Source organism: Notamacropus eugenii, chromosome Y (assembly GCF_028372415.1).
Source record: "Notamacropus eugenii isolate mMacEug1 chromosome Y, mMacEug1.pri_v2, whole genome shotgun sequence".
NCBI classification, from domain to species: Eukaryota; Metazoa; Chordata; class Mammalia; order Diprotodontia; family Macropodidae; genus Notamacropus; species Notamacropus eugenii.
This window is the reverse complement of record NC_092880.1, coordinates 7,416,084-7,488,172: the sequence shown is the minus strand read 5'-3', so window position 1 is coordinate 7,488,172 and position 72,089 is coordinate 7,416,084. Positions and strand designations below refer to the sequence as shown.

The window sequence follows — 72,089 nt, the reverse complement described above, 5'->3', positions numbered from 1 at the left end:
CGCAGCTATGTTCCAAGGAGTAAACTTCAATTGAAAAAGATATAATGAAAAATATGAACAAACAAATGATAAACAGAGAGATGGTGAGGAGAGAAAAAGACAGAGACAGAGATACCCACATAGAGACAGCGGAACAGAGACAGAGAGGGACAGGGAGATCAAAAGACAGAACAAAGGTGGTAGAGATCTAGTTCCCTGAGAGTTAAGTTGGTCATGACGGGTGTGTGTGTGTGGATTAGGAAATGGGTCAAGAAGAAGGAATGGGAGTTATCATTTCAATTTGGATTTCTCTTTTTAGAGAAGTGCGATAGTAGAACATTCCTCATTTCAATGGGTATCCAAGAAGAATTATTATGAGACAATGTGCTACCTGAAAACTAACAATTCCAACTGTGAGAAAAACAGATGTATGGTTTGTTCCAAAGTCAGTTTTCATCCAGGAATAGCATTGTCCAATTTTCCAGTCCATCTACCACCACTTCAAAATATCCCCTTTATCTCACTCTTTTCCATTTTTACCATACACAAATTTTTGCTTGTTCCACTTAAGCACTCTTTTCTATCCTGAGCCAAATTTTACACCATGAAAATACTGTTCCTTAATTATGAATTTTCTGCCATAAAACTGTGGTCTATAGTTGGCATCGCATAAATTCTAATGAACTGCCATTTTCTTATTTTTCAGATATTTGTGTGGTCTCCTGACCTGTAGAACAACAAATGTCTCTCTTAACTATCACAAGCTATCTGTCATTTTGCTCTTATAAATGGTTTTACCAAAGCCTCATGTGAATGATCAGCCAATACTTTGGTGTGGGAAGAAAGATTCCTCGTTGTACTTTAAGAGCTGTTCGTAACATAAAATTAGAGTTACCTGAGACTTTCTGTCATTCTTCAGTTATGTCCAACATTTCTGGTGTCTTCAATTGATTTGTAGGCTCAGTGGTTCTATGGATAAAAGTTTAGGATTTATTATTATAGATTTAGGATTAGCATACTTATCAGGCATCTAATTCAGGCCCTTATTTTATAAGAGACTGATACACCAAGATGTTAAATGATTTGTCCAAGATCATCTAGGTATGAAAGAGCACATTCACTATTCTGGCAGGGTTCCTCTGTGTCCACATCTGATCATTTTTTCATTTCCCACTTCATAACAAGTAAATTGCCAAACACTAAAAATTCTGTTTGAAATTATGGTGAAAATCAAATAGACTATTAGAGTCCTTAGCCTGTCATTCAAGTTTTTCCACAAACTTTCTCCACAGAATGTCCATCCCAATTGTCTACAGCTAGGATCTGTTTCAACCCAAGTGTATAATATTTCTACCATAAATAAAACGTTTATTCTTGACTCCAAACATTTAGCTCCAAATATTTAGCTCCTCTGGCCTCAGTGATGTCTTTCTGTTTTTCTAATTGTAGAAGTGGTTCATTTTCCTTAAGTATTGAGTAAACCTTTCCTAATTTTCAAACTGTTGCTTGACTATTTTATGTCTATCGAACATCTCTGTACATCTCTCTTCTCAAAGCTCTAAGACAAATTTTGTAAAACACATTAGGCTCTTTTGTTTTTTAGTATTAATATGGGCATTGTATAGCAATATTCACCTCTCTGGCATGTTATGAATTGGATGATGACAGGGAATGCATTTTTGCAGTTTTAGTCTATTTACATGTTGAAACAAGATGCAGTAAAATGGAGGAAAAAAGAGGAATGTCCTTTGGACATTCAGGGAAACTGAAAATGAGTCAGTCTCTTTCCATTTCAAAAAGTGTTATTTTTTCAGAAAATCTGGATGACATAAAATCTAAATTTTCTTCTTTGTAATTTCCACCCCACTAATCCTGCTTACATACTTTTCTATTGGAAGCAATCATGATTGTCCCATTCCCATCGATGTCTGATTTCAAGATTTATTGTATCCCTCATACTTGTCCATTCTGATGGCAATCCAAACTTTCAATGCATTAATATATCACTATCAAACCATTCCCTTAACGTCAAAGATTTAAGTTAATTGTAAGCTTATTTTTATGTATGTTTTATAGTTGTGTAATACTCTGCAAATCTTTATGAAGAGAGCTCTAAAAATTATTTTCGGAGAATTATCTGAATAGTGATAATTGAAGGTCAAAAGAAGAGTATTGCTCTTTTTTATTAAATGATAGATTTTTGTTCTCGGTGTCGAGCTTTGATTACAGAGATATAAGGAGCCTTAGACAAGTACATCACCTCCATTCATATACCTCAAGATATCTTTTCCAATTCATATCTTCAGATTATTGTTTACGAGTATATAATTTAAATCACTCCCCTCACTGCCTCATTTTCACTTAACTAGGATGTTTCTCGGGCATAATGTGAACAAAGATTGTCTTTATTCCTAATCTAGCATTACATAGATCCTACTATGATTCTTCTCTATTACTCTTTAGTAATTCCAGTATGTCATTGTCCTTTTATTTTTGCCAGATGCATAACTTGGTTCACCTACAACATGATCTCTAAACAAATTTCCTACGTGAAGTCACAGTTGTTGCCAAATTCCTCTGCTCTTTATTCTCTGAAGGTAATATATGCATTTCTGTCTTTGGACTTACCATTTCTCCCAAAATGTGATGCCTTCCGTCCTCATCCCTACTAAATTTACTCTAGCCTTCCAGGCATAGCTTGCTCAGGTTGCTGACAATCCTACTCTCCTCATGCATAGGTATTCTTCATTCCTCTAAAGTTCTGTAGCCTTGGCCCAAATTGCCAGTGGATTTTTAACATAAAGTACATGGTATTATTATTGATCTTCGTATGTACCCATCTCAACTTCCCACATGCATCAAAAACTTCTTGTGGGAAGCAACACTATATGATACCTCCTAATATTCCTAAATATTTTGTTCCCTGCACAAAAATGGTGACCAGAAAGTGAATGAGGAGGTGGAGGAGGAGGAGCAGGCAGAGGATGATGACCTCAGAGGACCCCTTTATGGGCAGTTCCTTTCTGATTTATCTTTTGGGGAATGTATGAAAGGAATATTCTAGTTTCTATGCAATAGACAAGGTAAAAAGAGGGAACAGGAGGAAATTAGCAGACATATCTACTCACCAGAACATAAACTGTCCTGCACACTTCATTTCCTCAGTCCATAATACAGATGGTGTATCATGTGACATAGCAATTTCATGATTAGCTACTTTTCAAACCTCTCCAATATTATCAAACTCAGAATTAATCTACTGGTATGTATTATTGACAGAAAATCTGTGGTTCACTCCATTTTTCAACAAAGTTCAGAATCAGAGGGACATCCTGTACTCTATTTGCAACATGAGTATGGTACTTCTGTGAAGAACCTTAATTTGCCTTCAAGACCTTTGGGACCCATTCCCTAGAGATGTTCTATTGACCGCACATATATGGTCTCAAAAGAAATATTACCAAAAATGTCTCCATATCACTTTCAGTGAAGGAGATTTTTTAAAAATCAAAATGGTCTTGCAGTTAGAATTATTTCCATCTTCACAAATATTAACATAGATTTTGTCTAAGATTGTTCAATATACAATTAGAAGTGAACCATTACATAAATCAATGATTTACTCTCAGGCAGAGGAGTTGGAGTAAGGCTTGGCCAGCCTCACCTTAATGAATACTTATTGAGAGAATTTAATAAATACCTTTTAACTTCACCTTTCTCAGGAGGACAGTGAAAATATTGTAAAAAAAAAAAGTGGTCTTGAAGATAAGGAATTTCTCTCTCCCTCAACTTCTTGGAATAGGTAGTCTAATCATGGTATGATTTCATTTGGTGACCGACCAACCCACAGATAAGACTCTCCACTGTTGGGATGCTGCTACTATTATCACTGGGACTGCCACTTCTGAGTTCATAATATTATCGCCACCACTAGACACAGTTTCCACAAGTAATGTCTCTGATATTTCATTTCCTAGATGTATAAGGTGATGATGACCCTAGTGTTGGACCGCTTTTATGGATGGAAAATATTTCCTCCCTCTTTTATCACCACCCCCAATAATGTAATAATCACGTTGGTAAAGTTGGAGACATTAGTAGTTGGTCCACCAGGCAATAAACATTTAAAATGCACTTACAATGTTCCAAACATTGCATCTAATCTTGGGGATGTAAAGAGGAGTTCAGTTTTAACGGAGGAGCCAATAAGCAAATAATAAGGTATATATCCAATCTAGCGTTGTAAAGAGATCCCCAATTATGATGCAATCTTTTTTTTATTAAAGGATTATTAACTCTACCAGGTGGGTAATATTGAAGAATACGACAGGAATTAAAATGCTGAGTAATAGAACAAGAACAAAAAAGATTTAACCAAAATAAACTACCATCCCTCAATCAACAATGATGTATTGAATACGTTTAGGTGCTTGAGATCAAAAACAAATGGATGAAATAATCTACTTTATGGTGCATACCTTCTAAAAATGTAGGAATAATAACAAACTACATGTTAATCATTTTTAATTTATTAAGATCTTTGGTAATAGAAAACCTGAAATGGACCCACTTTTGACAGACATCTCCCGAATGTCCTGTAAAAGGTAAGTCTGGTGATCACTACCAACGGAATCCAATATTCAACAGTAAATAAACATTTATTAAGTACTTTCTTTATTTCAAGTACAAATACAAGCAGAAAGAAAAACAGCCCCTGTCCCAAAGAGTTTGCATTCAAATGGGTGAAGACAACAGTAAAAAGGAGCTTACCTTTGAATTCTCCCAGATCTCTGTATCATTCATGATATCTCAACTTTACCTAGGGATTTCCACAAATTCAGGATACGCTGCTCTGATAATATGGAAATCTACATAGAAAGGGAAGGATGTAGAAGTGAAGAGCTCATCACACTACTTTCTAGAATAGAAAACAGGGGAAGGACTCTGGAAGGAAGAACTGGTGCAATATCAGAATTTATGAAAAATACCTGTAAGGGATTTCCACGTTAAAAAAAAGAAGAGTTGGAGATCTAGGCAAGCCTAGCTTCTATATAACTATAAATTTTCAAAAGAGGAAAGGAATAAAAGGAAATCGTGGAAATGAGGGAACTGACCACAGAAATCCCATATAGATAATTAAATTGAAATAAGTAACCATCTATCTATTGGTTTTTACATGTTAGGCATTAACATATAGCAGAGTATATTAAAGGAAAAGGGTATACTTGTGAGAAAAATTTTTTTTAAAGAAACCAGCATAAAAAATGGCTATGGATTAAAAGGATTTCATGAGATAAAGGGCAAGAACAGAATAAATTATATTAAACAACCAGAAATATCAGAGCAATAACTTCAGAAAAAGAACACATGAATAATGATATGGAAGAGCAGTGAAAAGGGGTCAATAAGGAAATTTTAAAAAAATATATAAGGGGGAGATGATGAATTAGTCTGTAATTTTTATGTTCGCATTATGTAAGAATTAGTTGAGTAATAGAACAAGAACAAAAAAGATTTAACCAACATAAACTACCATCCCTCAATCAACAATGATATATTGAATACCTTTAGGTGCTGGAGATCAAAAATAAATGGATGAAATAATCTACTTTAAGGTGCATACCTTCTAAAAGTGTAGGAATAATAACAACTTATATGTTAATCCTACACAGAAACCATCTTCACTATCAGAATATTCATAAACTAATAACAACTATAGACTTATAAAGTTATCAAAAATATAAGCATGCATGTAAATATATTTAGGGTATATGTAAATAAAAGCAATACAAGTTATCCATATGCAAAGAAATTTGGGAGGAAAGGAATCAGATTTCTAGGGATAAGGAAAGACTTGTCCAAATTTTTATGGGAAATGTTCCAAATTATGTGATGTATGAAAAACATATATTTCTCTGTAGAGTATTTAGACCATGTTTTCTTTTTTCTTTTTTTTTTATTATTTTTTAATGTTTAACAATCACTGCCATACAATTGAGATTTTATCCCCCCCCACACCTACCCCCTACTAACCCTCTCCCTCCCCATGACTGCATACAATTCTGTATAGGTTCTACATATAGTTTCCTATTGAGTACATTTTCACTATCGTCACGCTATGTAGTCGGACTAAAATAAATGGAAGAAATCATATAACAAATCAAAACATGATACACAAAAACATACACATACACAAACATGATCTGCTATATTCTGCGAATGACTTCCATATTTCTTTCTCTGAGGGTGGAAGGCATTTTGCCTTAGAGAACCACCATTGGGATTTTTTTTTTTAAGAAGTTCTTGCGTTATTACGAAATTCCAAGTCTACCAGAAAAAACTCTCGCACACTGTGGTCGTTGCTGTGCACAAAGTTCTCCTGGTTCTGCTCCTTTCACTCAGCATCAGATCGTATAAGTCCTTCCAGGCCTCTCTGAAGTCTTCTTGTTCATCATTTCTTATGGCACAATAGTACTCCATTACATTCATATACCATAATTTTTTTAGCTATTCCCCAATTGATGGACATCCCCTTGACTTCCAGTTGTTGGCAACTACAAAGAATGCTGCTATAAATATTTTTGTACATGTGGGACCCTTTCCCATTTTTATGATCTCTTGGGGATACAGTCCTAGTAGCGATATTGCTGGGTCAAAGGGTATGCACATTTTTGTAGCCCTTTGGGCATAGTTCCAAATTGCTCTCCAGAATGGTTGGATGAGCTCACAGCTCCACCAACAATGAATTAGTGTTCCAACTCTCCCACATCCTCTCCAGCATTTATCATTTTCTTGTTCTGTCATGTTTGCCAATCTTATACGTGTGATGTGGTACCTCAGAGTTGTTTTGATTTGCATCTCTCTAATCAATAGTGATTTAGAGCATTTTTTCACATGAGTATAGATATCTTTAATTTCTTCCTCCAAAAATTGCCTGTTCATATCCTTTGACCATTTATCAAGTGGGGAATGACTTGTATGATTATACATTTGAGTCAGTTCTCCATATATTCTAGAAATGTGGCCTTTATCCCCGAGCTTAGCTGTAAAAATTCTTTCCCAATTTACTACATCCTTCCGGATTTTGGTTGCATTGGGTTTGGTTGTGCAAAAACTTCTCAGTTTAATGTAATCAAAATTATGTACTTTGCATTTCATAATGCTTTCTATCTCTTCTTTATTAAAAAATTCTTCCCTTCTCCATAAATCTGATAAATACACTATTCCTTGCTTCTCCAGTTTATTCATGGTATCAATCTTTATACCTAAATCATGTACCCATTTGGATTTTATTCTTGTGTACGGTGTCAGGCATGGGTCTATGCTTAATTTCCGCCACACTGTTATCCAGTTTTCCCAGCAGCTGGGGTCCTTGGGTTTATCAAACAGAAGGTTGCTATATTCCTTGATTACTGCATCTTGAGTGCCAAGTCTATTCCACTTGTCTACCTCTCTGTTTCTTAGCCAATACCAAGTGGTTTTGATAATTGCTGCTTTATAGTACAATCTGAGGTCTGGTAGCACTAGGCCACCTTCCCAAGCACTTCTTTTCGGTAGTCCCTTTGATATTCTGGACCTTTTGTTTTTCCAAATGAATTTTGATATTATTTTATCCAGCTCTTGAAAATAATTGTCTGATAGTTTAATTGGTATGGCACTAAATAAGTAAATTAATTTAGGTAGAATTGTCATTTTTATTACATTAGCACGGTCTACCCATGAGCAACTGATGTTTTTCCACTTACTTAAATCTGACTTTATTTGTGCAAAAAGTGTCTTGTTATTGTGTTCATATAATCCCTGGGTTTGTTTTAGCAGGTGGACCCCTAAGTATTTTATAGTGTCTACCCTAGCTTTAAATGGGATTTCTCTTTCTATCTCTTGCTGTTGGACTTTGTTGCTAATATATAGGAAAGCAGAAGATTTGTGTGGGTTTATTTTGTAACCTGCAAGTTTGCCAAAGTTGTTTATTATTTCAAGTAATTTTTTACTTGAATCTCTGGGATTCTCTAAGTAAATCATCATATCATCTGCAAAGAGTGATAACTTAGTTTCTTCTTTGGCTATTCTTATTCCTTCAATATCTTTATCTTGTCTAATTGCTACAGCTAACATTTCTAGTACCATATTGAATAATAGTGGTGATAATGGACATCCTTGTTTCACCCCTGATCTTATTGGGAATGCATCTAGCTTATCCCCATTGCATATAATGCTTGCTGAAGGTTTTAGATAGATACTGCTTATTATTTTATGGAAAGTTCCCTTTATTCCTACGTTCTCCAGTGTTTTTAGTAGGAATGGCTGTTGTATTTTGTCAAAAGCTTTTTCTGCATCTATTGAGATAATCATGTGGTTTTTGTTAGCTTTGTTGTTGATGTGATCAATAATGTTAATAGTTTTCCTAATATTGAACCAGCCCTGTAATCCTGGTATGAATCCTACCTGATCATAATGTATTAATCTCATGATAAGATGCTGTATTCGTTTTGCTAAAATCTTATTTAAAATTTTTGCATCTATCTTCATTAGGGAAATTGGTTTATAATTTTCTTTCTCTAGACCATGTTTTCAAAGAAATGAATCCAAGATGAAAGTTGTAGTGTGAAAACAAGAGGAAACGCCTTTATTCTACGAATCTTATACAAACTGGCAAAAACTCTCTGTACTTTTTACATGGAGAAAAATAATGAAAAAAACCCACCACCGTCTTTAACCATTCAGTTCTGTGCGTGTGTGTGTGTGTGTGTGTGTGTGTGTGTGTGTGTGTGTGTGTCCCAGACTCTTGTGAATTTTATTCCTGTCATTTTGGCTTTATATTGCCTAGCATATTGAGTAGCTATTATGCATTATTAAAATTAAGTTTCTTTCCCTAGCTGTCTTCTTTTTATGTATTCTCTAACTGTCTGGAACAAAAATATGATCAGAATGATTGAGTATATATTGTTTTACATCACTGATATTCCATTATTTTTTCTTTTATTTATCATTCTTTATCTGGGCAGCTAGGTGGTGCAGTGGATAGAGCTGGGGTCCAGACTCAGGAGGGCTTGAGTTCAAATGTCACCATAAATAATCCCTAGCTGTGTGACCCTAGGCAGGTCACTTAATCCTGTTTGTCTCAATTTCCTTATCCATGAAATCCGTGTCAATCCATCTGACCCTGGAGATATTTTTCCTAGGGATTTACAATTTCTTTTTCTGAGATAGGGTTATTTAAGTTAATCTGGGCAATTTATATTTTTAAATACTCATCTACTTCACGAAGATTGCCAAATTTGTGGACACACCGTTGGGTAAAGTAATTTCTAATTATTGTTTTAATTTTCTCCTTGTTGGAGGTGAATTCACCATTTCCATTTTTGATATTGGTAATGTGGTTTTCTTCTTTCCTTTTTAAAATCAAATTGGTGAAGTTTTATGAATTTTATTGCTTTTTCCCATAAAACCAATTCTTCATTTTATTTATTATTTCAATAGTTTTCTTAATTTCAATTTTTTTATTCTGTTCTTTGCTTTTCAGTATTTCTAATTTGGTATTTTCGTGGGAATATTCAATTTGTTCTTTTCCTAGCTTTTTCTGCTCAATATCCAATTCACTGATCTTCTCTTTCTCTATTTTACTCATGCAAGCTTTCAATGATCTAAAAATTCCCCTAAGAACTATTTATTTCAACATCCCTAAGTTTTGGTAGTTTGTCTCATTACTGTCATTCCCTTGAATGAAGTTTTTGGTTGCTTCTATGATTTTCTGTTTAATCCACTCTTTCCTTATGATTAGAATATTTAGTTTCTAGTTAATTTTGGGTCTATCATTCCATGGCCCTTTATTGCATATAATTTTTATTGCATCATGATCTGAAAAGGATGCATGGACTGAATTGTGTGATTTTTGTGCCCTGGTACATGGTCAGTTTTTGTGTATGACTCATGTACCACTAAGAAAAAGTATATTCCTTTCTATCCCCATTCAATTATCTCCAGACGTCTTTCATATCTAGCTTATGTGGAATTCTATTCACCTCAAACATATCAGCCCATGACGGGAGTCAAGCAGACCTAAGTGAGAAAAAAGTGCAGGGTTCTGATAAGAGCAGCACCCCCTCCTGAGATTATCAGCCCACAGACTAAATGTTTGAAACTTACCTACTTGAACTTCCAAGAGCCAAAGTAGTGGATAAAAGTGTAAGTGCTCTCACCTTCCACTTGTTGACCTCAAAAAACACAGAGAATATTTCCCGAGGAAAAAATATGGAATAGGATCAACAGAAGGGACACAGCAGTCTCTCAGGTTGGGAGATTAAGGATATTGAGGACAAGAATCCCTCTTGTTGTTCCTGAAGGGGACCAGTGCAGGTCCGGAGGTGTCCCAGACTGATCTACCTTATTGAATCAAAAGGAGATCCTGAACCCTGGGGGGCAGAAGGTATGGAACTTGTAAGCGACAGAATCATAGCCTGGATAGACTTGCACAAAATAATGAAAATCAAAGTGATCAGGGGCGGAGCCAAGATGGCGGAGTAGAAAGACACACATACGCTAGCTCCGAACCCACAGCCCATAAAATATCTGTAAAGAAGAACTCCAAACAAATTCTGGAGCAGCAGAAGCCACAGAACAACGGAGCAGACGAGATTTCTGTTCCAGAGAGCCCTGAAAACATCTCGCAAAAGGTCCGTTGTGCCCCGGACCCGGAGCCCAGCCCAGCCCTGTCTTGGCCGCTCGGCACTGAGAGGAACGGATCCGAGCAGGCTTCAGGGATGGAATCTCCAGCAGCCGCGCAGGTCCCTCCACCCACGGGCCCCAAAGGGTGGCGAGAGTGTCTTCTCGGCTTGCTGAGAGGGGAGTGGGGTCCCCCCATAACTCAGGCCCCCTCGGGAGACAGCAGCAGAGGCAGAAGCAGTCTGGGTTTCCCCAAGAAGGCAGGAGCTGGGATACGTTGTTGAAGGTCTCTGCATAAACCCCCTGAGGGAACTGAGCCCGTGAGGCGGCCCTGCCCCCACCTGAGCACCTAAACTTAATCTCACACTGAATAGCAGCTCTGCCCCCACCCAAAGCCCTGAGGCTGAGAAGCAGCATTGGAATCTCAGACCCCAAGCACTGGCTGGGCTGATCTGGAGGCAAAGTGGGTGTGAAGAGAATACTCAGAAGTCAAGTCACTGGCTGGGAAAATGCCCAGAAAAGGGAGAAAAAAATAAGACTATAGAAGGTAACTTTCTTGGTGAACAGGTATTTCCTCCCTTCCTTTCTAATAAGGAAGAACAATGCTTACAATCAGGGAAAGACACAGCAGTCAAGGATTCTGTATTCCAGCCCACCCAATGGGCTCAGGTCATGGAAGAGCTCAAAAAGGATTTTGAAAATCAAGTTAGAGGGGTGGAGGAAAAACTGGGAAGAGAAATGAGAGAGATGAAAGAAAAGCATGAAAATCAAGTCCACTCCCTGCTAAAGGAGACCCAAAAAAATGCTGAAGAAAATAACACCTTGAAAAATAGGCTAACTCAACTGGCAAAAGAGGTTCAAAAAGCCAATGAGGAGAAGAATGCTTTCAAAAGCAGAATTAACCAAATGGAAAAGGAGGTTCAAAAGCTCACTGAAGCAAATAGTTCTTTCAAAATTAGAATGGAACAGATGGAGGCCAATGACTTTATGAGAAACCAAGAAATCACAAAACAAAACCAAAAGAATGACAAAATGGAAGATAATGTGAAATATCTCATGGGAAAAACAACTGACCTGGAAAATAGATCCAGGAGAGGCAATTTTAAAATTATGGTCCTACCTGAAAGCCATGATCAAAAAAAGAGCCTAGACATCATCTTTCATGAAATTATTATGGAAAATTGCCCTGAGATTCTGGAACCAGAGGGCAAAATAAGTATTCAAGGAATCCACAGAACACCGCCTGAAAGAGATCCAAAAAGAGAAACTCCTAGGAACATTGTGGCCAAATTCCAGAGTTCCCAGGTCAAGGAGAAAATATTGCAAGCAGCTAGAAAGAAACAATTCAAGTATTGTGGAAATACAATCGGGATAACACAAGATCGAGCAGCTTCTACATTAATGGATCGAAGGGAGTGGAATAGGATATTCCAGAAGTCAAAGGAACTAGGACTAAAACCAAGAATCATCTACCCAGCAAAACTGAGTATAATACTTCACGGGAAAAATTGGTCTTTCAATGAAATAGAGGACTTTCAAGCATTCTTGATGAAAAGACCAGAGCTAAAAATAAAATTTGACTTTCAAGCACAAGAATCAAGAGAATCATGAAAAGGTAAACAGCAAAGAGAAGTCGTAAGAGACTTATTAAAGTTGAACTGTTTGCATTCCTACATGGAAAGACAATATTTGTAACTCTTGAAACTTTTCAGTATCTGGGTAGTGGGTGGGATTACACACACACACGCACACGCACACTCATACATACATAGAGACAGAGTGCACAGAGTGAATTGAAGAGGATGGGATCATATCTTTAAAAAATGAAATCGAGCAGTGAGAGAGAAATATATTGGGAGGAGAAAGGGAGAATTGGAATGGGGCAAATTATCTCTCATAAAAGAGGCAGGCAAAAGACTTTTTAGTGGAGGGAAAAAGAGGGGAGGTGAGAGAAAAACATGAAGTTTACTCTCATCACATTCCACTAAAGGAAGGAATAAAATGCACACTCATTTTCGTATGAAAACCTATCTTACAATACAGGAAAGTGGGGGATAAGGGGATAAGCAGGGTGGGGGGAATGATGGAAGGGAGGGCATGGGGAAGAGGGAGCAATTTAAGGTCAACACTCATGTGGAGGGACAGGATCAAAAGAGAGAAAAGAAGTAATGGGGGGCAGGATAAGATGGAGGGAAATATAGTTAGTCTTATACAATATGACTATTATGGAAGTCATTTGCAAAACTATACAGATATGGCCTATATTAAATTGCTTGCCTTCCAAAGGGAAGGGGTGGGGAGGGAGGGAGGAAGAGAAGTTGGAACTCAAAGTTTTAGGAACAACTGTCGAGTACTGTTCTTGCTACTAGGAAACAAGTAATACAGGTAAAGGGTATAGAAAGTTGTTTGGCCCCACAGGACAAAAGAGAAGGTGGAGACAAGGGCAGAGAGGGACGATGGAAGAGAGGGCAGATTGGTGATAACGGCAATTAGAATGCTCGGTGTTTTGGGGTGGGGGAGGGGACAAAAGGGGAGAAAATGTGGAAGCCAAAATTTTGTGAAAATGAATGTTAGAAGTTCAATAATAAATAAATAAATAAATGAAAAAATCAAAGTGATCAGAAAGATGACAATGCTGTATACAGCAATAACAAAGGTGTTTTAAGACCTTTGGGCCACTAATTCATTTTAACTTTTATAAATACCCAAACTAGAAAGAAGAAAGACATTATTTACTTACAGAAGAACTCATGAACGGAAGTGTTTAAAGAACGATTTGAATTTTCATCTACAATCATCTTTTTACTGTACTATGTTATGGAAATGCTTTATAACATAAAATTTAAAACAGGAAGAACAATTTGTACACGGTAGATTTGAAGTTTTGTGTGCAATCATGGTTTTTATTTTGTTTTGCCACGTTATTGAAATACTTGTTTTGTTCTATTAATTAAAAATAAAATAGAAAAGACAAATTGGAAGGAAATTTCTGTGATAGAGTTGCCCATGTTGAAAGGGAGTAGAACCAAGAATCTTTGTGTCCACGGTAAAAATAAATCAATTGACCAACATGTATTAATTGTTTATTATGTTATGAGAATCATACTAAACCCATTGTAGGACTTAATTTGACTTTATAAGAACAGATCAGATTGAATTTATTCAGGAGTTGGTGACTATTATGCTCTTCCAATAGTGAGTATGGTCACTCCTCAAGGTGTTTTTTTCTGGCACATCTTGAAGAAGCTCATCTCTTAGATTGCTGGTCCTTTCTTTTCCATGAAATAATGGAAATGTAAAGAAACAAGCATCCATTCTTGTAGAATCATTATACTAATTTTTGGAATAAATTGTCAAAGAACTTTAATTTAATATTCTGAGATTGATGCTACACCATGCAGTATATTAAAATGATTTTCTTGCAGTGATTTTTCTCATTTCAAGCATCCTTTCTTCATTTACTTAAGAATTTTATAACTGTTCTTCAGATGGTTGTAGAAACTGACCAGAGAAGGGTATAAATGAATATGACACAAAGATTCAGTTAAAAATAACCATAAATTCCATCAGAAGAGTTTAGAAAGAAGTCATAGAATCCACATAAATGATCTTATTGAGAAATTATTCTGATACCCATTAATTTCCTGAAAGTTTATTTCACATCATTGTTACTTAGACTGTAAATTAAAGGATTTAGTATAGGAATCACTACAGTATAAAAAATAGATCCCACTTTGACTAAAGGCCATGAGTTTTGGGAACTGGGGATGCAGTATAGAAAGAAGATGGACCCGTAAAAGCCAGTTACCTCTGTCAAGTGGGAGGTACATGTGGAGAAAACTTTATATCTCCCACTGACTAAATACATTTTGAGGACAGTGACAAAAATTAAAAAGACAGGATGTAAAGACAATGATGAGGGTGCAAAATGCATCGAGATTTCCAAAGATAGGAAGTATTAAGTCACCGAAGTGTTTCTCAGAGCAGGAAGCAAAGAGGAAGAAAGAATATTCACATACAAAGTTAATAATGATATTGGTCTCCCAAAATGACAATACAAGAAGTGAGTAGGTGAGTACAATACAGGAAATGATGCCTCAAGAATATGTCACAACCACTAGCAGGGCCCAGCGTTTTGGGAACATAGGAATTGTATACAGCAAAGGGCAACATTTAGCAACAAAGTGGTCATAGACCATCACTGCCAACATAACCATATCTGCTATCACACAGGTGACACCCATGGAAAACTGTGTGAGGCAGGATTTGATGGAAATACTTTTGTCTTCTACAACTAAGTTTTCTGGTAGCTGTGGTGTAACTATAGTGGAGTAACATAAATCCACAAAGGACCAGTGGTTGAGGAAAAAGTACATGGGAATATGGAGCTTGGGAGTGATCCTGATGATTTTAATTACACCTGAGTTTCCCACCACAATGACTGAAGAGGTGGTGATGAACAGTAGAAAGAGGGGCATCTGGAGCACTGGATAATCAGAGAATCCTAAGAGGATGAAGAAGAAAGCACCACTCTGATTCCTGTCAGGGCTCACCATTATTCCTCTTGGAGAGAATGAGAGATGGAACATGAGAAGCCAAACATAAATGAAATTGAACAACAGAGAAAAATAGCGGAGTACGAATTAGAAATCATTATTGTTATAATTATTAAGGAGATAATAATAGCATTAGTTTCAAAGTTAATACTTACTCAGAAGTCCGATTTATTTGGGTTGGGAGAAAATCACAGAACACGAAAGATCCCAAAATAAGAGTGAAATAGAGAATGGCCTGAGTATATGGATGACTATACCTTTGGAGAATCAAGTACACTCTGTACTTCAACAAATACCTACTCAAGAAAATATAGCTCCACCAGAATATTAAAATGAAGGAGAACCTAATTGCTCCTAAGACAATCCATCTCATTTCCTTACACATCAAAATGGAAGTTCAAAGCTAGTTCGTCTCCCCTCTAGTTTTGATATTCAGTGTGTCATTGTGAATATGTCACTTTTATGCATTCAATCCAGTTCAGCTTCCTGGACCCAGAAAAAATTCCTCAACTCTCTTTTACATAACAACCATTTAAAACTTGAAAATATATGTAACTCATAACCCCCAAATTATTTTTCTGCTCTTTTCTCGTAAGGACTGTTGTCAAGAGACAACCTAACACTCAAAGATATGTCTTTAATAGCAAAAAGTTGGACATACTCTTTGGAAGAATTTCCGTAACAAGAATCTAGTGAAGGACTTTTATAAAGAATATATTTCAGTAGTTTTTCTAATATGGCAATATAATTGAAATAATGTGTCTATTAACATAAAAATTTACATTTACCATTAATAAGCTATAGAAGCAGGTAAGTTACAGGTTGCTAATTGTAGAGTCAGGAAGACTTGAGTAATTCAGACAATTACTAAATATGTGTCTTTGAGGAAATTATTTAACCTCTGCTTCTCCCAGTTTCCTCATTTTTAAAATTGGGAAAATAATATTACCTACCTCCTAGGGTTGTTGGGAAGATCAAATGGGATAACATCTTTAATACAGCACATAGTCGGTGCTATATTATTGTTAGTTATTATTTGTGTACATGATTTTAATCCAGTCTGTGTATTTGATGACTGCGTAATCTTCAATCATCTCATCTTCCCCCCCCGATATTTATAATAGCAACAAGAATAATAACTAACATTTATATAGCACATTCTTTATGCCAGCTATTGTGCTAAGTCCTTTACAATTATTGCAGAAATGATCCTCAGAATAACCTGGAGAAGAAGGTGCTATTAATTGTCCCTTCCTTACAGATTGAGAAACTGAAGTTAACAGGGGTTAAATGATTTAACCAGAGGTATACAAGTTAGTATGTGTCTTGAGGTCAGATGTGAACTCACATCTCCCTGGCTCCAGGCCTAGATTTCTATCCACTGTACTGTAAAGTATGAGCTTGGAGTAGAAAATATTTAAATTCTTTTTCCAGGTCTACCATTATTTATTCAAACTTTTAAAATCATTTCAGAGTCCTTGTAGTAAAATACTAAAGTCCTTCCCTCTTTCTAAATAGTATAAAAAGAACACCCAGATAAATAGGGAAATCCCCTATTGGTTGAATATGAGATCTAATCCCGTGAAATTGATTTTTTCTAATGTGAATATAAAGGAAATAAAGTCATTATGAGGCTACTGGGAAGACGTAGAAAAGCCTGAACTTGGGGAGTTTTAGGGATCTGATGCATTATCTTTCCTTCCATGTAGTAAATACGTCTGTCCTTTTGAAGAACATCACAACGTAGTAATGATCTTCTAACTAGGAAAAACAATTGAAAAGAAGACAAAAAATAAAAACAAACAAATGAATAAACAAAGAGACAGACAACCAGACAGATAGAGACAGAGGAGACAGAAAGAGAAAACTAAATCAAAGGTAGTGGAGAACTAGTTCATTGATAGTTAATAGACATGGCTGGGATGTGTGGATTAGGAAATGGGTCAGGAAAGAAGGGATGTCAGTTGACATTCAATTTGTATTTACTTTTTTTTAATAAAAGTGCAACAGCAGAACATTCTCCAATTTCATATGTTCATGAAAAATTGCCACTGTGAGAGACAGTGTTAGAGAAGGAGCTGCCAGCAAATTGACAATTCTAACCTAGTAAATGCAGATGTATGACTAATTCCAATGTCACTTTTCATTCAGGAATAACATTGTCAATTTTTTCACTCTTGTCACTACAACTTCAAAACATTCCCACATATCACTTCCAACCCCTTCCTGTTCCCCCCTCTTTATTCTTTAAATGTATAAGTTCCATATTGCTCCACTTACTCATTCTTTTCTCTCCTAAACAAAGTTTATCCTTTCAGAATGTTTTCCCTTAACTGTCAGTTTTCCACTACAAAGCTGTGGCCAATATTTGGCATTTCACAAATTCTACCAAACTATTTTATGATTTTTCAAATATTTATGTGATCTCCTGACTTTCTATGAAGGATCACAAATTTTTCTCCTAGCTAGCACATCCTATTTGTACTTGTTCTCTTTTAAATGGTTTCACCAAATTCTCATATATATGTATAATCAATCAGTGTGTTCGTCCTTCGTTGCCGAAGAAGACCATGATATCAGAGAAATGATGACATGACTTGTACTTGACTTTGTTTTGAGTGAGGGAGGGCTGTGGAGGTCATCAACCTCACTTCTCCTCTAGCACCATCTGAATCCAGTGACCAGATATTCATCAGGATGCCTGGAGATGATCCAGGATGAGGCAATTGGGGTTAAGTAACTTGCCCAAGGTCACACAGTTAGTGAGTGTCAAATGTCTGAGGTGAGATATGAACGCAGGTCCTCTTGACTTCTACACTGGTGCTCCATCCACTGCACCACCTAGCTGCCCCCTAATCAATCAGTACATTGGTATGTGGAGAAAAATTCCTCAATACAGTGTAACAGTTGGTTATAACTTATAAAATTAGAAAGTTGTCTGAGGCTTTCCATAGTGTCTGACACGCTTTAATTCATTCAGGCTTTTCCTGACAAAGATTATAGAGTGGTTTGCTATTTCCTGTTCCAGCTCTTTTCACAGATGAGGAGCTGAAGCAAATAGTGTTAAATAATTTGCTGACCATAACACAGCTAGTAAATGTGTGATGCCAGATTAGTGCTCACTGATTTCAGGACAGTTCTCTATCCACTGCACCACCAATTTGGCCTTTGTTCAGGCAGTTTTTTCTCCCCATTCTTATTGGCTGAGGCACAAGGTTGTTAAGTGACTTGTCTAAGATACTCCCTAGTAGATTCTTCAGACATAGAGCTAGGACAAGTATCTCCTTTCTCATTCTTTCATTCTATCCTGTGTACTAAATTGTTCCTCCTGGATTTGTATTATATGTATACGTGTGTTCAAGTAGGTTTATATTTGTACATATACATATATATATATATATATATATATATATATATATGTATGTGCATATGTACACACAGATATACACATACACTCATTTATAAGATAGTTAAAAAATAATGAACCAAAAAATAGCGTTGCTAGCCCAATGTGAGATCAAAAAACAAAGCACTCTCTCTCTCTCTCTCTCTCTCTCTCTCTCTCTCTCTCTCTCTCTCTCTCTCTCTCTCTCTCTCTCTCCCTCTCCCTCTCTCCTTCATTCTTTCCCTGTCTTTCTCTATTTTGGCCTACTTTTTCAATCTCAACCATCCCTTTTCTACAATTCTGGTGTCTTCATGGATTTGTAGACTCACTGGTCCTAGTATACACCTAAATAATTTTTATTTATTATCATACATTTAGGGCTTTAAGATTTATCAGTCATGTAGTCTGGACAATCATTTCATAGAAAAGGAGAGGTTAGATGAGTTGTCCAAGATCAGACTGATATTGAACAGCATATTCGTGATTGTGATTTGCTTTCTGTATTCATTTTTTCCACTATTGCATCTCATCTTCAAACGCAGTAACCATCAAAATAGAAATATTCCTATTTCAAATTATGTTTTAAAGTAAATGGAGTATTTGCCTGTCATTCAAACCCTTCGACAAACTTGCTCTCATGAACTGATTTTCTATCCCACTTGTAACAGTTAGCACCAGCTGCAACCCCAAGTATATATTCTTTATAATATCAATACGATGTCTATTTTTTGGTCCATATCTCTGTTTTCACCATATTACTGACCTCTATGACCTCTGACTACTGTTTTAATTGTAGAAGTGCTACATTTTCTTCAAGTATCAAGCAAGCCTCTCAATTTTCACACTATTCTTTGACAATTTTCTGTTCATTATGCACCCTCTCCTCTCAAAGCTGTGAGACAAATTTTGTAAGAAACATTAGACATTTATATTACTAGTAAAGATCTTTGTGTGCAGATTTCCACCTCCCTGGTGTGAATTATGAATTCACTGATGTCAGCGAATGCATTTGTTACAGCTTTGGTCTTTGCACATGTTGAAACAAGATGCCAACACTTGGTAAAAATAAATACTTTAAAGGAGAAAGAGAAAAGTCCTTGAAACCTTCAGGTCACCACAAAGACTGTCAGTCTCTTCCACCTTTAATAAGCTTTAATTATTCAGAAGATCTCCCTGAGATCAAGTCTAAATTTCCTTCTTTATAATTCCCTCCCAACCACTCCTGTTATTATGCTACCATATTCAAGACAGTAATGATTCTCCTCTTCCTCATTTCATTCCAAGATTTATTGCATCACTCATACTTGCCAATTCTGCTGAGACTGTTATCTTCCAAGGAAGTAATGAACTCATCCAATCAAATACTTAAGTTGATTTCAGTCTTGTGTTTGTTTAGGTTTAATAATTGCATGTTGATCTGAACATTTTTGAAAGGAAAGCTCTAAAACAATTACCATTTTTAGAATATAATCTCAATAATCATAATTAAGGGTGAAAGAGTGTGATTACTGTTTTTTAATTAAATGAGAGATTTAAGGGCTTTGTCTGGAATTTTGATTCCATAGTTACACGTAGCTTCAGACATCTAAACCACCTTCACTGATACAGTGCAAGGCATCTTTTGCAATTTATAACTTCAGATAATTCCTTAGGAATAGAGAGTGAACTCACTTTTTTGGTCCATTTTCACGCAGATAACATATTTCCCAGGCAGAATATGAACCCAGGTTGTGCTTATTCCTAATCTAGCATTACCTAGACGATATTATTATTGTTCTCTAACACGCTTTACTAATTCGAGTATGTCTTTGTCCTTTTATATTTGACAGACACATAACTTGGTTCATATCCAACATTTTCTCTCAACAATTTTTCTACTTAAAGTCACAGTTATTGCCAAATTGCTCCGTTCATCATCATTTGAAGATAATATATGCATTGCTGCCTTCATTAAATCTAATGAAATCTAATTAAATCTAGCCTCTCATGCATAACTTTCTCAAGCTCAGTTTTTACTGACAATCCTACTCCCCCCCCCCCCCCCACAGAAACATTCCTCTCAATTTTTGTAGTCTTGATAGTAACTGCCAGTGGAAATTTAACAATAACTAAATGGCATTGGTGTTTGTATGAACCTGTGTCATCTTTCCACATGTACTTAAAAGTCCTTGAGGGAAGAGACTCAGTCTAATAACTTGCAATATTCATGGATATTAGGTTCCATGCACAGAAATGGTGACAAAAAGTGAATTATGATGATGAAGATGACCTGAGAGAAGACCTCCCACTCTCCCTTTTTGGGAGTTCCTTTCTGGTTTACCTTTCAGGGAACTTTGAAAGGAATATTCTAATTTCTAGTCAATAAACTAGGAAAAATGATTATTCAGGAGGTAATAAGCAAACGTATGTACTCACCAGAACATAGACTCTCCTGGATGTTTCATTTCCTTGACCTATACTATAGATGGCATCTCATGTGACATAGTAATTTCATGATTAGATGCCTCCCTGATCCCTTCCTAATGGTCGAGCTCAGAATTACTCCAGTAATATACATTATTACTAGAAAACCACAGTCTTTTTCATTGACTGGGCAAGAAACATGTGGTTCTCTCCTTTTTAAAGCAGAGTGCAAACGCAGAGACATGTCCTCTTACTCTATCTGAATACCAAGTATGGTACAAATGATGAAGATCTTACATTTGCCTCCAAGTCCTTTGGGAGGCAGGCCCTAGAGACCCTCTACTTATATTGCATGTGCTGTCTCTAAAAACATAATTCAAGAAAAATAAATGGCTCTGCTATGTCACTTTCAGATAATAGAATTTTCTAGAAACTAAATTGTTCTTGCAGTTAGAATTATTTCCCCTCTTAACAAATATTAAGATGGATCTTGCATAAAATTACAAAACGTATAATTACATCACATAATGGGAAAAATGCCATCAGAATTACTGGGGTAAGGCTTGGCCGGCATCACTTTAATAACTGCATGTTGAGAGAACTTAATAAGTACTTCTTGACTTCACCTTGCACAGGAAAGTTAAAACATTGTAAAAAGTTGGTTTGAAGATGCAGAATTTCTTGCTCACTCTAGCATCTGGCAGAGTCAGTTGATACATAATAAGATTCCACTTGGTGATCTGAGCTCAGCCAGCCCTAGGACAAGAATCTCTACTCTGGGGATGCTGCTTCTAAAATCACTAGACATAAACACTCCTGAGTTTTTTGTCTTCCCATTGCTAGATATATTTTCTACATGGAATATCTTGGATACTTAATTTCCTAAATTGTTAAGGCTGATAATGACCCTAATACCAAACCACTTTTATGATTAGAGAAGTCTCCTCGCCCTTTCAATCTCCCCTAGTAATACAATAAGCAAGATGGTGATGTAGGACACATCTTTAGTGACTCCACGAGGCAGCAAATATTTAATTACCACTTATAAAGTTTCAAGTACTTCACTTAATATTGAGGATACACAGAGGACCTAAAATTTTAATAGAGAAAATAAAGAAAAAATAACGTATGTGTACAATATATCCATAATATTTAAGATTTCAAGATGTGATGTAAATTCTTTCTTATTTTAATAGTATTTCATTTTTTCAGTATTACATGATAAAACAATTATTTTTTTTTTGTTTTGAGTTCCAAATTCTAATCATTTGTCCCATCCCTTCCTTGTCCAGGCATGTCAAACATTTGTATAGTAGTCATTTTGTATGAGAACACGAGAGAGAGAGAGAGAGAGAGAGAGAGAGAGAGAGAGAGAGAGAGAGAGAGAGAGAGAGAAAAGAAGGAGTGAGGAAGGAAGGAAGGAAGGAAGGGAGGGAGGGAGGGAGGGAGGGAGAGAGGGAGGAAGGAAGGAAAGAAGGAAGAGAAGAAAGAAAAGTAATGAAAGAAAGAGAAAAGGAAAAAAATTGAAGTAGAGAGAGAGAATATCATGTTTAAGTTTCTATTCAGACAGTTCAGACAATATCCATTCTTTCTCTTGAGGGAGATAGCATACTTCATCATGAGTCCTTAGAGATTGTCTTAGATTAATCTGTTGCTGAGAATAGCTAAAGTCATTCATATTTCTTCATCATATAAAGCTGTTGTTACTGGGTAGAAGGTTCTCCTGATTCTACTCACTTCACTTTGCATCAGTTCATGCAAGTCTTTAAAAGTTTTATGATATGAACCTGCTTGTCATTTCTTATACAACATTAATATTCCATCACACTCATATACTACAACTTATACAGTCATTCGGCAAGTGATGGGCATTCCCTCAATTGCCAATTCTTAGCCACTACAAAAAGAGCTGATGCAAATATTTTTTGTACAAGTAGATCCTTTCCCTCTTTTAAAAAATATCTTTGAGATATGGACCTAGCAGTGGCATTATCCGATCGAAGGGTGTGCACAGTTTTATAATCCTTTGTACATTGTACCAAATTGCTCTCCAGAATGGGTGGATCACAGGGTATTAGTGTTCCATCTTTCCCACATTCAATCTAACATTTTTCTTTTTCTTTTTTTGCCGTTTTAGTCAATCTAATAAGTATGAGATGGTACCTCAAAAGTGTTTTAATTTTTATTTCTCTAATCAATAGTCACTTAGAACACTTGATGTGACTATAAGTACCTTTGATTTCTTTACCAAAACCTGCTGTTCATGTCCTTTGATAATTCATCAATTAGGGAATGATTTGTATTCTTACTAATTTGACTCAGCTTCCTCTATATTTTAGAAATAAGGCCTTTGTCAGATACTTATTGCAAAAATTTTCCTCACTCTTCTGCTTTCCTTTAAATATTGGTATCAATGTTTTCTTGTTTTTGTTTTGCAAAAATCTTTTAAATTTTATAAAGTCAAAATACTCTATTTTACATTTTGTAAATCTCTCTATATCTTGCTTGGTCTTCTATTATTCCCTTATCCATAGATCTGACAGAAAATCTATTCCATGGTCCCCTAATTTGATAATGGTATTACCCTTTGCGCTTAAATAAAGTATACTTTAACCACACCTTGGATGCCCCCAAATTCAGAGCAGACTGCTCTAATAATAAGGATAGCAAAGGTGAAGAAGGTGATGAAATAGAAGAACTCATCACAATTATTTTCTAGAAAAGAAAGCAAGGAAAGGACTCTGAAAGGAATAATTGGGGGAATATGGTATATAAACCCTTCACCCAGTCAACAGCACCAAGCAATTATAATGGCACTAAATAAACAATTCTAAGAAACACATGCAGGGGATTTTCAGAAAGAAAGAAAAATGAACCACCATGTCTAAGCCCAGCATCTTTACTTAATCATAATTTAACAAGGAAAACAATAATTTGTGTAAAAGAATAACATCAAACCTTGAAAATGAGAGAACTGATCAAACTCTCTCTAATTATGACAAAATAAAGACTAAATTTCTGAAATAAATAAATCAGACAGTAAACCTGCTGACATTTTCAGATGATCCTATTAGAATGCTGGTGCCCCACTTACTTGGGTTTCTCACCTAGGAGGACCTCCACAAGAAAAAAAAATTATTAAATTTTTAAAATTTGTCCACTTTTTATGGGAAAGATTTCAAAATGTAGGGTGTATGATGGAAAAAAGAAAGGTTGTCCCTCTGGGGTACTAAACTATATGTCCAAAGACCTGAATCCAAGGTTCAAGTTGCAGTGTGAAAACAAGAGGAAAGTCCTTTGTTCTATAAATCTTACACAAATTGGCAAATATTACATATACTTTCACCACTGAAAAGGAATGAAAATAAGATGACCTTAACTTATTCAATTGTGTGTGTTTTTCACATACTCTTCTCCTCATCTAATTGCTGTTATTTTGCCTTTATATCACTGATTGCCTAAGACAAAGCCTTGAATAGTTTAGGTAGTTAATATGCATTTTCTAAATTAAATTACTCCCACCCCCCCTTGTCTCCTTGTGTATTTTTTCATTGTCTGGAGCAAAAATATGATCAGAATTGTTACTCGTGTATTTCTATGTCATTGGTTTCTCCTATTATTATTATTTTTATCATTATTTTTGAGAAGGTAGGTATCTCAATGGATGCAGCTGAGGTGTGGAGTCTGGAAGACTTGAGCTCAAATTTGGCCTCAGATACTCTCTGTGTGACCCTGGGAACATCATTTAACTCAGCTTGCCTCATCTATAAGATGGTCTTGTGAAGGAATTGGAAAAACACTCAGTATCTTCCAAGATAACCTCAAATGTGGCCACAAAGTGTCAGACACACCAGAAACCAATAAACAACACTTATTTAATCCTGAAGAACAGATTGCAAATTGCACCAGATTCCTTTTTCAGACAGGGATTATCAGACTGTCCATCAGGATCTGAAACAATCTAAAATATGTAGATGATCCTAATGTAAAAGGAAGATATGTGTGATGTTTCCGCTCAGAAAAAAAGTGATTAGAAACAACCATTAATTCCTATACCATATGAATTTCTTCAACAACAGCAATATTTTTGACCATCCCTGTACATCCATTCTTTGATCATCAATGGTCAGTTCTCAGTATCTTATATTCCAGCAGAACCTCTTCCCACTCCAAGACCTTACCCCAACAACTAGATAGGAAGATGTGATGAGAGTACACCAGAAAAAAACAGATATTTAAGAATAGAAAATTAATAACATTAATACATTTTGCCTGTTATTTCAATGGATGTACATGTGTATCTACCTATCTATGTCTATATCTACATCTCTCTATCTATATCTATATTTCTATCCCTATCTATCTATCTAATCTATCTATACACATATGTATGCATCTCAATACTCAAATAATATCTGTGTGTAATGGATACACCGTATTGAAGGGAAAGATTAGAAAATGCCTCATGTTTAGAAGTTGACGTTTCTGATGGGGTAATTAGGGTCCAGATGTAAAGTCATGACTCTGGAAGCATCCAAAATTCTCAGTAGGCCCCTCCCTGGAAGAACATTTTCTCTTATTGCAGAACACATTCTTTTGTCAGAACAGACAGAGGGGTGCCTGGCTCAAGGATTTTTGTCCCCTGCCAGATCCCCAACATCCATGCCTCTGACAATTCCCTTAACGTCCGATATATTCCCTGCACTTTCCCATCAATAGCTCCCAAAGACACCTGGATCCCTAAATTATCTATCTAGTGTCTCTGTCCTTGCTATCCTGTACCCATTTTCCATATAAACCTCGGAATCATGTTAAGTTTCTCGCAGGTTCCCTAAGGACCCTTGCCTGTTTTTGGCAAAGCATTCCAATAAACTTTTTGCCACTTGACTAAGATAAGGCTTGAGTGTGTGAATTCATTCCAGATAAATCAACCTTGGCATTACTGGGGACCCAGAACCCCCAAACTCCATCATTTCCACTGATCTTTAAGAGAAGTTAGATGAATTAATGAGCAGAGACAGGAAATTGCACATTTTAGAAAAGAGGGGAGCAGGCAATATGAGAGAATATTGCGTTTCTTTGAGTAGTTTACCATTGCATTATGTTACCTCAACTTCATGTTGTGTCTGAGTGTTTAGTGATCTCTGATCTATTCTCTGATCATCAATGGTCAATTCTCAATATCTTATATTCCAGAAGAACCTCTTCCTACTCCAAGACCTTCCCCCAACAACTAGATAGGAAGATCTGGTGAGGGTACACCAGAAAAAACCAGATATTTAAGAATAGTAAATTAATAACATTAATACATTTTGCCTGTTATTTCAATGAGATAAGCTTTATGGTTATGGGGAGGAGGCCAGTCTATTAAACAAAGTAAATAGTAAGGGAATTTAGGCTTCTGCATTTTTTCAGATTTAACATTCTTTTTCACTTAAACATGAATTCGCAAGAGTGTGAAAAATAAGATGGAACTAAAAGTTTAAACACTAGAAGAGTCTGTGCCTTAGAGTTTTTGAATGTATTCATTGTTCATTTAAGGCAATAGAACCATCAATTCAAGCAGAATATTTAAGCAACGGATGTGGCTATTCTACTCTTTTGTTGATAGGGGGGAGTAATGGTGGTGATGATTATGATGGTGATGAAGATAATAATTTAATAAGAAATCATTTTGTCCATTAATGTGCTGTTTCCTTCATACCATTGTCCCTCAGATTTTATATTAGTGTGTTCAGCATGGGGATGACCACTGTATAGAAAACAGAGCCCATTTTGATAGTGAACTAGGAGCTTTTACTATTCCCTATACAGTAAAGGAAATGAACTCTTCCAGAGAAGATTCCAAAAGCTGTCAGATGAGAAGCACAAGTGGAGAAGGCCTTATACCTTGCCCTAAGTGAATGCATCTTCATGACAGTTATAAAAATGAAAGTATAAGAAATGAATATGACCACAAGTGTGCTCAAGATATTAAATTTGCAACTATAAAATTTATCAGCTGACTAAAGTGCTCCTCACAGCAGGAAGCAGAGAGTATGCTAGAATATTCAGAGACAAAATCATTAATAGTATTATTCCCACAAAAGGGTAAGACAAGGAGAGAGCACGTGAAGATCAGGGAGAAGAGTAAGTCCCAGGAGTATGGTGGAGCTATCATGTTTCTGGTACATGACGACCATATGTAGAAGGGGATTGCAGATTGCCACCTAGTGGTCATATATTTTCACTGTCATCATGAATGCGTCAGTCAAAGCAAAGTTAGCGGTAAAGAAGAATTGTGTGACGCAACTAGGGCATCACACAAGAAGATATTCACAAGATATTGTCCTATCTTCCACAACTAAGTTTTCCAACAGGTTTGGTGTAATAGCAGTAGAGTAACAGAAAAACACAAAGGACAACTGTTTAGGGTAAAAAATACATCAAATTGTATAATTTAGGGTTGGTAATGATGATTTCATTCATTCCAAAACTCCCCATCACAGTGATTACATAGATGACCAAGAAAACCAGAAAGAGAAGAATCTGAAATTCTGTGTAGTCAGAGAATCCCAAGAGAATCCATATTACTGATTTCTCTCATAGATCATCATGGCTAAGAAAGAAAGTTAAAAGCAAATCCTGAAAAACAGAATAGTCCAATGAGAAGGAGATAGGTAATGAGATGAAGGTAGGTTTTAAAAAATGATGACAATTAAAGGTCATTTGAAGGAATGGAGCACTCCTTTTATGAAAGATAATGTTTCTTAGTAGATAAATGGGTCAGCATTGAAGTCAGAAAGAGTATATTGTCTCTTTCTTATGTCTTGCAATCCTGAATTAACCACTTAACCCCTTGGTTGCCTAGGAAACTCACTAATGCTTCAAATTATAGGACAGATGCCAATCTACTTCAAAAGAGTTGATTACAAGAAGGAAGATATTTATATTAAAGAAGTTAGAGATCTAGACAAAATAATAATAATAACAATGATAAAATAATAAAAAATTACTTACTTGTGAAATTAGTATTTATTGAAAACTCAAAAGAAATCAAGTTTTGTGGGAAATTAATAAGGAATTCATGAGGAAAAGGGGAAATAAGAGGGATTTAAGCTGGAGAAGAGAAGACAGGAGAAGAGAGGAAAGGAGAAGGGAGGAGAGTTTTCCAAAATCCTGCATGTTCCCACTTATGCCCTCATTTTTCTTTCTCCTTCAAATTTTTGTACATTTTTGCTTTTTGTCATCCAGAATTCATAATTTTCCATTGACAGTTATTTATTAAGCTCGTGAAATGGTCTGAACACCATGTTAATTACTAAGAATGCAACTAAAGTCAAAAATGCAGTCAGTGCTCTGAAGGAACTTATATTTACCAGGAAAACAAAATGTGAATAATTGTGTACATATCAAGTATGCATTGAGAATATATACACACATGTATACACATATTTTTTCACAGACATATAAAGATATACATATACACACGTATGTGTGTGTGTGCATTTTTGCTTTGTTCGTCATTTCAGTAATGTTTAACACTTCCCTACCACATTTTGCTTGTTCTTGACAAAGATACTGGAGTGGCTTGCCGTCTCCTTCTCCAGCTCATTTTACAGATGAGGAAACTGATGCTGAGTTAAGTGACTTGTCCAGGGTCACACAGCTAGTAATCGCTTTCAGTCATATTTGAACTCAGAAAGAAGAGTTTTCCTGACTCAATGGCCATCACTCTATCCACTGTGCCACATAACTGCTCTTATGTACACACACACACACACACACACACACACACACACACACACACACAGAAATACCCTGTAGTACGTAGTATAAAAGAAAGATAATCTCAAAGATCTCTAGTAATGGAAGAGCATGAAATAATTTTCTTAAAGGTAGGGATAGAGAGAGACAACCACACACACACACACACACACACACACACACACACACACACACACACACACACACACACCCAGAGACAGAGAGACAGAGACAGAGAGATACAGTGACAGATAGGAAAAGAGACAGAGAGATTGACAGTAAATAGATTGAGCCCTGACTCTGCCTCTCTATTTCTGTTTCAATAACTGTGTACATCTCTCTGGCTCTTTCTGTCTTTGTCACTGTATCTCTTTCTGCCTCTCTTTTCAATACCTAGAATTCCGTAGGTTTATAATGATGCTCTAACAGTTAAATTCTTTCTTGTAATGCAAAATAGCCATTGTTCTACAACTTAGAGGCTTTCGTAGATATTGGAGTCAACAAGAAATTAATCTCAGACTCACCAAACTAATAATAATTTTAGAAAGAAAATATTTTGGTGTCTATCAGTTTCCTGACAGCTCCTTTCACATCTTCGTGCCTAAGATTGTATATAAGAGGGTTCAACATGGGAATGATCACTGGGTAAAAAACAGAAGTCACTTTCACTATGAGCCATGAGATTTTAGAACTGGGAACACAATAGAGAAAGAGAAAGGTCCCATAGAAGACGGATATGACAGTTAGGTGAGAAGCACAGATGGAGAAGGCTTTCTTCCTCCCACTGACTGACTGTACTTTTATGACAGTGACAAAAATTAAAATACAAGATGTGAGGATGATTATAAGGGTGCTCAGAACATTAAAATTAGCACGGATGAAAAGTATTATTTCACTTAAGTGTCTATTTGAAAACGAGGCAGAAAGGATGAGAGGATACTCACAGAGAAAAATATTAGTGGTTAGTCCCACAAAAAGATAATCTAATGAGAGAGTAGGTAAATATGAGAGAAAATGTTACTCCCCATACATATGTCCCAGTCACCAGCAGCGTTCATCATTTCTGGGGCACTGTAACCATGTATGGAGAAGGATAACATATAGGCACAAAACTATCATAGGCCATTACTGCCAGCAAGAAAGCTTCTGTCAACATACTGGTAGCAGCAAAAAAAGTATTGTGTGGTGTAGCTTCCAAAAGAAACCTTTTGGGGGTGGAACCAAGATGGTGGAGTAGAAAGACACACATATGCAGGCTCTCCCCATGCAGCCCATAAAATACCTGTAGAGAGGGACTCTCAACAAATTCTGGAGCAGCAGAAGTGGAGAACAACAGAGTGGAGAAGATTTCCAGCCCAGGGTGACCTGAAAGGCCCAAGGCAAACTTCTTTTGCACAGGACGTGGAGCAGAGACCAGCTCAGCCTTGGCCAAGCAGCAAGGCATGACTCTGGGAGGAGGACACCTCAGAGGTGGAATCTCCAGTCGTGGTAGCAGCTTTTGCAGATCCCTCAACCCACAGGCGCCAAAGGTCAGAGACAAGGTTTTTTTCAACTGGCCGGGAAGGGAGAAGGACCTTCCCATAGCTCTGGCCTCAGGCAACAGCCGCAGAGGCCACATTGGGAAGGCGGCAGCAGTTCCCACAGCAGCACCTGCAGCAGCCTGCATCCATTGTTGCATCTTAAAAACCCCTGGGAGCACTGAGGAGTTAATTATTAACTCAGCCCTGTGTAGAGGCCCTGAAGGAATTGATCTTTATCTCACACTGAATGGCGGCCCTGCCCCGACAGCTTAACTGAATCCCAGCCCCCCAGTGCTAGCTTGACAGAACTGGAGGCCAGGTGGCTGTGGAGAGGAAACTGCTAAGATTATGGGCACAAAAATCTCTTCCTGCTCCCAGACAAGTGTACACGTTGGATTGTGCCACTTTGGAGGAACTGAGGTCTTACAGATTCCCAGAGTACACCCTACTCTTGACAAAGGACTCAAAACTGAAGTAACTGGTTGGGAAAATGCCCAAAAAAGGGAAAAAGTAAGACTATAGAAGGTTACTTTCTTGGTGAACAGATATTTTCTCCCATTCTTTTGGATGAAGAAGAACAATGCTTACCATCAGGGAAAGCCATAAAAGTCAAGGACATGGAAGAGCTCAAAAAGGATTTTGAAAATCAAGTAAGAGAGGTGGAGGAAAAACTGGGAAGACAAATGAGAGAGATGCAAGAAAAGCATGAAAAGCAGGTCAACACCTTGCTAAAGGAGACCCAAAAAATGCCGAAGAAAATAACACCTTTAAAAATAGGCTAACTCAATTGGCAAAAGAGGTTCAAAAAGCCAATGAGGAGAAGAATGCTTTAAAAAGTAGAATTAGCCAAATGGAAAAGGAGGTTCAAAAACTCACTGAAGAAAACAGTTCTTTAAAAATTAGAATGGAACAGAAGGAGGCTAATGACTTTATGAGAAACCAAGAAATCACAAAACAAAACCAAAAGGATGAAAAATGGAAGATAATGTGAAATATCTCATTGGAAAAACAATTGACCTGGAAAATAGATCCAGGAGAGACAATTTAGGAAATACAGCACTACCTGAAAGCCATGATCCAAAAAAGAGCCTAGACATCATCTTTCATGAAATGATCAAAGAAACTGCCCTGATATTCTAGAACCAGAAGGCAAAATAAATATTGAAAGAGTCCACCGATTCCCTCCTGAAAGAGATCCAAAAAAAAGAAACTCCTAGGAACATTGTGGCCAAATTCCACAGTTCCCAGGTCAAGGAAAAAATATTGCAAGCAGCCAAGAAGAAACAATTCAAGTGTTGTGGAAATACAATCAGGATAACACAAAATCTAGCAGCTTCTACATTAAGGGATTGAAGGGCGTGGAATATGATATTCGAGAAATCAAAGGAACTAGCACTAAAGCCAAGAATCACCTGCCCAGCAAAAAGGAAACAGAGGACTTTCAAGAATCCTTGATGAAAAGATCAGAGCTGAAAAGAAAATTTGACTTTCAAACACAAGAATGAAGAGAAGCATGAAAAGGTAAACAGCAAAGAGAAATCATAACGGACTTACTAAAGTTGAACTGTTTACATTCCTACATAGAAAGACAATATTTGTAACTCTTGAAACTTTTTTCAGTATGTGGGCAATTGGTGGGATTACACACACACACACACACACACACACACACAGAGAGAGAGAGAGAGAGAGAGAGAGAGAGAGAGAGAGAGAGAGAGAGAGAGAGAGAGAGAGAGAGCACAGGGTGAATTGAATAGGATGGAATCCTTTCAAAAAATGAAATTAAGGGGTGAGAGAGAAATATTTTGGGAGAAGAAAGGGAGAAATTGAATGCAGCAAATTATCTCTCATAAAAGGGGCAAGTAAAAGACTTTTCAGTGGAGAGAAAGAGTGGAGAGGTGAGAGAAAAAACATGAAGCTTACTCTCATCACATTTGATTAAAGAAGGAATATTTTGGTATGAAAACCTCTTACAATACAGCAAAGTGGGGGAGAAGGGGATAAGCAGGGTGGGGAGGATGATAGAAGGGAGGGCAATGGGAGGAGGGAGCAATTAGATGTCAACACTCTTGGGGAAGGACAGGGTCAAAAGAGAGAGCAGAGGAAATGGGGGGGCAGGATAGGATGGAGGGAAATATAGTTAGTCTTATGCAACACAACTATTATGGAAGTCATTTGCAAAACTACACAGATATGGCCTATATTGAATTGCTTGCCTTCCCAAAGGGGATGGGTGGGGAGAGAGGGAGGAAGAGAAGTTGGAACTCAAAGTTTTAGGAACAACTGTTGAGTATTGTTCTTGCATACAACTAGGAAATGAGAATACAGGTAATGGGGTATAGAAAGCTATCTTGCCTTACAGGACAAAGGAGAAGATGGGAATAAGGGAAGGGAGGAATGTTAGAAGGGAGGGCAGATTGGTGATAGGGGTAATTAGAATGCTCGGCGTTTTGGGGTGGTTGGAGGGGAGAAATGGGGAGAAAATGTTGAAAACTTAAATAAATAATTTTAAATTTAAAAAATAAAAAATAAAAACAAAGGAGTTTTTAGCAATAAAAAAAAAAGAAATCTTTGTCTTCCACAATTAGATTTTCTAAGAGATTGGGTGTAACTCCAGTGGAGTAACAGAAATCCACAAAAGATAAGTGACTGAGGAAAAAATATATGGGAGTGTGGAGTATAGGGTTGATCCTGAAGATCATAATCATGCCCAAATTTCCCAATAGTGTGATCACATAGATAACCAGAAATAAAAGGAAGAGGGAGACTTGGAGATCTGGATAGTCAGGGAATCCTAAAAGGATGAATATGACTGCAGTGCTCTGATTTCAGTCTTCATTCACCATGGTTCCTGCCAAAGAAAATAATAGCATTTCAGATTTGGAAGATATTAATGGTTATATACTATACTCCTAATCTGGAAAAAAAATCCCTCTTTAAGAGACAGAAAACTGATTACCTAACCTTTTGGTTGACGACCTTCAACAATGAGTAACTGATTAGATTTCAGGAAAACCTATTTGACTGGGTTATCTCTGATTGGGCTGAGGCTTAAATATACATTAATTCTAAATTTTCCTACTTGCACTTTCTATCCATTGTTTTTTATCTTTCTTTCTGGGCCCAATCACTTTACAGTTGTTGGCATAGGATTGGCTTCAATCAAAATCCTAACATGTCAAAACTTAATAATTCTAGTGATTCCTTAGGGAAAAAAAGAAACAGCTTTATTTGAAATTTAACAGCCTTTGCATTACAACTCAACGCTGTTTTCTCGCTTTACTAAACGTTATTCCTCTTCATGAACTCTGTGGCCTTATTGCTAGTTCTCACTGGACTATCTCAGAGCCTTTGCATAATTTGTACTGCACTGTCACAATGCACTCTCTTTTCAAGTTCATATAAGACCTCTAATTTCTTTTAAAGACCAACTCAAATACCACTTTCTTTCCACAAATTTATCTTTCACACATCTTGTAAATATGGTAAACATATACTTGTACGTTGTCTTCTATTCATCTGCCTTATATTTCAACATCATTTCCATGTAAAACAAATTATATGTTTCATTTAATACTTTGATAAAATGTAATCTATTGAATTCTATTTATCGATTAATTTACTTTTGCTCACTTTGCATTTTTTTTTTCTACATCAATATTTTCATCTGTGTATGGAATTCTGGGCATAAAAATTTCAATTTTTGTAGTCATGAAGTTTATATGTATCACAGGTCAAAGTAGTTCTTTTATCGATTATATCATATTGTCTCTCGTCAAATTAGGAACCTTGTTTAAAAATAATGGGGGGATTCAGAGGTAGTCTAGTGTGAGTCTTTATTTTTTCCACCATGAGCCATCTTTGGATTTTGTGAGTACTACTTCCTTTATAAGATGCTAATTAACATTTATTAAATTGTATTTGTGTGTATATGTGTGTATATCATATTAGATTTTTTTTAAATTTTTACATGCTGAAGATATATTTTATAGGAATTACTTGACTTGTAACTTGCATTCTTCTCCTTATTTCTACTCACAATCACCAATTTTGTTCACGTCAACATCATCTCTTATCTAGTGTGCTGTAACAATAGACAGCTAATTTGTCATCTTGCTTCTAGCCTCTCCTCAATCTAATCAATCTTTGGCGCAAGCTGTCAAAATGATTTTCTGAAAATTCAAGTCTGCTTACATAATGCTCTTGCTAATTGTCCTCCAGTTTCTCTCTGTTGCCTGTAGAATCAAATGAAAACTACCCTTCCCTCCCCTCCTCTCCTATTCCCCTAAGCCTCTCTCCTCATCTCCACTCCTTTTCCTTCCCTTGCCCCTCCTCTCTGCTTCTTCTCCCTTCCCCTCTTCTCTTTTCCTCTCCCTTTCTTCCCATTCACTCCCTTCCCCCTTTCCTCTCCTTTTATTCTGTCCCCTCATCATTTCTCTCCTATGTTCTCTTAGTTTGAATTCAGAAGGGTTGGGATGTATGAAGACAGTGTTATTGTACTTATTTGCAATAGTTTCATTGTGGCTGGGGAAAAAAACATGACAAGAAATAAAATTACATCAAGAGAAATGAATCTCTGTGAAATGGAACAACTTTGAAGAAGACTATGGAATTTGCTACATTTTACCTCATTGTCACATGCAAAAAAGAAATTTGTCTTTGGTATACCCAAATAATTTTGGCATTGCAATCACCTTTTTATTACATGCCCCACCCCTTCCCATAATCCCTCTAGTCACACATAAGGAGGAACTTAATTTTCTTTGTAAGCTACATTACTACCATCCTAAGAAGAGTCAGCTTAGAAAGTCTCCAAACCTTGAGTGGGAATACATCACTGTTGTACCCTTGTAATAAGTATTCCATTGATAAAGGCAATCTTAAAAATGCTTTTATAGAAGACAAAGACATTACCAGGAGAAAGGAATTCAAAGGAATTAATTTCTGATAGCTACATTTCAGCAATGGATCAGGATTCTCAGAAGATTATTTTAAGCAATTAAATTATCTTTTAAAAATGGATTTGGAGTTTGACAACATAAATTAAAGTACTGACTTTTTCAGTTACTTCTTGGTTGTTTTACATTGCTTTCCTTCAGTTTGTCATGCAATTTTATTCAAATTTAATGATTATCTACATATTTAAAATAATTTGTTTACTACTGGAGAGAGACATAGATTTGTCCACCAGTCTCTCTAAATGGGATTGTATGAAAGATGAGGGGAGAATTTTCATTTGATTCTAGAGAGGGCGATGTCAAAAGAGAATTAGCAGGGGGAACATAATCAGTCTTGTGCTTTATAGTTGGAATGAGAAGGTTTATTATATGTATAGTGTCCCGAGTTCAAAGTTTCCTTAATATTAAAACTTCTTATTCAAATACACCAATTTTACGTGTTTTATTGTCACCAGCTGCATTCTCTTTCAATAGTCTGTGCTTCATTGTATAGGCTCACTTAACACAATATGGTAGGCAATCCTTCCTAGTCCTTATAGAAGTCTTGAAAAATGTCTGGGGAAGGGAGGTGAAGCTACAACACTTAATGAGAAACCTCAGACCTATTAGAATAAACTTTATTGTCTCTGGTGTTAGCAGGAGGGAAAAATAAAATATAAGCTTACTTGGCCAGCATCCTGCTTCCATGTGATATCTACCTACACTTGTTTAGCCCATTCTTTGTGGACCTTTGGTTACAAATTCTTCAACTCAGAGAAGAGGCACTTCATTTAACTTTTGTACAACTGTTTAGATATCATATTCAACAGGCCTTTAACTGATTCTGGCTGCTATAGAATTTTGTTCTTTAATACAGTGTCCTATCTCCCTAACTGGATTCTAAGCCACTTGAAATCATGTACTGTGTTCAGTGACTCTGTTTCCTAGGGCCTAATATAGCAATTTGTATTCAATAGATGTACAATAAGTTTCCACTGATGGTGATGCTGACATGGAGGTTGTGATCCATTTTAGATTACACTTATTCTTGCCCTAAAAGCTCATCCTTGATTGCAGATGATAATTTAATAGACAATAATTTCAGCGGAAATTTCTGTTTTCTGTGGCTCCAAAGAGAAAAGCATGCAAGTAAATTTACTTGCCAGAAGGTAAATACTTGAGAACAATTTATTTCTTAGCTATGAGTTGCTAGGAGTAATATACTGGTGAGGGTAAAAATTGTTTCTTGGATGATGCAATAGTCAAGAAAAGAGTATAACCACGGTCTTAGACCAGCAGTGGGCACTAACAAAGTTTGATAATATCCAACAAGAGAAATGTTCATAGATACGGCAAAGAGAACACTGTTTTCTCCATTTCACACTGATACTCTGAGTAGACAAAAAAGTAGAAGAAACAACACATTATACTGCGTCTGTAATCTCTGTCTGGGAAGAATGCTGGCAATCTTACATATGCATCTAGGACTCTTTAAGAACCACACCTTAGAGAATATCTTCTGAACTTTACTCCAAGGAAAGCAAAATAAGTCCTTAAAAAGAACCTGATGTTGCTTGTGTAAACTCCTCAAAGCAGGATGTCTTTTAACCCACACCAGAGATTCTAGTTAGATATTTATTTTCCATTCATCTTAAATACATCTGGTTAAAAATCTGTTTTTACCAAGTGCTGTCGTTTCAGTTTTGACCAGATCTTTTTGCCCCTATTGGGAGTTTTTATGGCAAAGATACTGGAATCATTTGCCATTTCCTTCTCCATCTCATTTTACAGATTTACAGGGCAACTGAGGCAAACGTGGTTAAGTGACTTCCCCAGGATCACACAGCTAGTAGCTGTCTGAAGCCAGGTTTGAATTCAAGAAGACAAGTCTTCCTGATTCCCAGCCCTGGGCTCTCTTCTTTGAGACATCTATCTGCCTTCTATGTGAATAGGTATCAAATAGATGCAACAGGAGGTAATTATTATTTATATAATCATCCAACTCAATTTAGTACTTAAAACGACAATATAAGGAGTGAGTACATGAATATTATACCAAAAAATAACCTCGTAGTAATACGCCATAGGGATCAAAAAGGTGCAATAGCTCAGATATGATAAGTTTAAAAAGTAGGGGATTACTAATTCTTCCAAAGTGGTCTAAGGCTACCACTCTAAAATTACAGCCTTAGTCACTACAGATGTGGCTGAGTAGTTCTGTCTTTCATAGGTGGTTTTCTAACAATTTTGGGGGAGGACAATTCCAATCAACCTCCTCTCTCCCCAACCAAATGTCATTGCACAAGTGGCTGAAGTAAAACCATAGTACAGGGTGTTTAAATATTTCGGGCTGAAACTTACTAACACAGTCACTCCAGATTTTCCACCTCAGTAGTCACATAGATGTCCACCAAAATCTAGAAGAAGGAAACTTGTTATTCCACATAGTTGGAGGATTTTATGTGGTTGAATGCCAGTGGCCAATCAATGAAATTTTTTTAAAAAGTTTTTATTCAACAATTCTTATGTACTTATCACTTTTCCAGTTTCTGAGTATGCATAAAGAATGTTCCAAAGATACTTTCTTTCCTTCCTTCCTCCCTTTTTTCTTCCTTCCATCCTTCCTTCTTCCATCCTTCCTTCTTCCATCCCTCCTTCTTCTTTCCTTCCTTCCTTCTTTCCTTTATTTCTCTCTCTCTTTCTCTCTCTCTTTCTCTTTTTCTTCCTTTCCTTCCTTCCTTCCTTCCTTCCTTCCTTCCTTCCTTCCTTCCTTCCTTCCTTCTCTCTCTCTCTCTCTCTCTCTCTCTCTCTCTCTCTCTCTCTCTCTCTTTCTTTCTCTCTTTCTTTCTTTCTTTCTTTCTTTCTTTCTTTCTTTCTTTCTTTCTTTCCTTTTGTGGCAGCTGAATGGCACAGTGGATAAATCAATGGACCTGGAGTCAGGAAGAAGTGAGGTGTATTCTAGTATTAATTGTATGATCCTATGCATCGCTTAGCCTTTATCTGCCTCAATTTCCTCTTCTATAAAATGGGGATAATACCATATCTCCCAGGGTTATTGTGAGAAAAAAAAATGAGATACTACTTCTACAGCACTTTTCAAGTCATAAATTGCTATATAAATGCTAGGTATCATGGTGAGGAAAATATTCCCAATAAGGAAGATGAGTTTTTAAAAAATTAGGTAAATATAAGACAAAATATAAATATTTTAAAATATAAGTGTAAATATATTTATCTAATATAGATAAAAGGTAATTTTAGAGAAATTATTAACAGCTAAGAAGGCTGGGAAAGGGCTCTGGTTGAAGGTAAGAATTCTGTTTGTTTTTGTAGAAAGGCAGGGATACTAGAGAGGGATGCAAATAAGGGAACAGAGAATTCCTTGAGGGAGCAGCTTAAATAAAGGCAAAGAGAATGAATGTAAACAATAGTAAATAATAAAAGTGGAGTATAGATAGGTTCTAAGGTGAAGGCAGGGAATTGAGGTATAAACATTAGAGAGGAATAGATAACGAAGAGATTTAGATTCCAATCAGGTATTTACATTTGATCCTGGCAGTAATAGAGAACCACTGGAGCTCATCATGCCTGAAGTATGGGAAGGTGAAAGGGAGTTGTGACATGATCATACCTAGACTTTACTTAAAAGAACAAAACAAAACAAACCAACAAAAACAGGTACGTACATTTTGCCAGATCAAGGTAGGAAGGAGAGTTTTGAGGAAGGAAGTCAAATTGTAAGACCAATGTAATAGTCTAGTGAAGAGGTGATGAGGTTGGTGGCTATGTGATTAGAGAGAAAGGGATGTATGGGAGAGATGGTAATAATGGCAAAAATGAACAGGCTCCATAACACTGAAATTGCAAAATAAATGAAAAGGACATGTTGAGTGTGATGATGAAATTCTAAGACTGGGTCACTGGGAGGATGGTGGAGCCTTCCCTTTGTAGGGAAATTCAGAAATTGAGAGAGAAGTCTTTGAAGAAAAGATAATGAATTCTTTTGGCCACATTGAGTTAAACGCCTGTATCACATCCAATTGAGATGCTTAAAAGTCAGTGGTGCATGATTGTAGCTCAACAGAGATACCAAGCCTGGCTGTGTAGAAGTAGAAACTATTTGCCTAGAGATGATGGGCACATCCGTGGAACCTGATGAAGTCACAGCCCTTGGATTTCTGCCAGAAGTCATCATGCTTCCTATCAGAGAGAATAAGAGAAGTGATCTTGAAAAGTGGTTCATTAAGGAATATGGAAGTCATGGAATTTTAAAGGTAGGCTAATGTTAAGAACTTGAGTTGTTTTAAAACTGAGAGCAGGAAAAGTAGAAGCAGATATACCAGGAAAAGTAGAAGCAGATATGCCCTACAAATTAGAAGGAGATGTTTTCCCTGTCCCGAGTTTGCTAATGTATTGAAGGGCTTGAAGAAACACCTTTATGGCTTAGAGTCATTCTTTGGTGACAGGTTACTGCTCTGTGAGAGTAGAGAATAACTTGAAGGAGTCAACTAATCATTCAATAAATAAACAAGTGCTTGTGATTACCGTGTGATAAATATCATGCTTGACTCTGGGGAGATGATAGATATAGATATGTCTATATATCTATATACCTCTCTCTATACACATGTATATAATGTGTATACATATATAATGTGTATGCATATACATACGTACATGCATACATACATACATACATATATATATATATATATATATACACGAAATGTGAATATCCCTGTCTTCAAAAGGGTGATATAATATGAATGAGTAAGCACCTTATCAAAGCACTTATTATTTTCTAGGCATGTCCTAAATGCTAGAGATAGAAATGCAATAAATGTAAACAGCCCTGGCCCTCAGGGAGCTTATGTAAAAGGGGAAGACAATAACTATGATGGAGTTGATAACTAGGGAGGAGTGTTTAGGGTAGGGAAATCAAAGGAAGTGGTCATTGGGAAGTTTCCATTCCTACCCAGCAAAGATTAGGCTAATGTTTTTGCTTTTTTCTTCTTCACAAAAACCATCAAAAACTAGAATGTGGAGATTGGAAAAGTTAAAAGGTTCCACTTTCTTAGATTAAAACAAAATTTGATATCCTCTGCCCACATTGACCTTGCTTCCTATTTTCACCTAAGGACCTTCAAAAGGCAAGCCATGTGGGATTAGAACCCTTTTATACATGGCTAATATCCCAAGAACTAGTGAGTCAACAGGGCATGCCTTGCTACCAAGCCTCAATGCCACAAAGAGATGAGAGAGTTTACACATACACAACCTAAATAATAGTATATCATTGCTATTCATCACTCCTAGGTACTAGGATACTAGGTTGATACTAGGTAAAACTCCTTTTGTTAGCTTGATGACAAAGTCAGATCTAAAATAACATGGTACCAGCCTATCAGGCTCCCCTAAACAATATTATCCATCACTGAACAAATTATTGACATGCTATTTATGGGAATCACGTTATAAATTACTTTTCTCAGAGACAGACTTGGGAATGTTGGAGAGGATGGAAATTTTCAGGTGGTGACATGACACAGAGTTGAAGAAGGTAAGCAAATGGTATGATAATATGAAACAGAGACTAGGAAATTTCCAAAGAAGGTATATTGTACTTAAAAAGGAAATATGTCACTATGAATGTAAGCCAAAGATGATGCTCTGAATCTACCCAGGGGGGATGGAGAAAGAGTTCTAAGATATAATTGTGACTCTTGGAATCTAAAGAGGCCATGGAGTTCTCTCTGACATCCCCATGGCCCTGGGGTAGTATTGTAAAATTTCTCTTGCTTCCTTCATCAAACACCAGGAGATTGCTTTGGGAAGTGCAACCTATAAAACAATTATCTCTCAATTCCATCTCAAACTTGGGTTGATTAATTTCACAAAATCACCATATTTTACTTTGGCCCAGGGAACAGGTTATAGCAATTTGTTTCCCGAAGTATCCCCAGTCGTGCAAGTTGAGCTGCATATCTTCACATGCAAGGGCAAGCAATTAATCACCAGTCAATCAAAAATCATTTATTGAAAGTCTCCTACAGGATAAGACTATGCTGGAAACTGGAGATGCAGAGACAAACTTGACAAGGATGGGGGAAATCCCTTTACTGGATGACCAGTGCAGTCATGAAGATGGAAGATCAACTATTTAATTTTTACAAACAATAAGAGGGACAATTTGGCTGAACTCTGTGTGTGTGTGCTCGTCCTTCGTTGCCCAAGAAGGTCATGACATCACAGAAATGGTGACATGACTTGCACTTGACTCTGTTTTGAGTGAGGAAGGGCTGTGCAGGTCACCAGCCTCACTTCTCCTCCAGAGCCATCTGAATCCAGTGACCAGATATTTATCAGGATGACTGGAGATGACCAAGGATGAGGTAATTGGGGTTAAGTGAGTTGCCCAAGGTCACGCAGCTAGTGAGTGTCAAGTGTCTGAGGTGATATTTGAACTTAGGTCCTCCTGACTCCTACACTGGTGCTCTATCCACTGCACCACCTAGCTGTCCCTCATCTGTATGGATAAAGTTGTGGAGAAAGAACTTCTCTCCTAAGTCCTCATGCGCATTCTGTTATTTTGGACTTGTAACCATCTTCCTTGCATACTAGATTATATTAAGATCAACCCTATGTACTCCATCATTGTTGGGACTGGAAGCTCAATTCCGTGTGGACAGTCTCGGGCAGGTAAAAGTGGGACTTCTAAATCTTAGAGTCTTACGAGGCCCTCCATGAACAGCGGGGGTTCGAGAAGGTCAGACCGAGCTAGCTCGGCTAGCTCGGGTATTTCCGCCTCTCCCCCGGAGATACCTGATGGGTGGAGTCTCCCTGCCCTCGAGGTCGTCCCGGATTGGAGCACACCTAGTTACCTAACAGCATGGTATTGAGATGCAAACTGTGTGGCTGAAGATTAAGTAGGATTGAGGAAGCCAGAAAGCTCTTAGCACGTGTGGAGCCAAAGAGAAAAGTAGGGCTCCGCTTCTTTTCTTTCCTCTCTCCCCTCCCCCTCTCTCCCCGCTTGTACTTCTACTTCCATTCCCTTAAGCTTAGCCTTCTTAGGAAATCTCCCCCTCTTCGTCCTAAGAAAGAAGACCCCCTGCACTTGTAACCGAAACCCTGTAATAAAGCTCAACCCCTGTTTGACTCTGGAACGTCCTTTCTCTCATATGTGCATCCGGCGTGGCCAGCCGAAGACCTGGACAGGTAAGAAAGACTCGGGTAGCCCAATACAGGCCTCTAGGCTTGGCAGTTGGCGCCCCAACAGGGATTGGGAGCGTAGATAATCCTGGGTGCTTTTGGGGTACACCCGGAAGGGGCTGTGAAAGAAGCGAGTCCCGAATCCTAGATTCGGAAGGAGAGAAAGGGGAGAGAAGCTTCCCAAACCCCTGGGAAAAGGGCAGGGATGAGGAATCAATTGCCAGTAATAAAGCCAGAGGAACAGGAGGTCTGGGCTGAGACACTTCACAGGGAAGGCAGGGAGGCGGGGGTCACAATAGAGTTAAACGACCTCCGAGAATTTTGTAAGGAAGGGCCGGAGAGGCCAGGGGGGGATTGGAAAGAGAGTGGAAGCGGAGAGAGGGGAGGGGAGGACCCAGGCAAGCAGAAAGTTAAGCGGAAAGTTAAGGAGCATAAAGAAAAAATAGGTTCGGAGCTCCATCTAGAGGATGGGAAAGGCGAGGCAGGGGAGAATACGCCGTGCCTTCCCTCCGCGCCTCCTTATAACCTGCTCCATTGGTCAGACAGTTCAGGGCCACAGTCCAGTTTGGAAAAAGGAATAAGAAAGGCTATAGAGAATGGAGAAGATGTAGAGACATTTCCTGTGTTAGAAATAGCGGACCCCAGTGTCCCCGGTGGGGTTCGGAGGAGCCACATACCCATAGAGTGGAAGAGAGTGGCGACTCTTAAAGAGGCTTGTACCAAGCATGGCCCTAATTCACCCTTTGTTATAGCCATGCTTGAAACTCTCAGCGGTCAGTTCGTTCTGACTCCTAATGACTGGAAGAGCTTAGCTAGAGCCTGCCTTACCCCTGGGCAGAATGTGATTTGGGTATCAGAATTTTCTCAGAGGGTAAAGAGCACTACCGGTGGGCTGGGGGCTCAGGCCCCCCAGGCTTATCAGCAATTTACAGGAACAGGGCAGTTTGAGGCTACAGGAAATCAATTACAGTACTCAGCCTCCGATTATGTTTTGATTGCCGGAATGGCTATTGCCGCCTGGAAGGTTATAGCCTCTAAGAAAGAGAGAGAGTTTCCCATGACTAGGATTACGCAAGGAAACAATGAGCCATTTACTAATTTTGTGGCCAGGCTGCAGGAGGCAGTAGGTCGAGATATGGGAGAGGAAAACCAAGGGACAGAGATAGTGTTGAGGACATTGCTGCGGCAGAATTGTAATCATGACTGCAAAAAGGCAATGCTGGGACTGCCAAAGAATGCATCTGTTGAAGAGATGATACAGAGATGTGAAAGGGTAGGAAGTCAGGTCTACTTGGCACAGGTGCAAGGGAAGTACCTGGCTGCCGCCTTAAGTAATATCTCTTTGGAGAAAAAATGTTTTAACTGCGGAAAACCGGGACACCTTAAGAAAGAGTGTAGGAAAGAAATAAGTACAGGGAGGGGCCAGGACCCTTGTTTTTCATGTGGAAAGCCAGGTCACTTAGCTAAACAATGTAGGAAGTCGGGAAACGGGGTGAGGGGCCCCTCGAGGGCCCCGAAAGTGTACCCTTTGGCAGAGAATCGGGATGGCCCCTTGGAGGGAGAATACAGGAGATTATGGGGCCAGAGGAAGGAAAGCAACACCTTTACAGCTTAGAGAAGTGCCAGCTTGCAGCTCATCAGTTTGCCATGATTCCCCTGAGAGACCCCATACAGGAGGAATCCCTCATATTACAGAACCCCTCTCATGCACCCGTAGTTATATATACAGGAGTTTATCCCACCGGCACCACAGCACTTCCATGCTCCAATGTGGTAGCCGAGCCAGCTCATATAGACAATCAGCTTCCCATAGCTATTGCCCTTCCTTTAAAGCACTCAGTTCAAATCCAGTTACTAAAGGAAATAGGACAGAATAGACCTGAGTGTACGATCTGGCTTAATGGAATTCCCATGACTGGCCTCCTTGATACTGGAGCGGATAGGACCTGCCTTAGCGGTCGCTCAGTACCCCGGCACTGGAAGCTTAAAGAAAGCCAGAGACCAGTGTGGGGAATAGGAGGGTGCCAAAATACCTTAGAGACAATGCACCCAGTAAAGTGGGAGGCAGAGGATCGCCAAAGGACCGTATGGCCGTTGGTGATTCCAGGACTTAGTTTTAACATCTGGGGCAGGGACATTATGAGCCGCCTCGGGATGAAGCTATCAAATTTTTAGTAAGGGCCATTGCAGTTGCACTGGAGTCCCCACCCTTGAATTGGAAGTCAGACACCCCGATTTGGGCTTTGACTCCAGAAAAACTCCAGGCACTACAACTATTGGTTAAGGAGCAATTAGCACCCTGGAATGCTCCTGTGTTTGTTAAAAAGAAAAAATCTGGGAAAGTCAGGTTCCTTACAGATGTTAATGAAGCATTTGTAAGCACCTGGCAGCAGCTATACCTAAGTAAAGAGCCACTATGCATTCTTATCATCTTTACCTTAAAGGCGATCCTCGCTAAACAAAGAAGGGGAAAAGGTCGCCTAATACAATCAGAGCTAAGATTAAGAGGCCTAATACAATCAGAGCTAAGATCAAGAGGCCTAATACAATCAGAGCCTGATACAGCTGTCTCAAGGAGCGCACATACTACTCCAGCTATGAGACATTTTAAGATACTAATAGGGGGTCGAGGGTATGTTTGTGTCTCCACAGGAAAAGGTGATGCGTGGATTCCCATTAGAAGGATCCGTAGGTGGGAACCGAGGTCGGAGACGACGGAGACGCAGGAGGCGGAGACCCCGGAGAGCCCAGAGACCCCGGAGAAGGATCATACACCACCTGAGCCTGCTGCTGACAGCTTTAACCTTGCTGCCCAGAGAGGAAGCAGCCCTCATCACAACCGCAGACACTGCTGCTGACAGTTTCCCATCTAGGCATCCTTTTTTCGCCAGCTGAATGAGGACTTTGATATCACAAACCCAGGACACTTGGGTGGGGAGGAGGTGACCAATTTTCCACCTGTATAGATCCATTTGCAAGATTAAGGGAGTGGTGGTGTAAGGCGCCTACACCACCTGCTTCTCTTAAAATATGCTTTGGGATTTTAGTTGATTGCACTTCCCCTGTTGTAACTCAGCCATTTAGTTTCATCTTTGTTTTATTTGATGCCTCCCTTTGTCAGTTGTGCTAGCTGCAGATTTCTGTGTGAATGAAGTCTTGTTGTAAGGTACTCATATGCTAAAGGCCTTCCTAATCCACTCAGCCTCCAGCCACTGTTTGCTCTAGAGCCAGGTGCGCTCCGCGCATAACAAAGAAGGGGACATCATGTCTTCAAGAATTTCTTTTCTTTTTCACATAAATTTGATGTTTTATATAAAATTTTCCATAATACAAACAGAAGTACTTTCAAAATGAAGAAAAGAATACAAATAAATTTCAAGAGCATATAATCTGAATTTTAAAGTTTATATTAACTCGAAAAAATCAAATGCCTCACAAGTTTAAAAATTACGGATCCTGTTTAAAAATTTGATCTTGTTTTGCTTCTTCATGAATGTTTGGTGATTGTCAGAATCAGTATAAAAAATTCTTAATGAAATTTTGTATTATTTTCAAGACCACCACACAACTCAAAAAGAAGTAGTATTGTACCAAATGCTCAGCTTTTGCAGCTATCAACTTTATTTTTAATTATCTTTGAAAATTAATTGGATGATACTGTACCTCAGAATTTTTGTTGCATTCTTAATTATTATACAATTTAACCAGATATTCAGGTCAGTATTTTTTTTTAATTTTTTTTTAAGAATTGCTGATCATATCGCCACTTATTCACTGGGGCCTGGACATTACTCCAATAAATTTGTGTTACATGCTGGTAGATTTTCTATAAAAATTTTTACCGAAAATATTTATGACAATTTTTTTTCAATATAATTTGTTTTTGAGAATCAATGTGTATGTTTCGTACTTCACACTCTTACTTTATATATAACAAAAACACATATTTTTAGCTTTCATCCCAGAGTTGAATCACTAAAGATCTTCCTCCTCCCAAACTACTACAAAATCTTATTGTAATGACATTTTAAAATAGAAATTTAACATTGAATTGTGCATCTGTAATGCGTGATCCTGAGCACAAGCGATGCACATGTAAATACACAAATATACACACCTACACACACATATCATCACATGTCAGGGCTAGAGCAAACTGATTGAATCCAGCTGTTAATTTTTCATTGTGGACACTTCTACCTCAAATGATCAAGCAGTACAAATCAGGACTTGATTTTCTTATCATCATGTTGTCCAATGTGTTCTCAGATTTTGATGAAGGCAAGCCCTGTTATATCTACTTTCGCCATTTTTGTTGTCACCTCACCCTATGTTTGTTTCATTTAATTATTTTGCATAAAATGGAAAGCTGAGAAGATTCATTGAAGAAAACAAATGTCCAACTTATTATAGCAGTAGATTTATTTTGTCCCCTACCTAATTTAAGATGTTTCCCTCTCTATATGGTCTTGAAACTGGCTCTGTCTTTTGTAATGTTACAAAACTGTATTTTTATTGTTCCTGTTGCTGATAAATTGTTTGTTGCCACAGCAATTGCTGTTGTTTTTCTCCTTGTGATTTATTTTTCTCACTTTGCATGCCTCTTTTTCACTTACACGCTCATGGATCACTTCCAGATAAGTGTGGTTCCTAATGCCACACTACCAGACAAAATGGATATTAGGAATGAATTTGCTAATTAAATATCACGATAAGTTCTTGTATCTTTCAACTAGTAGAGATATAACCCATACAGAAATTCTAGTGAGAAAATACTTTGATATTCATTAATTTCCTGAATGCTTCCTTCACATCTTTGTTCCTGAGACTGCATATTAATGGGTTCAACATGAGAATCCCCACTGTGTAAGAAACACTGCTTATTCTGATCATGAGCCATGAGCTTTTTGAACTGGGCACACAATAGAGGCAGAGGATAATCCCAAAGAAGATGGTTACAGCTGTCAAGTGAGAGGCACAGGTGGAGAAGGTTTTACGTCCCCCACTGGTTGAAGGCATCTTCATGACAGTTAGACAAATAAAGAGATAGGAAGTAAGTATAACTGTGAGTGTGCAAAAGGTATTAAAATTTGAAAGACTAAATAGAATTAGCTCAGTTAAGTGTTTATCAGAGAAGGAGGCAGAAAGGATGGCAGAATATTCAGAGAAAATTATTAATGATGTTAACTCCACAAAAAGACAAGATAAGGAGAGAGTAGATAAAGATCACACAAGAAATTAGGCCCCATGAATATGATATGGTGATCAGAAGGGCACAAAGTTTCTGGGACATGGTGACTGTATATAGTAAGGGATTGCAAATGGCTACAAATCTACCATAAGCCATCACTGCCAACATGAACATCTCTGTCACCACACAGGTGACAGCAAAGGAAAACTGCATGATGCAGCCCAAGAATGAGATAGTTCTGTCTTCCACAACTAAGATTTCTAACACTTTGGGTGTAATTATAGTGGAGTAACAGAAATCCACAAAGGATAAGTGACTGAGGAAAAATCACATAGGGGTGTGGAGTTTTGGTTTGCATCTGATGATCACAATCATAGTCAGCACATAGATGGTCAGGAACAGCAGGAAAAGGGGCACTTGGAGATCTGGGTAATCAGAGAATCCTAAGAGGATGAACATGACCGTGGCACTCTGATTGCATTTAGCACTCACTATGGGTCCTTTTGGAGAGAATTTCAAAGTCATAGAATCGCAGCCTATCAAAAGTAGGAAAAAAAATCTATGGCTATATACTTCAACACATGACTCAGATTGAAGCCCTCGTACAATTAATCCTATAATTAGTTACAATCCTTACTTTAAGACACTTCGTTTCAAGGAAATTAATTCAAATTGAATACCTCTAAGTGGATTGAAATTGAAATTTCCATCAAAATTAAATTTGATATCTTTGCGATGTCTATCTGTTGGCCCTCCCTTCTTCTGAGGGATTAATCCCTCTCTCACAGCTGCCACATTGATTGGCGTAAAGCTTGAATCAGACTGTGTCACTCCTCCACAAACTTTAATGATTTCCTTTTTTCTCTCCAGCACCAAATACAAACTCCCATGTTTGGCATTTGAGGATGTTCACAGCTTTGAGTCTCATCTACTTTTCCAGCTTTAATGTGCATTATTTCTCTTCTTGCCCTATGTTGTTTAATGGAAATAGCTTGCCTGCCATTTCTCACACATCCCTCTTCATCTAATTTGTATTGTATACCTTCCCACGTGTACTCCACACCCACTCCAACTACAGTGTACTCTCTCTTCTGGTCTATAAGAATCCCAAGTTTGTTTGTTTTTGTTGTTGTTTGTTTTGGTTTTTTATTTGCTTTTGTAATTTGAACATACTTCCTTAATTCTACCCTTATCAGTCCCTTAAATTTCTTGTCTTCCCAACCCAATTACCTTCTATTCATTCTATATTTTCCCCCTAAATATCATTCATAGAAATATTTCCCATTGTCTGCCCCATACATGGTAAGTTAAAGAAGACTGTTGTCTTTGTAACGGTGGCACCTGGCAGAATCCCTAGCAAATATGTGGCATTAAACTAATGCTTTGGAATTGGCTGATTGATTTACTAGACAGTTTTCAAATACCAGAATGTTACTATCAGGCTTTTCTCAGTTCCTCAGTAATTATTCTGTTCTCCGACATAAGCTTCCCCCTTAACTTCAACTGATCTTTATTTGATATCAATTAGAACCATCATAAGAGCTCCCAGAACTGAGTATAATACTAATTGTGAACTTTTACAAGAAATATCTACTATTTCTGTAAATAACATTTTTATAACATATAAATATAATACTTATAAATGTTAAAATTATTTGTAAATATTATTATATTTCTGTCACCTCCTCATAGAGGGGTGATGTGTTATCTTAATTGTACTAAAAACTCCTAAGACTTCTTGAATTCCTTGGAGTATTCATAATTCATCATAAATGTTTAATCCTCTAGATCATTTTTGTTTTACCCAGATAAAACAATACTTATCTCCCTGTTCTTGTGCTTGTAAAATTGATTTGTTGGACCTCAGAGCAAGAATTGATACTTGTCTTTTAAATTCCATCCTATATATTTTGAACCATTGCTCTGGACTATTAAGGTTTTTTTGTTTGTTTGTTTGTTTTGTTTTGTTTTTTTGTTCTCCCAACCAATGTATAAAATCATGATTTGGCCACTAAAGCTCCCTAGATGACTCCTCTGGAGTCATGGTTTAGACTTTCTAGAAAATAGGAAACTATTAGATAAGTAATACTTAGATAATTAGATAAATGATACTTAGATCTAGCTCTCAAGTAGTTCTGAATTCACACAATTTTACTATCATTCAACTTACATCACCCTATTTTCAGTAGAAATTGCTTAAGATGGTTTATCTAAAATCTACATAAATCATATCTAAGGCAATTTCATCTCAACCAATTAATTGCTCCTCATCTGTAAGGGGTCTGGAACTCTCTGGTTATCAGGGTCATGATGCCCTCAGGAGAAATCTCTTTGAGACTTCATGTCCTTGCATGATTTAAGAGATGGACCACCCCTACGCAATTACTGACCTTCACAATTATCTTGAGCAAGAACAACAACAGCCAAGCACATATGCTCAGCACACATTGTTTACAAACTTCTTGCTTGAATGAAGTAGAATGCCTATACATACTCTGAGCTAGCTGAGAATAAATGGAGTGCATACCATCCTTGCTCCTGCCTCATTCATTCGCTCCTGAAAGAAAGATCTCATGCCAGGCACGAGATTTTGGGGAACTTAACACTCATCACCTTATGAAATAATTGCAATTTGTGTAGGGAATTCTTTATTTGCCTTACCTAAAACCTTGTAGAATTGTATGCACAATGAAATAATACACTGCTTTGTCCATGGTCATACATCAAGTATATGGTATAAGCCAAATGTTAACTCGGGTTTTTTATCAAATAAACTATGTTGATGCTAAGCAAATTAGAAATTTCATCAAAAAGAAAATAAAAATTCCTGATCTTTTTCTTTTTCATTTAAGTACCCCAGTTTTTTGTGATTATCCTTTCCTTGTTCATATGTGTGTTTGCTAACCAGAGATTTAATTTTTTAAAATTTCTTCATATAGGGAATTAAGACAATCTCACTGACCTATATGGTTGCAATTTCTTTTCTCTTCTGGAAATAATTCTGGAGTTTACCTTTCTCTGATTGTGCAGCGTCTCCCCTCTTCTCTCGGATCTTTCAAAGATTACTGCAAAAGATTCGGCAAGCTTATATTTCTTTTCTTAGTACATTAGGATCTAGTTCATCTAGTTGAGTTAACTTGACAGTTCTACCTCCATGAAACTTCTTGCATTTATCCTTTCTAATCACTTATCCACCATTCCATCACCTGTGACCAACATTATTTCATTACCTTTTTATTTGATCTCTTTATCTCAAGCTTGGTCCCACTCTAATGCAATTCACACAGCTACCACAGTTTCCTGAAATGTAAGTCTAGTAAAGTAATTCACTCTGATCAGCTACATTCAGTGATCTTCTCTTGAATCTAGAACAAGAAATAATAAATTCAATTGTTTCCCATTTCACTTATATATGTATACATGTACATACATACATAGCTTTGCATGTGTATTCCTGTTGTACACGTGTATAAATGACTATGTATGTGTATATATGTACATATATAACTATTATACACATACACATTGTATATATAGATTCTTTACCCCCACAACATCTCACAAAAAGACCTCTTTACCTTCACTCAGATAGCTAACAACTTAGGTTAAGGTCTTTATCACTCCTTGAATAGACTACTAAAGCTATCTCCTAATTGATCTTCCTGTCTCATCTTTCATTACTCCATTCCATCTCATACACTGTAAGAAAATATAATTTGTTCTCTTTAGATTTGAAAACTCTGACCCAAACCAACCATTCCCACTTCATCGGGAAACAGTTCTTAGCCATTAATCTCTTTTGTATTTATAAAGTTGATTTGCAGGACTTAAAAATGAAAATTATATTTTTTATTATAAAAAATATTTTGGACCATTGTTCTGGCAGGCTGTGTTTTTTTTTTTTTTTTAATTCCTTTTTCTCACAACCAATATCCAAAATTTATTTGCAGACCCTGGAAATGTGACAAGCATGTAATCTTTGCTTTTATCCAAGGATTTTTTTTAAATAGTCACTATCACATGGTAATGAGAGATCTCTACATGTGGTCAGGGGAGGTTTGATGGGGGAAGTGAACCCGAACAGAAAGAATGGATTTTAAAATGTGTAAATGGAGGACAATCATCTTTGTTGGTGTAGGGTCATCAGTCTGACATGTCATTTACAAAGAATCCTTCTCCTTCTAATATTTCATGATCTATAAATCTTTCCATTATTCTGTGTTCTATATTCTGTAGTCCTTGGAGGGAAATAGGTACAACCTATACTCTGTGCATATGGGAGAATGACTTCTCCCTAAGAAAAAGTAACCTAAGATATCAAAGAAAGGAAGTCACAGAATGGCATAAGTTGAAACCCTATCTGTATTTTATTCAACAACATGAAATGTCCTTTGTTTCCATCCTCAAGGAGTTCTCCAGTGTCTTGCAAACTTCCTGTCTGACCTTCATATTTTGATGAGATTAACCATAGAGAAACTCCAGACGCAAATAAAGAGTTGCCACCCCAAGATTAAGACATTCTCTCAACTGACATTCTGTTCCTATTACCCAACCCAACAAATAAAGTACCTTAGTAGCCTCAACTAATCTGCCTCCTGTATTGTTGTTCTAAGTCTGTTTCAAAATGTTGTGATCTATGAATGTAGCTCCCTTTGTTCCGAGAAATTGCTAGCCACTAGGCAATTGCCACTTAGCTAATGTTAATTAGCTATTTTATCTTATTTCCAGTGCCTTCCCTCTATTAGTGATTTTCTATTCATCCTGTGTATATATAGCTTGTTGGTATATGTTTGGTATTTTTTGTCTCCCCCATGAGATAGTAAATTCCTTAAGGATAGGGACTATCTTTTGCTTCGTTTTGTATTCCCACCATTTAACATAATGCCTAACACAATGTAGGTACTTAATAAGTATGTATTGACTAGTTGATTGATCTTTTAGACTTGCCTCTTAAATTATTGACCTCTACTCAAAGGGACCAAGGTGGAAGGAATTACTCTCCAGAAAGACTGTAGGACCTGTAGGAGAAGGATTTCCTCAATAATCCCTTCTAGCTCTGCTATTCGGTTTGTATCAGATTTCATGACACATGGCCAGTCTTTACAGATTTGTTGTGAAAAGCGTAGCTCTTTTTGATAAGTCCCAGAAAATACTTCCTGATTAAGCTTTGTGCTCTCAGCGGTCAACAGAAATTAGAACTTCCACCTCTCTTACTCCTTAAGTTAAATAAATTCCTAGAAAGAAAAGTCTTAAATGGAGTAGTTTGCAATTGCATCTTCTTACCTAAAAAGTCACCCCTCCCATCTGCATTTAAAGACTTCCTCCCCTTTGCCCAAATTCTGTTTAAATCCCAGTTCCTCCTTTTAGTTATTGGTGACTTACAAATATTAAATTATATGTGAATTGATTTGAATTCCTGAATGAATCTCTTGTGTCTAGCCCCAGACACTCATATATGTACTTAATATTCAAGCCCATATACTCACCAAAAAATGGATGCTTCTGTACACCTTATTTTTTAGATACTAATTGCTGGCAGTAATGGGCCTGGTAAATTATTGTTTCCATAGTGGTAAAACCCCTGAGAAAAGAGTATCAGTCTAGATTGAGGCTATCAGTATGCATGCACAGTCTAAGAACCTCAAACTATGGTAATTTTCATACAGTGGTACAGGAGAGGAAATTGTTCCCCATTTCATAGTTTAAGACAAAAAGAGGAAAGGGAACAAAACAAGCAATTTTACTGTGTCTAGGAGCTAAATCAGGGAATGGAGAAAGTTATCCAAAGTTTGCCTGAGTACCCTGGAGAACCCGGCCCCAGGGAATCTTCTCTGAGTCTTTTCCCAGTCTTCAAAACAGTTCATTAGTGGAAACCCAGAATTTCCTGTGTTACTTTTTCAGAAAGGGATTTCCTTGAATTCTCAGTGGAAATTTCAGCTCAGATATTTACTGCATTCACCTTATCACTGGAGTCAATTCTACTTTTGAAACAAATAAATGTAGAAAGCACTGAAGTTGATGAGGTGATAGAAGTGAATTAAATAATCAAAGAAATGGATCTATATCTATCTCTATCATATATATGTATGTATATATACACACACACACACACACACACACACACACACATATATATACATATGTAGCTAGTAATAGATATATAGATTAGATAAATATGCGGTTAGTATTAGAACAGTCCTATGTTCCCAGGAACCTGGATGACTAAGTTTGGAATTGAAGAGTGGAATTGGACTGTTCTTCATGTCCTAGCAGGAAATCTTTACAAAGCAGAGCATAGAAAAAAATTACACAAACATAGACCAATACATAGTTAAAAATAAGTGAATAAATAAATTAATAAATATATAAGTAAAAACAAAAAATAAGTGAATGAACACACGAATGAACAATAAAGTCTAGAATTTTCTCCTTCCTATCTAGGCCCCCTGGCTTCTCTGGTGTCATAGCTATACTCCAGCCTTCTGGAAAACCTTTCCTAGTCTCCCTTAATCTTACTGCTTTCGCTCTAAATTGTACCTAGTTTACCCTATCTTATTTGTCTACTTGTTTGTTCGTTGTCTTCCCCACTAAACTATGATCTCCTTGACCAGAGGAATCATTATATTTTAACTTTCTCTGTATCCCCAACATTTTGCACAGCTACTGTGCCATATAGTAGGGATTTAAAAAAAGGTTCGTGTATTACTTCACTTGACTTAAAGCAAGCAACCCCATCATTTTTGACAGTTAACCTGAATTCCCCGGCATTACTTCTCTAAATCTTTACTACCAGGAGGGTAAGTTCCATTACTAAACATATAGGACTAACATATGACTTCCACATTCCAGCCTCTTCTACCTACATGAATTTAGGCAAAAAATAAAATTCCAGTAGATATTAGTTTTTATCTCCAAAAGTGGTGCCGAAAGAAACATGTCAATTTCTCTGTGGAAGTAATAGCCCATAGAATTTTGTGGAATGTAGCATTCAGGTAGGCATTAAGAAATGACACTGGCTCATATCTCTGCTGAGAAGGTAATTGCAGAGGTGGCTATAGCACGTGGGGAAGATTTTTATTTCCGTATTATGCCTGGAGCATGGGGACTTCACTTTCCTTGATTTTAGTTCCATCTGTAAAAGTATTTAATTATTTAAATGATTAGAATTTTAGTGATTATGCTGATATCACATGTTACTATCGTTCATGCTTTCCCATTCTCTCACTCTTGCTTTTTATTTATTTTTCTTTCTTTCCCTCCCACCACCACCCTCAAAGTAGTAGTGTCAGTAAAGATTATAATTTGAGATTAATTTCAGGTGCTCAGGTGGGGGCAGGGCCACCTCCAGGGCTCAGTTCCCTCAGGGGGTTTATGCAGAGACCTTCAACAATGGATCTGGGATCCTGCCTGCTTGGGGAGCCCCTGTCTGCTCCCGCCTCCGCTGCTGCCTCCCGAGGGGGGCTGAGTTATGGGGGCACCCCACACCCTTCTCGACCCACCAAAGAGACCCCCTCACCGACCCCCATCACCTGTGGGTGGAGGGACCCACGTGGCCGCTGGAGATTCCGTCCCTGAAGCCCGCTCGGATCCCCTCTTTTCGGCTCTGCGCCGCCGAGGCAGGGTTGGGCTCTGCTCTGGGTCCAGGGTGTGAGGGACTTTTTGCGAGAGGTTTTCAGGCTCTCTGGAGCAGAAATCTCCAGAGATTGTTCTGTGGCTTCTGCTGCTCCAGAATTCGCCAGTGGTTCTTTTTTTTTTACAGATATTTTATGGGCAGTGGGTTTGGAGGTAGCATATGTGCGTCTTTCTACTCTGCCATCTTGGCTCCGCCCCCCAGCATATGTTTGATACATATTCTCTGCTCTCACGATGATATCATTCTAGTTTCAGTTCTTATCACTTTACACTTGGGTTGTTGCGACATTCCTCTGGATGATCATCCTGCCTCAAGCTTCTAAATACTCCAATCCATCCTACTCTGAGCTATGAAGACGATCTTGCTAAAGTGTAGGTCTGACCATTCCTTTATTCAATAAACTTTGTTAATTCCTGATTTCCACCAGTTTCAAATATGAAAACCTTTGATTACATTTGAAAGCTCTTCATCAACCCTCTCCTCCTTACATTTCCATTTTCCTTATCTTGTTCTTTTCCACAAACTCTATGATCTAATGATTCTAACTGTTTTGCTGTTTTTGAAGATTTTTCAACTCCCTTCTCTGTGAATTTTCACTGATTTCCTCTCATGCCCAGGATTCTCTCTCTAATCCTTGTTTCTGTCTCCTGCCTCCCATGGTTTTCTTCAGGTCTCAGCTAAAATTCCACTACTTGCAGTAAGACTTCCCTTGCCACTCCACATAACATGGGTGTCTTCCTTCTGATATAATCTCACATGCATTATCTAAAAGGATTTTTTAAATGTTCCTTTCTTTCATTATCATTCGGGACCAGTAGGGTGACTTTAAGTCATATAGTTGGCTAATGATTTTCTTAAGATTGCTAAAATAGCTATGATTTGTACTTATTTTGATTGAGATTAAAAAATAGAAAGGGTAAAATAATTTATGATATCTATCTCGCTGTTGTAAATCCCAGAATTTTCCCTTCTTAGTTGTTTATGGACTTATTAGATCTGATGAGACTTTTTTTTCTTCACTTTTTTTAAATGAAAATCTCTCAGGTATATCTTTTGAAATGTAGATCTTTATTTTCTCCTTCCAGTGGTCTTAAATTCCTACCTTTTTCTGGTAGCTACAATCCAAAACCATATCTTCTTTTTTTAAAATTTTCTTTCTATGATGTAATTGGAGAATAGATAAGGTTTGAAATAATCTTGTTTCATTGCTCAGAGTTAATTAAGAACTCTAGGCCTATGCTGAAGCTTATAATGAACTGGATTTTGCCTCTTGCAAGTCTGCATATTGATCAGTTTGAATGGTAGCAGCTGCTATAAAATAATCTCTGGATATTTTCATATTAGTAGTCTGTATATATCTCTTCTGTACATAGATGTTTGCATCTCCACTTAGATTGCTAGTTTCTTGTTGGCAAGGACTACTTTTGTCTTTCTTCTTAGACCAAAGATTAACAGAATACTAGGTAAATAGGTACTGAATACGTTGGCATTGACTTGATTTATTGCTCTAACGAACCATATGTAGTTTATATGCACCTTAGCCTTGAAACTAGGCTACTTCATAGGTACTCAAGACCTAGTGTAGAATTTTATCATTGTTTAGAATAAAATAATGATTGTCAGTTATTTTATCCTTGAAAGAGGGAGAGAAGTGAGAAAATTTTAAAGAAGTAACTTTCAGAGTGTTGGCCAAAGAGATCTCATGGTCCCTGAAACCCTTTCACTCACTCTCACTTAATAAACATTTGTAAGTATTTGCTATTTGGCAAGAGCTGTTTTAAATTCTGTATGTACAAACAGAGGCAAAGGACACTTATTGTCCTCAAAGAGCTTAAAATTTAATGTGGAAGGCTATACAGATATAGATATACACATGCACATAAGCACATATATATGTACATACATATATATATACACATATATACACTGCGTACATACATATGCACAGCTATGCACATGTATATGTAGACATGCGTGTGTATATATGCATATATTGATATGCATATATTTATATGTACACAGACAGGCATATATCTTTATATCTCTGTCTGTCTAGCTCTTTAGCTAGCAGAGAAAAGGCTTCCTGTAAAAAGATGGGATTTTAGTTCAGGTAGCCGAAACTATAGGAAAGTAATGGGGTAATTTCATGGGATACTTAAGACAAAAAACCATTATGAAATCATACTGATACTATGGTATTTTAATTTTTTTCAAAATAGTAGATGATTATAGCTATATATCAGAGAAACAAAACTTTTTGGGGGTTCCTTGCCTTTTACGACTATGAAGGGGTCCTGGGACAAAATGTTTGAGAACTCCAGGAAAAGGAAAAAAGAAAATGTGGTTTATTTTCTTTAAATAAAGGAGTTTAATTTCTAAGACTTCAATATTTGTATCAAAAGAGAAATGTACGAAGCACTTCTGTTTTGTTTCCATACTACCAATACACAGTATTCATTTCTAAGAGTATGTTACACAACAATGAAATGAGTCATCTTGATTCACTGCTGGAATATTTAGTCAACTCTGAGTCTATTTCAACACCGTCAATGGTTGATGATCAAATGAGTGTTTCTAAGTACTAATCAAACTCCTTGTACAAAGATTTCACCTCTTTTTTTATCCTTTCTCATCATATTTTAGTGAGAAGAGACGGTTGCAGGAAAGAAAATAGATATCCAATTCGGTGAAATGAGTAAATTTATTTTACCACCAAATTATAGAAGATCGCTTTTGGTATGAGGCTGGTTTTGTCCCATTAAGTTATGTATAAGAGTTTTTGTTTTGTTGGGGGGGTGGTGGTGGTATTTGATTGTTTCTGTTTTGTTTTTCTTTCTCTGAAGTAATTATTTTCACATTAAACAATATTGCTTCTTCATTTATATATAGGCTCATAGAACTCTTATGGATACATGTAGCAATCAAATATTGTATACTAGAAAAATACTACATCACTCTAAAGTAATGAATACATTAAGTAAATACTCCAACTAATTTTCCCAGATTGTGACAACCAGAAGATGAATCAAAAGTACCAGAAATTTTCGTGAGAGAATATTTTGTTTTCTGTTTTGTTAAGGAGTCATGTGTGACTCTTCTTGACTGCATTTGGGTTTGCTTGGCAAAGACACTGGAGTAGTTTCCTATTTCCTTTTCCAGCTCATTTTACAGATGATGAAACTGAAGAAAATAGAGGTAAGTGACTTGCCCAAGGTCACACAGATAGTAAATCTCTGAGGCCAAATTTGAGCTGAGTAACTCAAGGGCCACACAGTCTATCCACTGGGCCATCTAGATGGCAGTTCTATTAATTTCCTGATAGTTTCTTTCACATCTTTATTCCTCAAACTGTATATTAAAGAGTTCAGCATGGGGATCACCACTGTATAAAGCACAGTGTTTACTCTTACTAGAAGCCATGAGCTTTTGGAACTGGGAACACAGTAGAGGAAGAGGATGATTCCAAAGAAGATGGTAACACCTGTCAGGTGGGAAGCACAAGTAGAGAAGGCTTTATGTCTCCCACTAGTTGAATGCATCTTCAGGACAGTGACAAAAATAAAAAGATAGGATGTGAATACAATAATGAGGGTGAAAAATGTATTAAAATTAGCAAGGATAAAAAAGATCATCTCCGTAACATGCTTATCAGAGATGGAGGCAGAAAAGATGGCAGAATACTCGCAGAGAAAATTATTAATGACATTGGTACTGGAAAATGACAATATAAGTAGTGAGTAGATGAATATGCTAGAAGAAATTATGCCCCATGTGTACACCGCTATGAGCAATAGGGCACACCGTTTTGGGGACATGACAACTACATATAATGAGGGATTGCAAATTGCCACGAAGCGGTCATAGGCCATCGCTGCTAGTAAGAAGGCCTCTGTGACCACACAGATGGCAGCAAAAGAATATTGTGTAATGCAGGAAGCAAAAGAGATACTTCTGTTTTCCACAAGCAAGATTTGTAACAATTTGGGTGTAATTACAGTAGAGTAACAGAAATCTAATAAAGATAAGTGACTAAGGAAAAGGTACATGGGGGTGTGGAGTTTGGGGTTAATCCTGATGATCACAATCATGCCCAAGTTTCCCACTACAGTAATCATATATATCACCAGGAATACCAGGAACAAAGGGATCTGGAGCTCTGGGTAATCAGAGAACCCTAAAAGGATGAAGATGACATCACTCTTATTTCGGTCAGCACTCCCCATGGTTCCTACCAGAAAAAATCACAGAATACCAGAATTTTAGGCCAGTTGGAAGAGATCTCAGTGGCTATATAGTCCAAAATTGAAAAGAGAGTATCACTACAATATCAATCAGTGGTCAGTCCAACAAACATTTATTAGCTATTTCCTATATGCCAGGTACTGTGCTAAGTGCTGAAGACACACAAAAAGGCAAAAGACAATCTAAAAGGAGTGAAAACATGTAAACGGTTATGTATAAATAAGCTATACACAAAAAAAATTGAACAAATAAACACTAAAATGATGACACTAAAATTGATTTGGATTGACAAAGACTTCCTGTAGAATGTGGGATTATAGTAGGGATTTGAAGAAAATCGGGATTCAAAGATGACAATTTCTGACGTAGCCTTCGTTTGAAGACTTTCTAGGAGAGCCCAGGGGACTCACTTTTTCTGGCACCATCCTATTTGTCTTGGATAGCTTAATAGGAATGAATCCCCAAATACAGATTAAACTCACATTTTCCTCTTTGAATTTCTCTTATCACTTCTTGCATTCTTTTCTGGAACTAATGCCTCTCCCATATCAGCCATATAATTTTCCTAAAGCATATATCTGAACTTGTGTCTCCCTAACCTGCATAGATTTCACTGTATTTGAACACTAATTCAAAGTTCTTATTTTGGTATTTAAATATGTTTCTAATCAGACTCTAATATAAGTCTCTAGCTTTATTGAAAATGTTCCTCTTCATGTACTCCATTGTCCAATTAAACTTGCCTTCCTAATGTTCTTCACAGAGCAATTCCATCTCTTTTCTCGAATCCTTTTTATATGCTCTGCCCATGACAAAAGTGCATTGATTTTGCATTATTTTTGTAAAAATGTACTTGAATATTATATTCCCCAATAGAAGACAAGCTCATTTATGTCAAGGAATGTTTTATTTTTTATTTGCTTGTTGTGATCTGCATACACACAGCACACAGCATAGTCTTTGATTAATAGTAGTGGTTGAATGATTTTTTATTGATTGACTGAATATCTTGATGTACTTTCAAATCGTTCTTCCCTCTTATGTCTGCATCTCTAAGACAGCATCCAGTTACTTCCCCTGGTCATCAGTAGACATAACTTTGAGGTTTTTTTATATATATATATATCTAGGTCATCATCTGATACACTATTTGAAAACTGATACACGTTGTAACAAGTAACACTCAAAACTGAAAATAAAGTTCTACCCACAGTCCTACTGGAGAAGAGTACAAAAGATCCATAACCTTCCTTGAGCAGCAATGAAGTGTAGTAGATGAAATGCTAGGCCTGGAGTTAAAAAAAAAAACTCATCTTTCTGAGTTCACAACTTGTCTCAGACACTTACTAACTTTGTGAAACTGGGCACGTCATTTAATCCTGTTTGTCTCAGTTTCTTCTGTAAAATGTGTTCAAAAATGAAATGACAAAACACTCCAATACCTTTCCCAAGAAAAATTCAATGGAGTCATAAAAATTGGACACGACTGAACCTGAACATGCCCTCCTTAAAGGACACAGTGACTCTCTACATTTTGACATCAAGATAATTTCATTTTTCTGAATATATATATATATATATATATATACATACACATACACGCACATGCATATAATTCTCTTTTTGTTGTATACACACATATATCCATATCTATACACACATACACACATACATACATACATACATACATATATATATATATATATGCCCCATAAAGATTTGGGTTCACTAAAATCTCCTGAGCTTTCTTTTTTTTTGTATAAACTCATACCTAGTTATGTGAATTTTTTCTTGTAATTGTGGAACTCAAGGATAGGTATATTTATTCTTATTAATACCTATCCCAAAAGTTGTAGACTAAACCTTTAGCTTATCAAGAATATTGTTGAATCCTGATAATTTGTTCTCAATATGCTAATATTTTCTTACTGCTTTGTGGATAAAATGAAATATTTGTCAAGAATTTAGTACAGTGACTAACACATTGTCAATGCTTAATAAATGTCTTTTCCATTTTATTTTCCATATTATATTCAAACTTGATAATCAGACTATCTATGCCTTGTGTCTAAGTCATTGATAAACATGTTTAATATCATAACAAGGAGCATATAAAACTTTGGCATTACACTGGAGATCTCCTTTCAAACTGACAAGAATTCACTAATGACCTCTCTTTGGGTCTTAGATTCAAGCTGTTCTGAATTTACTATACTATATTATCATCTAAATTATATCTTTCTTCTTCTACATTAACAGGATGGAATATTTTATCAAATATTCTGGTAAATCCAGTATCTAAACATTAAATATTCTCTTAAATTACCAATTTAGGCCCATCGTTCACCAGCTGTTTCTGGGTATCGAAATTCTCTTTGCAAATGTAGATGAGTAACTCTTCTGGAACTTATACTCTTGCAAAGTCTCGTTCAGACAACGTGAGAGTGAGTGACTTGTCCATGTTCATATAGTTTGTACATTCTAGCGATAGAACATAAATTGATTCTTTGATCCAATACATCATATTGTTTCTCATTGGATTAGGGATCCTGTTTTAAAAAAATGAAATAAATTTAACATACCTTTTCTATGAAATAAAGTTAAATATGTGTGATCTTATCTTTATTTTCTTTATGTTTGTTCAGTTTATGGAAAATACATTTTCAGTCACATTCACTGGATCTTTCGTATTCTATAGATATAGTTCTTCTAGACTATGTGACTTGTAAGTCATCAAGGTCAACTGCAACATTTCTTCTTATATCATTGTATATTTGGCACTATCAATATCCTTCTGGATATATTTGGTGTCTCATGATTCACCCCAAAATTCATGCATTATTGGAAAACTAGAAGAAAAATAAAGTTTTAAAATTCTCACAATTCTAATATGTTCTGTAAGATTGGTGGCACTATGCTGTCTCTGATTGTTCTATTTTTCCCAAAATGTTTTTACATAATCATCAGCTTTTCATATAGGCTTTACCTTATCCTGAGCTTTAGCATTTTTGATACTTCTCAGAAGAGTCTACTATTCTTCACTTCAATCTTCTATTACATTTTTCCTTCTAAGTTAAGAGTTTTGATGATCTCCTTGTGCATCCACATGGATCTTTTTACAACTCAATTTTTTCTCCTAATTGCTTCTTTTATTTCAAGAATCATATTCTTCATGGGTCAGAATTGTCAGCAGATTTTTATTGCTTGAGATACTATCTTCATTTGATTCATCTGAAAGCTTTGTAATCTCCTTTGCCCATATCATATATTCCTGTCAGACTTTTCAGTTTTCTTTTTCTTCATCACAAACTGTCACCATGTCACAATAGCCCACATTTTTCCATCCCATGTTCTTTCATAATGATAATAATCAGATACAGAATATATTTTCCCATTTTTGAAGTCTAATTTTTTTTGAATAAAAATAAACATTAAGACACATGGAGGAGTTGTTAGCTACTCCATTCTTTGGCACAGAGAGGTTCAACTGATTTTTGGGTAACTGGATTTATGCATTAATAAATTACAAACCTCTGTGAATAGCTTGTAATGTTTTCCCCAAACTCCTCACCTCCCACCTCTTTTGGTGGGATTCATATTAAAATATGAATACAATATTAACTCTTCTGACACCGCTGATCTCCACTCAGATATTCTCTATCATGTTCTCATATAATTCCTTTTCTTTCATACAACTATATTTCTCACTGTCCAATGATATCCCACACCTTATTTACTTAACTTATGTTTTTGAATAAGAATAACAAGACCCATATTCCCTTTCTAAGTCCCATCTGACAAAGATTAAGTGAGACTCATGAGATCAATTTCTTGTTTACCTTATGTCTCCAGAGGTTTAATTCTAAATAAAACAATTTCCTTTAGGCTAGAATCACAAGGAGCAAGGAATAATCTATTTTAACAGAAATTTCTTACTCTGCAAAGGCCATTGGGCAAGACACTTAGACCAAAATTTTAGAAATAGACCCCAATTACAACTGAAGTTCATATTTGGTGACACTTCCCATACACTTTCTTTTCCATGGACCACAACCTCAAGGATCAAACACACCATTTTGAGGTCTTCCAATTAATCTCCCTGATCTCTCAAGTCCATACATATTTAAGATCTTTTAAGAAGCACTGTTTTGTTGTTTTTTTTTTTTCCTGTCTGGAGAAGAAGTTATTCTGTAAGTCAGGAACACATGTGAGTGGATAGTTTCATTCTGTGCTGTCATTAATTAGCATTTACAATTTAAAAATAAAAACCAAGACTGAGAAAATGAAAGTCAAATGAAAGTCATGAATGGCAATATTTTAGACACTATATCAATTTGACAGAACAAAGTGGAATTTTCCATTACAAACACACTTACATACTCATATTTGCCTAGTCATGCCATTTTATTACCTAAGTGAGCTTGGAGAAGTTTCTCAACCTGTGAAGATCATCATTCAGATCAAATATGGATGGATTTGTAGAAAATACCTATATATTTAAGATACTCCATTAGTGGCCTTATAATAGACTTAAATATGACAGAGTTGTTCTCAGGGACTTTCCACTAAAAAAACAAAACAAAACCCAAAATCACAGAATATGTGTGTATAGTGGAGGGGGTATAGATAAGGAGTATGAATGCACAATGCATTGTGTCTTCCAGGAGTATACTGGTACATGTTTAATAGGTGGCTTTCCAAAAGAAAAATATGTATGTATGTGTGTGTATGTATACATACGTTTGTGTATATGTGTGTATATATACACATATGACACATTTTCAATTAAATTTGAATTCTAAATTTTCACCATTGCTTTCTTAAGTCTAGATAATCAAGAAACTACGCACAAAATAAAATTTGATCTATAACATCTGATTTTCAAAGTTTAAATGTTAACACTGTAAATTAAATAAATTAGTTTTTTAGAAGCAGATACCATATGGCTCAGCACACTCTTAGAGAAGTGATAATATTGAAAGTGTCAAGAAAAAATGCGGGAAAACTTAAATAGGAGATATTTAGAGAAGGAGCAATTACTTCTACTTGGGAGACTTACAAGGAAGGGAAAGGATTCAAGGACAATTTCACAGAGGAAGTGAGTCTTGAGGAAATAGAGAAATAAACATATGAAGATAGAGGGAAACAGTTCCTTAGTTTGGTGTATGAAGGAAGAACCTTAAATGGCATGAGGGCATGGGACTGAAGTAAATTTAGAAGTTACTGCTGAGTGATGAATTGAGATATTTTGCTTTATTCACTGGGCAAAGAGAGAGCAATAATGCTCTTGCAGCGCATAAGAATATCATCAACATAATAGTTCATCAGGAAAATTATAATACTTAAAATTATTGTGAGAATGCAAATGCATACAGAAGCTAGGTGGTATAGTTGATAGAGCACTGAGCCTCTTATATTTACACACCCTGCCTTTTAGTAAGAAGCTACTCTTTCTGAGCTGAATAGAACTGTTTGTCTATAACAATCTCTGAGATCTTACTTTATGTTGACTAATATGGAATTTGATTGTTTTTATCCTTTCCTACTTTCTTAAGTTGAGAGTAAGCCTTTGGATGATAGGTACTATGTTCAATGACTTTGTCTCTTAGAGTCCAACACAGTCATATATACCCAACAAAACCTCAGTATATTTACCCTGATGTTAATGTTAAAGAAAAGTTGTCCATTTCAAGTTATCCTTCACTCCCTTTCCCCAGAAATTATGTTCAGTGATAGAGGTCTTATAGATAATAAATACTCATAAGTGACTTCAATTATGTCGGGAATTGTGGTGTCTAGACCCTGGCAATGAGATGGAGAGGGGAGAAAATCGACACGCATATTGACTTACCAGCAGCGTATGGACAATTCTGTTTTTATGCTGTATGTCTTCAATCTGAGATGTTAGGAGTAATGGGCCTGGGAGAAGAGGTGCTTTCATGATTGCAGAACAACAATAATAATAACAAATTCATCACATCATATTTAGTATAGAAACATACTGTCAAATAATATTGCAATTTTAGTAATTTTTATAGTGTGATATAGGAAAAGAAAATGTTTTCTATTTTATAGTATATCCCCAAGAAGGCAAAAAAAAAAGAAGAAATGAGACATTATACTCTGTCCATAGCCTGAGTCTGGGGAAGATATTGGTAATCTTATGGTTTTTTTCTCTAGGGAATGGGAATCTGGAGTATCTAAAATGTGTATGCCCCACTGGGCTGCATACTAAGGGAAATTTGTTTCTCTTATGCCACATCAAAGAGGGACTTCCCTGAAATCTCTGTGGAAGCTTCCATTCAGATGATAATTTTTCTTTGATCTTAATTACTTGGAAAATAACAATGTAGAAAGTTCCTAGGATGGTGTAATAGGTGGTAATTAAAATGAAGAGATAATTGAACATAATATTTTTCCCTCAATAGTTAAGGTAGGAGCTACCTAGGTGAACACACGTGATATGGACCACACTGGCATTACGGGAGTAGAGTCACTTTTTCATTCCATGTTCTGACAGGGAAACTCTTAGACAACTCTTGAATGTATAATGAACATATGGGACTCAGGAAGTCTTGGAAAAGTAGCTTCTGTTGTAGTATAGGCCTAGTAAGAAAACGAGGTTCAGGAGGCCCTAGTCTCATATTTCTACCCTTAGAATTCTACAAATTCTTCAGGAAATCTGTGCTGGAAGGGTTTGTTCCCAGGGCCAAGAACCTTGGTCCTCATAGAAGACACTTCCTTCAAGTATCTATCCCTCATTACCAAGAGTGAGTCAGGTCTTGGTTCACAAATACACATATATACATGAGTCATGAATGAGACAGGAATAGTCTGAGGGGGCCAAATCAAGTGATCACATACATTTGAAACTAAAAATAACAGCAATAGCTTTCACAACTACTCTTATTTCTAGAGTTCTATAGAGATATTTAGTCTTCATACTCTATTTTTTCTTAGAATTAAAAAAAAAAAAACAATAAAGGCACTGGCAAAATTTACCTTTAAGACTTATATGTTTGTGAGCCTAATATAAGGTAGGCATTGCAATCGTGGTATACCATCTCTAAGGGATAAAGTTCTAATTTATGGAAATAGTACTTGTGAGAGATGCCCTACATGTAGGATTTGCTCTTCATTTTTTTTTTGGTGGATCACTGAGTTTCAAATAATCTGTTGGATGCAGAGAGAACCCTTTGTGGTGATCAATAGATGAAGTCAGAGAAAACTTCTACTCATCATGGGACAGCTAACTTATAGAGAGAAATTGTCAGGCTGTCAAATATGTGAGCCCCTAATTTGATCATACAAAGATTAGGAACACAGGAAAATGAGCACCTGCTACTGCCTCCAATGGAGAAAGTCAAGAGCTAAGACAACGGGGATAAGAACAGCAGAGATGAGAGCAGAAGGCCAGGCTTGCAGTTGATGAAAATACCACTGGTTAGGGAAAGGCAAAAAAGCGAACATTCTCCCACTAAACTCTTTTTTTCTTTTTGATATCTGTCCTCAGAGCAACTAGGTGGTACAGTGCAACTGCCAGCAATTCAGTCCCCTAAGGCCTGCTCCAGCTCTGTTCCAGAGAAGTGTGCTCTGCTCCCAGCCTGGTGTGATAGACCCTTCCAGTTGACCTTCCTGATTGTTTTGGGCTGGAAACGTATTTCAGTCTGTCATTTTGTAGCTTCTGTGGCTCTAGAATTTGCTTAGAGTCATTTTATAGTTTTTTTGAGGGATTTGGGGGAAGAGCTCTAGGAGTCCCTGCTTCTGCTCTGCCATCTTGGCTCCCCGCTCCAGTCCTCATTTTTCATGCATTTATTTTCATCACCATCATGAAGATACATCTGACCATAGAGGAAGATAAAAACAAACCGTCTATGGCCTTCCCTCGCATAAATCACATCATGAGCATAGAGCCATTTTCTTCTTTTGTTATATACTCATTCTAAAACCAAAAAAGACACTAAAACATTAATATTACTACCACCATCACCATCACCATCACCATCACCACCACTACTACTACTGCTAATGTTCAAAGGAGACTAGCACTTCTGATGTAAGGACTTACTGAGCCCTTTTCAAAGCTAGTTATCCACCTTTGGTGTTTAACTGGTGTTAAATTCTCACATGTGGTTCCAAGGACCTTTACCACATGCCAAACCCTGGTAAATTATCTCAGCAGATGGTCTATTGAGGGTGATTAACAGAAATAAATCCTTTCAGTGAGTTAGGAAGGATGTCTACCCCAGGCATGTTAAGACTTCCTCCAGTGTAATGGTTAGGTGGGAACAATTTGTCCTGACTTTTACCTTGTCACTGAACTTTGATGGCTCTGGAAGAGAGAGTGAGACTGACAACTATGTGCAGCTCTACCTCTCATATCCAATGCACCCATGAGTCAAGATAGCAAGTAAATGACAGTTTGCAGGTAAGGGTTTAAACATCACAGGTGTGTGGCATGTAACAAAGACTATGTAATGCAAAAAAAAAGAAGCAGACCTGATGTCGCCACAACTTAGCTTCCTCCAACACTGATTTCCAAGCAGTGCTGTGAACAATGGGTTGCTGAGTCAACGTAGCTTTCAACAGAAGGACGTTAGAACCTAGAACCAGCATGCAGAACATATGGCTCATGGGCTACTTGTGGCTTGCCAAAGATTTTGGGCAGCTGTCATGTGACCCAGAGCAAACAACCATTGTCAGTTGGTCTCTAGTGACTATAGAACTAACATGTGACAGTCTCACAAAATCCTTTGGTGGGCTGCAAGTGACTGGTGTATAGTATATTTCACAGGCTTGACCTTGAACATCAGGGCTTAGAACACAGGATGGCAGAACTGGGATGGACTACAGAATTGTTGTCTATAGAACGTCAGATTTGGGAGGAACCCAATAGCATAGGATGTTAGATTTGGAAGAGAATACAAAGCACATAATGTTGACTCTAAAAAGGACTTTTTAAGCTAAAATGTTTGACCTGGAAGGCACTTTAGACATTTGACTATGAGAGAAGTCAGTCAGGCAATAAGTATTTATTACATGCCTACTATGTGCCAGGCACTGTGATAAGTGCTGGAGATAAAAGTATTGGGGGAAAGGACAATATTTGCCCTCAAAGAGCTTTCAAGCACATGGGGAAATAACAACACAAAAAAGGAAGCTGCAAAGAGGAAGGAAAAGAGGAAGGTCCTAGCATGGAGGCATGAGATATAAAGGAGTGCAGTTGGGTTGAGTTTAATAACACATGGTCTGGGAACCTTCCTCATTTCTGCCTGAGTTATAGGAGGAGCTATGTGATCTGTCTTTTAATCATAAGGGTCTAGGGGAAAATCGTACTGATGAGATATCCTCATACTAAGGCTGATATGATTTTTCAGAATAATGAGGTTCCTAGGGGCATGACAAAAAAGTACAAAGGAGTGCAGATGGGTGAGAAATGAAAGGGCATTAGAGAATATTCATTTTAATATTATCTTTTTATACAAGAGGAAAATGAATCATTTTGCATTTCACATAAGTAGCCACTGAGGGGATCCAGGGCATCAGCATTACTAGAGTGCTACTTCTCCCAGTATACCTTGGCACTGAAATTTAAGATGTATGAAGTGTTTGGTATATTTTTTTTGTTTCATGCTCACAAGAACCCTGTGGCTTCAGTGCTGCAGGTATTTCTATGGACACTCATCAGATTAAGAAAATGAGAGTTCAAGAGCAAAATGAATTACTCAAGTCTTCCGATTTCTAGCCTAATGTTTTCATCCTCTCTTATGACAAACTTCCTTGGGACTGAGTTAATCTGGTTAAATTAGAAAGTGAGCATTAATCTAATCCTTGGAAAATCATCTGTGCTTGATTTATATTAATCACAACACCCACTGAAATTCAAAATAACCCATATATTTGTCTTTTCAGGGCAGAATACAATTTCTGTCTAAGTCAGGCAATCTTATGTTTCCCTTTCCTTTTTCCCCATAGAAAGAACTATCAACATCAGTTTAGTTTTCACACATTAGCTAATTCTATTCTGCTCTTTAGATTTCTTTGAAGTTATGCTCAGGAAAATGCCCATCTGCTCTCCTCCCTTTCAACTGGAGGACAATCAGTGGAGAAGAGTAGGATTAAATCTGTTCACACCCATCCCTCACCAATTTTGGCAGTAGGGAGTGCAATAGAGTGAAGACAGTGTGTGTGCACTAGGGGGCAGTATGACACAGCAGTCTACAACATTCTCCAAACTCTTGCTATAGATCACCAGCCAAAGATGTAAATAATCCCAGTGGTTATCTAATTTAACCTCATTTCCCCTTTCCCTGCATCATAATTTTAGATATAAAGGAAGTAAGTCTCAGAAGGTTGAAAGGACTTGCTTAATATAACAAAACTCCCTAGAGAAAGAATCATTACTAGAGCCTGGTTCTCCTAAATTTAATTTTACTTAAGATTCCTTAGAATGTAACGTAGAACACTTTCTCCAAATAATTCATTTTGAAAAGTTTTAAACAGGGGAAAGAGTCAGAAGACTTGAGAGGTCACAGTAGGACGAGGTATACATTTTTTTGAATAGATTTGATGCTATGGATGATGAAAGGGAATTTTTTTTTCCACAAAATTATGTTTCATCTTCATTTTTGACTTAGAGCTCATGGTGGCTGATTTTTTATGATTTTCAGAGTCTAAGACTCCTAGTGTCGTTTCTTTAGTTTAATCCTACACAAGTCATTTATGAAGTAGGGGCAAATTTGTATTTTTAATCTTTACCTCAGCTTTCCATATTCTTATTTTTCCTATCACTGTCCAAGTTCAATATCCTACCAGGGATGGGGAACCTGCGGCCTCGAGGCCACACATGACATTCTTGGTCCTTAATTACAGCCCTTTGACTGAATCCAAACCTCACAGATCAATTAAAATAACAATAAAATAATTTGTTCTGTAAAATTTGGACTCAATGAAGAGGCTCCATCCAAGGACCTAGAAGGTCATAAGTGGCCTCAGGCCTTAGGTTCCCACCCCTGTGGCCTAGATCATTCACTATGCTATGTTGCTGTTCAGTTATCTTTCAGTTGTTTCCAAATCTTCATAACCCCAGTTGTTATTTTCTTGGCAAAGTTACTGGAGCAGTTTGCTATTACCTTCTCCACCTCATATTACAGGAGTGGGAATGGAGGCAAACAGGTTAAAATGACTTACCCAGGATCCCAGAGTTAACAAGTATCTGAGATCAGGCTTAAAATCTTCCTTTTCACTGCACCACCTACCTTTCCTGTGCTAACTATCCCTTTATCAGTTCTCATTGTTATCTTTCATTTATTTTTGCTTAGACACACGTATATACGTATTGTAAAACCAAGGCTGATACTCCTTTTAGGGAATTTAGATCTCTACCCCTCTCAAAGGGGGAAGCTACTCAGAGAATGCAAAGATCAGTTATTGAGATCTAAATACCCCTTTTTTCCTAAAGGGAAGAAAATCAGAAGATGATGCCTGTGAAATTAAAGGTGTTTATTACACAGGGAAGAAGAACATATGCATGGGTTCAACCACTCTAATGCTTAGCAGATCACCAAGTAATGTACAGGGAGAGTATATATCCTTTTTAAACAAAAGAAGGCAGGAAATATAGGGAACATGGTGAGAAACTTTATAAAGGAATGAAGCATGGATTCTCATTCTCAAAGGGAGGTGGAGATCCAGGAGGAATTCTGGGTGTCAGAACTGTGGTCTTTTGATACACATATCAGAAAGCATTCTTGGTGATAAACAGTCCACAGTTCAAGGCTTGAGTACAGACAATGATATGAGAATGTCTCTAAAGAAAAAACATACACAAAAGAAAATGTATCTGAGAGCCCCATAACCAACAGTTAGGTGACTCTCTGAATATAAGGATGTCTCTTGAAGGTCCATAAAACCACCAAGTAGCCCAGGATCTGCTTCAAACTTGGTGTGTGTTTCACTGACTTTAGAGGTCCTGATTTCCTACATGTCTAGTGGTATTTTCTCTCAGTCACCACAAAGGATTGTTGTTATGTCAAGCTGCTCTGTATCTTAGCTTATGCAACCAGTTGTCATACATCCCTTCTTAGTTACCTGAATAATTGGGGAGCTCAAGCACAAATTTACTTTTACGGTATCTATCTGTCTATCTATTTATCCATCTATCAATATATCTGTCTGTCTGTCTATCTGTCTACCTATACATATATTTTCATACATATACGGGGTTGTATATATGCAAACATACTACTTATATAAAGAATACTACTCAGTGTTTATGATACAGAGACAAAAAAAATATTTCCTTCTTGGATTTTAAAGATATTAGTTGTAAAAATGTCTGTGTTTGCTTGGGAGGATACAGGAGAGGATAAGAAAATCTCAGACCAAATGATTTCTTCCAAAGAAAATGATAAAATACTATTTTAAGAGAACAGGTAAAAGAGATAATGAAGTATTATAATTTTTAAGAGAAGTGGAAGGAAGGGTTTGCTTATTTGTTTGCTTTGCTTTGGAGGCTTTACTTATTTTAATATTAGTTAACAGGCAGAGTGAAGAGGAGGGTGGCAGCTGCAACCTAGAGATGCTGAAAGAGTCATAGAGTCAGAATTTTATCACAGAATACCCTC

General features: G+C 37.0%; 1 protein-coding gene and 3 pseudogenes across 1 annotated transcript; all 4 read right to left on the bottom strand.

The window, feature by feature from the left end:
* Positions 1-14,251: 14,251 nt before the first annotated feature.
* On the bottom strand, positions 14,252-15,197 carry LOC140516628 (olfactory receptor 1165-like; annotated as a pseudogene).
* Positions 15,198-26,705: 11,508 nt separating this feature from the next.
* Positions 26,706-47,021, bottom strand: LOC140516762 (olfactory receptor 5D18-like; annotated as a pseudogene).
* Positions 47,022-47,158: 137 nt separating this feature from the next.
* Positions 47,159-48,113, bottom strand: LOC140516761 (olfactory receptor 1165-like; annotated as a pseudogene).
* Positions 48,114-58,496: 10,383 nt separating this feature from the next.
* Positions 58,497-59,473, bottom strand: LOC140516535 (olfactory receptor 5D13-like). Its single transcript, XM_072627488.1, has one exon. It carries the CDS (start codon positions 59,442-59,444, stop codon positions 58,497-58,499), a length of 948 nt encoding a protein of 315 aa, XP_072483589.1. The 5' UTR covers positions 59,445-59,473.
* Between the last annotated feature and the right edge of the window lie 12,616 nt (positions 59,474-72,089).

Bases quoted from the DNA above. Each gene is read 5' to 3' on its own strand.
- LOC140516535 (XM_072627488.1), bottom strand. From the start codon at position 59,444: ATGGGGAGTGCTGACCGAAATAAGAGTGATGTCATCTTCATCCTTTTA.